General features: G+C 43.4%; 1 protein-coding gene and 1 pseudogene across 1 annotated transcript; both read left to right on the top strand.

Moving 5' to 3' along the window:
• The first annotated feature begins 13,658 nt into the window (after window positions 1-13,658).
• Window positions 13,659-60,517, top strand: Slc9a4 (solute carrier family 9 member A4). The gene is made up of 12 exons (XM_051152742.1): window positions 13,659-14,004; window positions 18,271-18,734; window positions 32,433-32,692; window positions 34,073-34,290; window positions 38,042-38,244; window positions 38,811-38,897; window positions 41,489-41,559; window positions 43,251-43,412; window positions 50,579-50,675; window positions 55,390-55,521; window positions 56,312-56,399; window positions 59,778-60,517. The coding sequence occupies exons 1-12, from the start codon at window positions 13,704-13,706 to the stop codon at window positions 60,131-60,133; spliced, it is 2,439 nt and encodes an 812-aa protein (XP_051008699.1). The 5' UTR covers window positions 13,659-13,703; the 3' UTR covers window positions 60,134-60,517.
• On the top strand, window positions 40,824-40,916 carry LOC127196004 (uncharacterized; annotated as a pseudogene).
• Window positions 60,518-72,089: the final 11,572 nt, after the last annotated feature.

The following is a 72,089-nucleotide window of genomic DNA, read 5'->3' as shown; positions in this document are numbered from 1 at the left end:
TGTGTTCTCCAGTGGGAGAACTGTGGGTGCTGGTACTGTCTTCCCTCGTGCCATGTTATGTTTGGTCTCCCTTCTGCCTAAGCTGCTTCTCCTAACCTTTTATATCTGTTTGTGATCTGACAAAATGCTTGCCTTATAATATTTATTATTATTGCCACTATTGTAGTTATCATGTTTTTCATAGTAGCAATCTGGTCTGCCGGCTTCTGCCTCCCCAAGTGCTGGGATTACAGACTAGTGCCACTGTGCCTAGGTGGCTCTTGCCACTCTTGGCCCTTATATTTGTGACCTCTTTGACAGCACAATTTTCAACTGGAAGAGCCCCAATAAGCACCTGACTAACAACTCCTCTCTAGGTAAGTATCTTAGAAACCAGCCACAGACAGCCACGTCTCTAGCCAGTTAAACTGCACAGTTAAATAACACCCACTGGCTAGTGTTACCTCTCTAGTGAAGGTCACTTCATACCTAAGAATTTCCCATGAGACTGTAGGTTGTAATCTATGGCAGATCTGACTAAGATGTTTTAGGGGAACTGGATTTTCTCCCACTGTTCCCTCTCCATGCTCTCTCTAAGCCTCCTCCACTTCCCCTGACCAGATTCCACAAGCACTAACCATGCGCAGGAGATGGTTTATTATCTTCAGTCTTGCTAGAGAGAGACATGGTAGACACAGTGACATGTACTCACCAAAGCTCTTTTGTATTTCTGAGCAGAAACATTGGTTTCTAGCCTCCTTTGTAGTCAGTGGCTTCCATGTGGGAGCCATCTTTCTGGCACTGTAATAAGTATCTGAGATAAATTAACTTATGAAGGGAGAAGGTTTATTCTGGCTCAGCATTTCAGAGGCTTCTGGGCACAATTACTTCATCCTATGGCTTTGGACCCGTGGTAGAATGTCATTTCATAAGAGTGAAAAAGCTGCTCATAATATGGCTGGGAAACAAAAGAGGAGCAGGAAGGTTTGGGTTCCACTACTCTCTTCAAGCACCTTCTGTAAACATGCAGAAGTCAAGATGGCTTGTAAGAGTCTGTCTCCTCCCACTAGTGCCACTCATGAGTCTTTGGGAGACCAAAACCCCAGGACACCACGTGTCTCTCTTTGTTTTTCCTAGACAGTAGGTAGGAGTGTCATGAGACTTGGGACATTATCATTTTTACACACCTCTATCCTGGCACTGTGACCTGGGGGGTAACATGGTGAAGAAGGGCATCCCAACCCACACTGCACTGTAATGAATGAGAAACAAACACTGGGTGCCGCTGGCTGTGCTGCGGTCTAAATGTCCAGACCGTCAAAACAGAGAAGCCTTTCTCCTTCCTTTATATAGTTCATGCTCTCTCTCTGGGAAATTGCCATCGGGGGTTCTCAGGCATTTTGATTAAGAAATTTCACATTGAAGAAGTTCTGTTTGGGTGGAGAGGGTCCTCAGCTCCGTCCATTGCAGCTTCTTTCTCCTATACCCCTCCCCTTTCTTTTTGTTCTGGATGATGTGTTTGTCAGAGTGGTTCTTCAGTAAGTGTTGCTCAGAACTGAGCTGCGCCCTGTGAATGGTACAAAACTGAAGATCTTCATAAAGACCCTGCTAGCCGCTTTATACCAGGGATGCTGACTACTTAGTACAGTGAGCGATCTTTCCAATAACCTTCCAAATCCTTTATTTCCCCTCCTTTTAAAATTAAAATTAACGTGTTTCCTTTCACAGATAAGGTATAGACAGATATACCTTGAAGGTATAGTTCTTGAAGGTAATAGAATGCATTAAAATCATTTTGATAACTTAGCATCTTTCTTAGCGAAATGAGATTCGGGGTGAGTTTGTGTGTGTGTGTGTGTGTGTGTGTGTGTGTGTGTGTGTGTGTGTGTGTGTGTGTGTACTGTCATTAGAAACCTAGTGCACTGATGCCTTGCTTTTTTCTCTCCCAATAGTGATAAAATATGGAGAAAATAAATTTCTGGGGAAAATAAATTTGTGATGTTTATGTCACACAAACTAAAATAAAACATAAAACATATCATCTCTGAATAATGATACTTTGACTTCTTTCTGTATTTGTATCCCCTTGATCTCCTTTAGTTGTCTTATTGCTTTGGCTAGGACTGTAAGTACTATATTGAAGAGATATGGTGAGAGTGGGCAGCCTTGTCTCTGATCTCAGTGGGATTGCTTTAAATTTCTCTCCATTTAATTTGATATTGGCTTTAGGCTTGTTGTATACCACCTTTGTTATGTGCCTTCTATCCCTAAAAGGGTGCTGGATTTTGTTGAACGTTTTTTTTTGTTTTTTTGTTTTTTTTTGTTTTTTTTTTTTTTTTTTGGCATTTAATGAGATGATCATGTGGGGTTTTTTCTTTCAGTTTGTTTACATGGTGGATTATGTTGATGGATTTCCATATACTGAAGCATCCCTGCATGCCTAGGATGAATCTTATACCTGTAACCATGACTACAGCACATGCTGGCAAGGGTGTAGAGAAGGGAACACTCCTCCATTGCTGGTGGGAATGCAAACTTGTACAACTACTTTAGAAATCAATCTGGCAGGTTCTTAGAATGGAATAGTTGTACCTCAAAACACAGCTATACCACTCCTGGGCATATAGCCAAAAGATGCTCTAGCATACAAGGACACTTGCTCAACTGTGTTCATAGCAGCTTTATCTGTAACAGCCAGATTCTGGAAACAACCTAGATGTCCCTCAAGCAAAAAATAGATAAAGAAACTCTGGTACATTTATACAGTGGAATACGACTCAGCTGTTGAAAACAAGCAAATCATGAAATGCACAGGTAAATGCATGGAACTAGAAAAGATCATCATGAGTGACGTAACCCAGACCCAGAAAGACACACATGGTATGTCCTCACTCATAAGCAGATGTTAGGCGTATAGCACAGGATAAACATACTACAATTCACAGACCCAAAGAAGATAAGTAACATGGAGGACCCAAGGGAGGGTGCTTAAACCTCACTTGGAGGAAATAGATTAGCCATAGGTAGTGGTTGAACAGAGGGAACAAGGTAGAAGAGGGAGTGTGGAGAGATATGAGGGTTTATACCACCTGGGGAGAGTAGGGACAGAGGTCCTGCAGAGAGAAGAGAAACTGTGAGCAGAGGCATCTCTGCGAAGCTGGAGACCAAGCCAGGGTAGGCTTCTGGGAGGATATGAGGGTGAAGCTAAGTGAGACTCCTCACAGAAGGGTCCATGGAGACCAAAGAGGACACCCTCTAACTAGACAAGACTCCTAGTGGAAGAAAGGAGCAACAACCTACCCACAAGAAATTCACATTTTACACTGCCTACAAGATATGCAGGGATAAAGATGGAACAGAGATTGAGGGAATGTCCAACCAATGCCTGGCACAACCTGAGACCTGCCCCATGGGAGAGATGCAATACCTGACACTATTAAGGATACTCTGCTATGTTTGCAAACAGGAGCCTAGCATAGCTGTGCCCTGAGAGGCTCCACCCAGCTGTGAATCAAAACAGATGCTGAGACTCACAGTCAAACACTGGGCGAAGCATAGGGAGTCTTGTGGAGAAGTGAGAGGAGAAAATAAGCTTCAGGTGACAGGAGCACCATAGGAAGACCAACAGAGACGACCGTCCATGGTCCAGAGGGGCTTGTGGAGGCTGAAGCACTAACCAAGGGCCATGCATGGACTGGCCCTAGCCCCCCTACACAGATGTAGCCAATAGGCAGCCCAGACTTCATGTGGGTTCCCTAGTAAAGGGAGTAGGGGTTGTCTCTGTTGCCTGCTTTTTGATTACTACCCTCTGGTGGGGCTGCCTCACTAGGCCACAGGGGAAGAGGACATGCTCAGTCCAGTGCAATTTGATGAGCTAAAGTGGGTTGGTAGGGTGGGAGCTTCCTTTCTCTGAGGAACAGGGGACAGGGTTGGGGAAGAGGCAAGGAGGGGGCTGCAGTCGGTAAGTAAAATGAATTCTGACGGATAGAGCTAATACTTCAGTATGAGGGAAGCCTTACTAGGTAAGCAGACTCACCTAGATTTTATCTCCTCTGGCTTTCTTTTTCTTTGTCCTTCCAGGTCCACCGTAAACTATCTTCCACATGTAGAATGCAGCAAGATCTTGATCTTAGATTCACAGCACATAGATATGGGAGCCAAAGAATTGGGGCTCATTTTAATTTACTCTGTCAGTGATATTCTGATACAGCAAGGCAAAGTGGCGTAAAATAACCACAGGATTTCCCTGCGTCTTGTTAGCTTGTCAGGGGAGCTTCTCCAAACAGCAATTCTTCTGGGCAAACAAAAGCCTCTTTTAATGGCAGCGTATGTTGTCTACCACCTAAGTGAGACTCAGCATTCCTTGGACTCTAATGTCATTATCACTCTCAGGGGATGGGAACAATTAAACAAAAGGACAAATCCTCCCAGAACCAGTAGAAGAAGACCTGCCTGACACTCCAGCACAGGGGTCATGGTGAAGGGTGGACTAAAAGGACAGCAACCCTGGGAAGAGTGACAAGAGTACAATTGTGAACTCAGCTCTATTGCTCCAGGCTTGGCCATCCTGAGTGAGGGTGACTGTTAACAATGTGAGTGGGTAAAGTGATCAGCTGCATTTTAATGCTTTTTTAAATTGCTGTTTAACTTCAACCCTCCAATAAATTTCAGTTGTATTGAGGGCTAACAACTTATTAGTGTGGTGATAGTAAGGGAAGTAAAACCTCTGCATATGGGATTGTTTGGCCATAAATATGAGTCTTTTGCTCTAGTATGGACCAAGGATTTCCTATATCCTGCTTTGACACTTATCCTCAGCCTGTCTTTAAGACAGGCAATATCATCATCTCACCACCATCATCTTCATTACTGCCATCATAAAAAATGCAACCAAGACTAGAGAGAGGCTCAAGAAATGCTAAGATCACATAGCTTCCATCTCTCCTTCTTGAAAAATAGCAAGTCCCAAGCTGAGCATGGAGGCACACATCTTTAATCCCAGCATAAAGGAGGCAGGCAGATCTCTGAGTTCAAGGCCTGCCCAGTCTACAGATCGAGTTCTGGGAGAGTCAGAACTACACAGAGAAACCCTGTCTCATTAAAAACAAAAAACAAGTCCCCTAGGGAGTTGTCACTTGTCACTTGTAAGAAAAGAACATGGTGTTAGCTCTGGTGTTGGGTTGTGCCTCCTTTTAAGGCTCATAATCGTGTCCATCCTAACCACCTTGGGGAATCCCCTTGTCTTCATGTTGGGGTGTTTCTGGAATTGATACTATCCTTCACCAGGTCTGTGTCTCTCTGACATTGGAAGGGCAGAGTTCAGCTTTGCTGTCCTGAAGGCAAGGTCACACTCTTGTCTCCACTCCAGCTTGGGATACAGGCTTTCAATTTAGGGTGATGATATAGCAGGGTTTGACCCAAGACCACACAGTGTAATTGCTAGCTGAAGGCTTGGAAAGAGACGCATTCTCAGGACAGTGCCAACCACTTCTCTATAGTGGATCTTTCCCTTCTCCCTGAAAAAGAATAGAAAGTTCAGCTTTGATGAGGAAACAAGGGCCCAGGGACAAACAACGGGTGCTTTAGGGCCAGACACACTGCACAAATATTTTCTGATAAAGCCACTTAGGACTGTGCACTGTGGTGAGAAGGAAAGGAGTATTGGTGATTTCTCTGAGAGCTATTTTAGGAGAGATGTGCCTTCCAAATTATGTGAGGTCTGCTCATTTTCCTTTAGGAGTATCTCTGAGACAAAAGTCACCATTGGGGTTAAAGTTTAAGAAAATAAAAAAGGAAGACCTTTCCCTCCAAATCACTGCTTGCCACTGTGTATTTGAAGCCCTAAAGGATGTAAGATTTCCCCACAGGGTACCCCACCGTCAATTAGTCCCATGAGGGGAGAAAGGATATGGTAACCTAAATTATAAGGTATCTGGCAGACAGGGAAGTGCAGCCATCCCTCCTTCACCACTGGACCCATGTGTGGACCAGTTTCTAAGAGCCTATGGCAAGGACCACAGTGGTTCTTAAGACTGGCTGCAAATGGGGTCAGAAAAGGGCAAGTTTTCCTACCAGCAGAATCATCTTGGTGATTAAATAGGAAGTCCCAGGCAATTGCAATGCTTAGTGCAAAATCAAGGTTCATATATGTTTAAGTTACCTGCTATGTACATGGTTTTTAAAAATCTCTTTCAAGCAACAGTCAATCCTCATAGTCAGTTTTGCTGGATTTAGAATCACCTGGGAGACACTTCTGGATGTGTCTGTGAGAGTGTTCCCAGAGAGGCTTAAAGGAAGGATGAAGAAAAGATCCATCCAGAATGTGATGGGCGTGGCTCCAGACTGGATGAAGAAGCGGAAAGAAAGGGATGGCTGAGCATCCATATTTACCTTTTCTATCTTCCTGACTACAGGCACAGTGAGGCAGCTTTCCTGTGCCCACTGTGATAGGCTGAACTGTCATACTGTTATGGGACATAACATCCAGAAGAACGAGACCGAGAAGAAAGGGGGAAAGTTACCCTTTTTAGTGCCAAGATAAAAGGCACATTTTAAAAACAGAATTAGTTATTTATTATGTGTACAGTGCTCAGCCTCCATGACAGAAGAAGGCATCAGATCACATTACAGATGTGAGCCACCATATGGTTGCTCTGGAATTGAACTCAGGACCTCTGGAAGATCAGCCAGTGCTCTTAACCAAAGACACATTTTTGTTGTCAGACTCTCAGAAGTTGACTGACAATGAAGAGGAAAGGTCAAATAGTTCTCTGCATCCAGTAGAATCTCTTTATTTTGGAATCTTTATATTCCTATGCCAGCTGATATCAACCAACTTTATTTAATGAAGCTGAGAATACATGGACTTTGTTTTTGACTCTCGAGCCAGACCTTTGGTAAGTTACTTCACGGTTGGAGCACCGCAGGCTTTGCATTTCTTTTAGTTTGGAGGCCTGATTGGTTTCTTTGTAAACCATTTTGGCAGCTGTCATTCGATGACTGGCTTTTTGTCTTTCAGAACTCGGAACCATTTTGATTGTTATTATTATAAGAAATTCTAATTTATTGGGGAGCGCTGTTTCTGGTATCCGGAGGGCAAGTATGCTGCAATCTCGACATCTGCTGGGGGTGGGAGATATGGGAGAGGAAGAAGGAAAACCATGTTTTGTTTTGTGTTGTTTTGTTTTGTTTGTTCATTTGTTTGTTTTTGAGTCAGACATGACAGTTTAGCAATCAGCCACATGCAAGAAAGGAGGTAGTTTCAAGGAAGGAGTAAGCAAGTCTCAAATACAGAAAAAAGTAGATTTAGGTTAATATCTGAAGAAATAGAAAGAAATGAAAAAAAAAAGGAAAGGTTTTGTCTTTCTGAATTAAGACTTGCAGAGGCACTCCTTTAATTCCAGCACTTGGGAGACAAAGGCAGGCGGGTCTCTGAGTTTGAGGTCAGGCCAGCCTGTTCTACAGAGCAAGTCCCAGGACAACCAGGGCTACACAGAGAAACCTTGTCCAAAAATAACAAAAACTAACCTAACTAAAAAGCAAAACAAACAAACAAACAAAAAGCCCAACAACAAGACTTGGGAAGGCAGAAAGAGCATCAAGGTAGGTCTATAATGACTGCATCCAGGGCTGAGATTCTGGGAAGGAAAAGTACCGCATCTCGCTAGGAATTATCCTCTCTGAGGTGTGGTCCCTTGGCTCCATGATTGACAGACCCAGATAGAATAATTTTTGTGTGTCTAGGAGCTTGAAATATGATGTCTTCACCAAGACAGGAGATGGATCCCATTCTTTTAGCCAGGAGGAAATAACTTTGCCTTAATGGGCCTCAACGGAGCCTGGTCAAGCCTACTGTAACATTCCTCCTTCAGAGGAGGTAACCATAAAATCACTTATGAATAGATATAACCACGACCACAGTGAAATCCTAAAGACTGACTTCTAAAGCTCATTGCCAGAAGGGATTAGTGTTGGAGTGGGCTTTAGTTACACAGCTCCACAAAGAGCCTGCTGGAAGCTGTCAGAAGTCTGATCTCCCTCTGGTACCCAGAGCCTCGAGCAAGGACGCTCCTGAAGCTGTTCCTCTTGGCTTCCTGGCCTTTAGCTGTCTAGCCAGTGTCCACCATCCTCAACACTATGCCATCTGGGTGACAGACCCAGTCAAGTTGACGCCTCTTTTTAAGCACATTTGGCATTTATCAGGTTCAAAGGAAACTCCATTTCCCCAAATCCCAAAAGGCAGAAGGGACTAACTATGGTCCCTATTAGCATACTGAAGCACATGTCTTCCTTGAGGGTCCCTCAGTATCACAAGCACCTGTTACACAATCCAAAGTCTATGCTGGCACCCCAGCTCTTCTTGCCTCCTCCCTCCCTAACCTCCCTCCAGCTCATTTGCTCCCCCCCCGCCCCCCGCCGACCCCCTTCCCCCCCCACTCCACCCCCCACCCTGCCTCAGCTATTCATTCTTCTTATAGCCCTGCTGTCTCTCCATCCCCCTCTCTCCATGGCCTCCCTCCATCCTTCTCTCTTGCCTGCCCTCCAAGCCCTCTCTTTCCCAGCTCTGCTCTTGCTTCTCCCCTGGCCAGGTCCAGTCTTCTGGCCACGTTTAGTCTTCTTCTCTCCCTGCCCTGGACTATTCCGGGTATCTGTGCTGTTCTCTCTCTTTCATATCTACAATAAAAGCCTTCCCCTCAGCCACATCATGCAGCAGGCATGTCGTCAGTTTAGTCACTGTTCTGTTGAGCTATTTGGGTGGCTATCATAATAGGAAAGGTTGAAGTGGTTGCCCTTTTATGGCTCTCTTGAGCCACTTGGGGTAGAGAAATAAGAGTATTAAGGAGAACTTTATTGTCATTCTGCTAAGCAAGGAAAATATTACCGTTTTATCTTGGTACCTCCTATGGAGAGTTCTGTCTAACTAGCCTCTTCTAAACTTATGAGGCTTTCTAAAACAGCATGAGGTAAAACTTAATCTGCTTCCATGGGTCGTGAAAAAAAAAATCTCAGGAGCAAATATCTGGCCACTTCATGTTTACATTTCTGTCATGTAATAAAAAGGACCATTCTTGACATGCCTAATCTGAAATGTGTGTGATGGTGATGGGGGAGCAGACACTGCACATTGCTCTTCTATGCCGTCCCCTAGTTTCTTTGAGGGTCTTCACTCACTTTCATGTACCCCTACACACACACACACACACACACACACACACACAAACACACACACACTGAAAAGGAAATAAAATGGGTGTGGGTGGGGCTGGAGATATTTCTCAATGGATAAGAGGACTGCAGTGAAAACAAACTCCTGAGTTCTGGTCCCTAGCATCTGTCCCAACCCATGGGACAGTCAACGGGAGACCCTAGAAATGGAGGGGAAGGGGGACAAGGAGGGATGTGAGAAATGGAGACAAGACAAGTTTCTGATCAAGCCTCGTTTATTAAAAATCCTCACAGAGCGTTTATGGGGTTACTGGGGCAAGGGTATTTGCATAAGCGAGGTCGCTATGGATACTTAACTGTAAAATGCTCCAGCAGTTATCTCCCTTTCCAGCTGCTCTGACCACAGGAAGGAGGGAAAGTTCCAGAAAGAGAGAAGTTGTAAAGGGTCTGGTTAGTCAAGCAAACAGCTCCCAGGACTGCTGTTCCCGGAACAGGGTGGCCTCGCCGGCAGCTGGCCTTTTTCTGATCTTACCAGTAGTCTTACTGGAAAAGGCAGTTTATAGCCAGGATGGGGCAGCTCCTACTATGAGCTTGGGGGTCTTAGAAATGACTGTCCCCCACAAACATCCACATAAAAGCCAGCCATGACCGTAGGGACTTCTGGTCCTAGCACAGGTGCAGCAACAGAGGCAGGAGCATTGCTGGGACTTATGGCTAGTTCACCTCGCTGAAAGGCAACAAGCTTCAAGTTCAGTGAGAGACATTGTGTGCAGGAGATAAGGCTGGAGTGACAAAGCTGGATGTGGCCCTCTGGCTGCTAAGAAGGTCTGTGGCTGCACACACCCCTGCACATGCCTCACACGTGTGTGAATGTATGAATGTACATACATTCATACCTTCTATGTTTAGTGATGATGTGGATACTATGCCACTGCTTCTCTTATTTTTCTATTTCTTTAATAAAGCTCTTTGCTGGAATGCAGACATTTAATGACTGACTATGAAATCTGAGATTGGAGAAAACCTGATGACACAGGACTTTGTCTTGGTTGAGTCTGCCGGAAGTATTACCTTGCTGGGCAGCTATCTTTGAGCTTCCTTCCTGGTGGAATGGTTCAATTCTGGAAACATGAAAACCTAGGGTAAGAAAATAATTGTTAAAAGATTTCCAAGAGATAAATGGGCTTCTAAAACTACTATTTTAGAGAGACAACAAACATCTAAAATGTTACTGAAAATATAATATTCTTATTTAAAATATTCACTGGAGTCATAAATAAGTTTATTAAGTTATAAAATACATACCAACTGCATAGAGTTTTTTTGCATAGAGTTTTAAGAATGCTCTTCTAATACAGTTTCTAGAAAGAAATTAAATTTTATTTATTTATTGATAGTTAGAATAATAGAAAATAAGGACATAAAATACTTTTGTTAAATTCTCAGAAAATTTCCAAAGTGAATTTTTGTTAGGCAAACTTAAAATGTGAAGAGTCAGCTTTAGGATTGACTTATGGCCTGAGAGACTACGTGATTTCAAATCTTTAACCCATATAAAATATGAGTAAGTTTCATCAGGGTTGAAATGAGCTGATTTTGTTAGGATAATTGCTGATAGGCAATACATGCTGTTATAAATAATGCTGAGATCAGATGTTTTAATATCTAATTTTGTGTGTTTGTGCATTTTAAAATTATCTAGAGTACATTTTTATGATGTTTTCTACTGATTTTTGTCAGGTTTTTTTGACTACTTAGGAAACTATGTCATAACAAAATAGAGGTTCATTTAAGTTTTTGTTTTTTTTTTTTTTTTTTTTTTTTTTTTTTTTGGGTTAGGGCCTTTCAAATGGCCACTTTTCAAACAACTATCTTTAAATATTTTATTATATTTAATACCTTATGCACCTATGACTAGAAATGTAGAAAACTCTATGTCTAAGCTTTATGTATTATGTGGAAGTTTTACCAGTTTAAGGCATGTAAGTGATTTGTTTTTGAGACAAGATTTCACTGTGTAGCTTTACCGTGCAGCTGCTTACTTGCCACGAGGTTGTGTGCTGAGAAGGCCAGCCTAACTCAGAAGTGTAGCTCCTTCCTTCCTCTTTGCCAACTCTTTTTTTTCCTAGGCAGCTGCCAAGATTTCTAGCTTGACTTCCCTGTTGCTTTTCTTTTAAATTCTAATAATTTTTTCTTAAGCTTCCTTCTGAGTATCTCCTTAAATTCTCTTGTTAATATGAACCCAAAGAGAGATCCACAATTTCCTTGGTGACATATGGTGATCCATATAGGATTTCCTAAACTTTCGAGTAACTCTAATCATGGCTAGCTCATATATATATATATATATATGCCTCTTGTGTTAAATAGATCTTCTGTCACATTTCTGAGGTGATTTATAAAGACAGAAGGCAGATAGAGACCAGAGTCTAAACTTAACAGACAAAACTGTTTATTTCAAACAAAGAAGGACCTCTACCTCAGGGGTAGATATAAAGCAAGCTGACATCCTTTCTTGAGGTATGGGGACATCTTGGGAATTACAAAGCCGATACAGTTGCAGGGGCCTACCTGTGGGTCTGTGGTCTCTCTTTCCTGGAACTGTTTGCTTCAGGCAAGACAGATTATCGTGGAAGAAAGTCTATCCCTACAAACAGACCCCTCTGGGTTGACCAAGGTCAGCTCTAGTCTCACAGGAGCCCTGGCTTTACAAGGCACACTCTATCACCTGCTACAATCCAAAGCGTAGGAGGACACACAACTAAAGCGTAGGAGGACACACAACTAAAGCGTAGGAGGACACACAACAACTATGACGATGTTCTTCAGGCTGAAACTGCTGATAGAACGAAGCTTGTCCAGGCCTGTGTTCACAGTTCCCAATTGTATTATGCTTAGTCATGCTACGTACATAGAGTTGGACATGCCCTAACATTGCGAACTCTAAACAGCACCCTGAAATAGATAGTTAAAAGCTATTGGACACTGATCATCTAAAAAGTATATCTGTCAGCAGGTGTGAGAATTAAGAGAAAACTGTTTATGTTGCCTTGGCTTTCAGTAATTGGAACTTCACCAGGGAGCCCTAACTTGGAGAAGAAAAAGGCTAAACACTGCTGCCAGGAAGAGGAAGAACTTATTTCCAGGAAAGAGAGCTCATATGTCAGGCCACCTTCCTGGAGAGGCCAGAGAGGGACAACTGGCAGGTGAGGTGTTGGTAAAGAATACCTTGATGAGACTGCCTAGTGACACACACCTCTTGCCCACCCTCTGCTGAAACCAAACATCATGTCAGGACCCCAGAGATGAGTGTGGTGGGTGGGTGGGGTCACTGCTCCTCTTCGTTCTTTTCCTCAACATGGCCACATTGAATAAATCCCTCTCTGCTTTTCAGTATTGTTTATCTAATTGGCACAGTGGGACAAGCATCTGAGCTTCACTTGTCCTCCTCCTCTTCTTCTTCCTCCTGTTCTTCCTCCTCCTCCTTTTCTATCTTATTTACTGTTCTATCTTCTCTACGGAATGAATACAACCACCCACTTCCAGATAAGTGATCTTTGAAAAAATTCCCTTCTGAACCTCACAGGCAGTCCATGAAGACCCTGTTTTTTGTGGGGGGGGAGTACAGGGGACAGATAGACCACAATAACAACGAAGATAACTATGGCGTTTGAGTATTCTGAGGACGTTTTCACAACTGGGTTTTCAGATGCACTCATGAATCTTCTTCTTTGGCCTCTTCCCTTTACAGAAACTGTCTGTGAAATTTATAGAGAGCCGGAGCCTTGCTTCTTCCATATATTATTGGCTGGGACATCTGGTGTTCATTATCTTCCTGGTCCTTGCCTTGCCCCCTCCTCCCTTGTCTGTGAAGACCATCTGAAAGGTCACCCAGGACACTCCTACTTCACCCTCATGGCACAGCCCAAGTATTAACAGCTTTTCATCCCCCAATGTGCTTTGGTGCCTGTGCTAACTGCATGGTCAACAACTTGTCAATACCAACTCTCAAAGGGTGATATATTGCAGGTGCCCACTAGGTGTCAGTAGTGTATCCGGCCAAGACCCTTCAGAGCAAGCATTTCATTACAAAAGTCAAATCAAAGCAAATAATTTAATGTGATACAAGAGCTACCTGCAGCTTTGACTAAACGGGTGAGGAGCAGGCGGTGAGGAGGACCCGGTACAAGTCAGGTGGCTCCTTTCTGGGATTCCCTCCCATGTTAAAGGCCTTCAGTGTTTCAAGGAGTGAACACCCTTCCCAATTTATTCTCACAAGACAAAGCCAGTGTTCGGTAAATGGGGAAACAGCTTTGAATGAAGAGAGACTTCTCTTCACCTCAGCTGGATGAAGGTCCTACAGGTAGATCCCACTGGAAGCCCACATTTGAGCCAGAACCTGAGCTGCCTGGACAGGGCAGATTTTAAGAAGATTTGAAAGGATGTGCCTGCGTCGTCGTCGTCGTCACACAGAATTTGTTTGGGAATGACTTCTGGATTGCACATATATTACCTCCCAGTCGGGTGATGCAGCTGGAAGCCCGCCCTGCATCAGAGGCATGGCACATATCAGCACCCAGGTGTGTAGTAAGGGACCCACAGGCACGGGTCTTGCAATGCTTATGGCTTTTCGCTCTTGGCACTGGTTGCTATTGGTGATGGTCCTTGCCTGTTCGGAAGCATCATCTTATGTGAATGAATCCTCAAATTCCACTGCCCAGCAGGCACCTGATGCTCGGTTTGCTGCTTCCAGCTCAGATCCCGAGGAAAGGATATCTGTCTTTGAACTGGATTATGACTATGTTCAGATTCCTTATGAAGTCACCCTCTGGATACTGCTTGCATCTCTTGCAAAGATCGGTAAGTCCTCAAGCACATGCCTGGGGGGGGGGGTGGGTTGGTTCTTATCTTGGGTGTTCTATGTGAAAATCTCCTACAGACAGATGATGAGTTAAGTAGATATTAACTGTTACTTGTAGTGGACTAGAATTGCACTCCCTGAATTCAAGAGAAAGCCAGAGCTGTTTAATGCTTCAGGACTGTGTTTGATATTTAAATGCACACTTCTAGGTCCTGCCTTGTTTTGACTTCATATTTCAAGATGACGACCATGTGACTTCTCTGTCATGATAAATTTCTCATGTTCTATGTTTAAAACAATATAAAATGTAAAGTGCATAGAGTTCTGGAAAGGCTGTAGACTGGATGACATTTCTTTTATAAAATATTTTTCCTTCAGTCCTAGTCATGTACCTGTAATTTGTCGATGGCTCTAGTTATAAATGTTAAGAGGCTCATGCTTCTTGCCAGTGACAGAAAACAAGGACTAAAATAACCACAGGCAACTCTCAGACCTCAGCAATGACGTGTGGGGTATGTGAGACAATATGTGTTTGTAAATGTGGTTTTCCTCTGAACTCCAGTGAAGCTGCCGGCCACCTCGGCTTTCCTTTGTGAACGGAAACAAGCTCAGGTGAATGGGCTGAGGGCTAGTCCAGTGCTTTTCATCTAGAACCACGGGAGTGGTGCACATCCTGCGAATAGTCTGCAGCCCCTTCTTCAGACAGTTTGTTTCAAAGTAGAAAATTCATACGATTTTGTTAGCTACACATATAGTATTGCCTTTGTTTCCTCTATGGTGAACTGTAGACAATTTGAGTGCACAGATTGTCATATGGGTGTAGAATCTTCCAAACATTTCCATTTTCATTTACACACATACACACACACACAAACACACACACACACACACACACCAAGAGAGAGAGAGAGAGAGAGAGAGAGAGAGAGAGAGAGAGAGAGAGAGAGAGAGAGAGAGACGCACATATATGACAGATATAAAATGTGGATTGAGCCATATGTAGTCTGTACTTAATGTCTATAGCCTCTGGTCTATGCACACAGCTTCATGGGCTACGGGCCACAGGTGTACTCAGGAGCTACTAAAGTGTTAAGATGGAGAGGGAATGGTGAGATGGGAGACATGTCTTGTGATTTGCTGAATGGCTGGCTTACACAAGCATGCGTCATAGTGAAGGTGGGTCTGAGCAGAACCAGCTCTTTAAATGAGTCCTGTGCTCACCTCAGAGCAGGGTCTAGCACCTTGCATTCGCCAGGTGATACTTTTGTTCCTATTTGTACACATTGGGGAGCAGTATTTGTCTCCACTGACCCCTCTCCCACAACTCTCCTCCCCTCTTCTTGGTAAGAGATGAAACTGGTCTGTGTACTTGGATCACAGGTCTGTTGCTGACTAGCAGCCCCTTATCATCAGATAGAAATCTAGAAGCTGAGGAGGGTCCAATTCATCTTGCTTTTTATTTGCATAAGGCATCGCTTGTTCTCTAGATGTATTGAATACACTCAGACTTCACTGTCAGGAAATATGAGGAGACTGAAGGGAACACTGTTGCCTATGGGGCTCTTGGTTAAATGTTACTGATTTTATGATGATGGAATTCAATGATTTCAGAAAAAAAAGTCATTGAAGTTGATTATCAGTTGCAACATATGCATTCAAGAATGATTTTGTAACTGCTAGTCTTCAGGAATCTAGATACTTCCGTATTGCAGATGCGTATGGGAACCGAAGAGAAAAGAGGCATGTGCCAAATACTGCCAACATTCTATATGAGAGAGAGATAGGAACAGTAGTGAGGACGATGGTGACTGTGGTGATTTCTAAACTTCACCATTTAAGGAATGCCTGTGAGCATTTAGGTCCTAGAATCTGAATAATAACACACTTGTAAGCCTTATTATCATTATCACCCATTGTCTCTCACCCAGTCAGGCACATTTGCTGAGGACCTGTGCCATAACTAGAAACAAACAAGTTGTGCCTTAAGGGCTGTAGCTGAACCAGCATAAGAGCTTAACCTAGACCTCACTGTTCAGCACTTTGACAGGAAGATACCAAAATGTTCCCGGTTTCTTTTAAATACCTAACTATAAAATTATAAAAACACAGATATTATAGAACAAAAAATAGTCAAAATCCCTTCTGAGTTTGTGAGTTGTCTTTTAGTTCCATCACATGCCTTGGAATATTATGGGAAATGTTCCTGGAGTCATTTGGAAGAACAGACTGAGGGTAGTCTTCCATTTGTGGGGCTTTTGTTCTTTCTGTTGCCCTGTCAAGTATTATAAAAACAAGAGTTGAAAGTAACTGACTCAGCAAGTCGGCCGTCCCTCATGAAAAGAGACGAATGATATAAAGTGCACAATGCAGTAAGCACTTCCATTGCAATGTGTTCCTGGCACAGATCCTCAGGTGCACTCTGCCATAAGGCAGGTAGATGCTGGATCTATTTTGGGAACCTCAGCTTATGGAATGGTGAAACATGGGCCTGGAAAAACAGACTGCAGGCTCTTCAACTTCCGTGGCATAACTTAGACATTAAGTTTGATTAAAAATAAACACTAATTAAATGACAAAGGTGAAGAAGAAAAGGAGGCCAAGCAAGTTGTGATCAGAAAATGCGAACCCAGGGCCCCAGAGGGCCTTGAACTGGTCTGGACACTAGCGAAGTATAACTGAGTGACAACAGTGAAGTCACTAATGAGTGACATCCTTTGCTGATAATTATGCATCAAGCCGCCTATATACAGAGGAGCAGTTCAAAATAGTGCTGAGAGAAACCCATATCCTCCTTTCTATACAGCTAAATTTAAAATTCGTCAAGGAGACATTCACTGGCTCCCCATAGTTGAAATCTATCTTAGTTTGGAAGCCAAGCTCTCCATTTACAGCCCAAAACCATTTTCCAACTTTGACTTAATAACTTCACAATTGACAGTTTGCTCAGGCCAGGTGATCATCTCTCAGTGAGGAGGAAAGTGTCTGCAGGGACCATTCCTACCTTTGTTTTGTTGTTGTTGTGGAGAGGGAAATATCAAGGACGACAACAACAGCAAAACATGCCTTGTGCCGGCTCTGGTATGTCCCTCACCCACCCACTCTACCATGACGGCTGGCGAGATCTTGTGGAGGCAAATACCACTGCTCTGACTTTGCAGGCACTGTGGTCTTGTCAGTAAATGTTTTATCTACCTACCAATAGCACATGCTGAGACACTAATAGATTTTGGGAAGATGTTTAAGATCCAAATTATAGCAGGAGTTAAAAGATAGCTATGTGATCAATAGCCTGAGAAATGTGAGAACTTTAAAAAAAAAAAAAAAAAAACGGTCCTGGGTATAGAAATGAAGAGGAAGTGTGGACTGTAGTGTTAGGTGATGAAAATAGTGACAGGGGAATCTGGGTTGACTACATAACTGGCAAAAGTGACCAGGGTGTTTATGAGAGTATGACCCTATTTCCTTCTTCAATGGGACCAGCTAGCAACATTATTAGTTAAGCAGGGGAGAGAAAATAAAGAAGTTTTATTTCTGGGATAGGCAATAAGTATAGGACAAGAAGAGAGCTAGGGGCCTGATTGACTGTGCTTGGACTACGCACTGGGTTTTTCCTTTTCCCTATGTGCTCTCGGGGACCCCTGTAAGAAGCAGGAAGCGGGCAAGGAGTGGACCCACAGCTGGGACTGGTGCTGGTGATGTTGGTCCAGGAGCTTATCTGAAAACCCGAGTTCCTGCAACAGAGAGATGCCTGGCTTGGAGATGCCAGTCATGTGTTCACCATTCAACCTTCTCCTCTTCCTCCTCCTCCTCCTCCTCCTCCTCCTCCTCCTCCTCCTCCTCCTCCTCCTCCTCCTCCTCCTCTTCTTTTTGAGACAGGGTTTCTCAGTGTAGCCTTGGGTGTCCTGGACTCGCATTGTAGACCAGGCTGACCTCGAATTCACAGGGATCCACCTGCCTCTGCCTCCCGAATGCTGGGATTAAAAGCGAGCGCCACCACCGCCTGGCCCATCCAACCTTTATTCTAAAAGAACAATGATTCTCAATCTGTGGGTCACAACCTCTATCTGCAAAAAAATGTTTACATTAAAATTCATAAGAGCAGCAGAATTAGTTTTGAAGTATCAACAAAAATAACTTTATGGGTGGGGCCACCACCACATGAGGAGCTGTATTAAAGGGCCACAGCACCAGGGAGGTTGAGAACCAGTGGAGTAGACCCAGCTCAGTTCATTGGCTGATTCAGGTCCTGACTTCTGTGCTCCCAGGTTTCCACCTTTACCACAAGCTGCCCCACCTCATGCCTGAGAGCTGCCTCCTCATCATCGTGGGCGCCCTGGTGGGCGGCATCATATTTGGCACCCACCACAAATCGCCCCCAGTCATGGATTCTAGCATTTACTTTCTCTATCTGCTTCCACCAATCGTGCTGGAGAGCGGCTACTTCATGCCCACGCGGCCTTTCTTTGAGAACATTGGCTCCATCCTGTGGTGGGCAGGCCTGGGGGCCCTGATCAACGCCTTCGGCATCGGACTCTCCCTCTACTTCATCTGCCAGATCAAGGCCTTCGGCCTTGGTGACATCAACCTGCTGCAGAACCTACTGTTCGGCAGCCTGATCTCGGCAGTGGACCCCGTGGCGGTGCTGGCCGTGTTCGAGGAGGCGCGCGTGAACGAGCAGCTGTACATGATGATCTTCGGCGAGGCCCTGCTCAATGACGGGATCAGTGTGGTGAGTCGTCCCCATCATGATCCTGGAGAGGCGAGGCTGAGTGGGGTAACGGGTTCCTCAGGGGCCGTAGAGGCCAGGGCTGCCTTGGCTCTCCGCATCATGGTTGTGGTCCAAATTCTGGTAACATTCTGAAGGATTCACTTTGTGCAGCTAACTGCTCATTGGCTGCTTGAAAGAGAGAAAAGGAATAGAAAACACATAATTCAACTTACATTTCAATTCAAGGATGTTTTTGTATTTAGCACGGGGAAATTATTATTCATAACCATTCTGTGTATTTCTGTTGGCCAAGGCAGTACCTTTGCTACTAATATATGTATATATTCACACACACACACACACACACACACACACACACACACACAAACACATACACTATGAGACACTAGATGACGTTAAATAAAATTCTTCTGGTCATTGAGACATAACAGAGGAATTATCAAGATAAGTCAGCTTGTGTGGTGCTCAGTCAAGTGTCATATATGGAAAATATGAATAAGGGCTCTCTGCTTAGGAATTCTGCAGAGAACCCCGGGAGAATAAACAGTCTAGAAAGAGCAAGAGTTAAGCACCAAGTCCCAGGAAATGTTCACAGCCTGGGTTGCTGGAATATTCAGGAAAAGCTAACCTCATTGGTCAATTTCATTGAAAACTACAGCATTCACAACCTGTTGGCCTACATGGCATTTACACATACTTCATGGCACTTCATTTATAAAACGTAGCTTCCTGCTCATAAGCACTACTAGACTACATTTCATTATAAAAAATTAAATAGTATAAAATTTTGTATATTAAGTTAATGTAATTTATATCACAATTTCCTTTTTGAATGGTTATATAAGTGGTTTTTTTTTTTTTTCTTGCTGCTATTTTTACAAATAATGTTGCAATAAATATGCCTTTTTTTTTCCTGGCCTTGTTTTTGAGTTGGGATTATTTTAAACATTATTTTATTAGTAATGAATTAAGTAAGGTTAATTTAAAACTTGATACATGTGGCTATTTTAATCACTTCTCATTCATCCTGTTGGTAAACAAGAAATCATCATTCTAGAGATGTGAAGTTAGGCAAAGGTGTGATTCTTTTCTATTGCTGTGACAAAACACTAGGACCAATGTCATGTGATAAAGTGTTTAGTTGGGTTTATGTTTGCAGAGGGTTAGAGTGCACGATGACAGAGCCAAGGACCACTCAAGTAGGAGACAGAGAGCATACCGGGAATGGTACAAATCTTTTGAGACCCCAAAGTCCACTCTGGCTGCCGTATTTCCTCCAACAGGGCCGTATCTCTTAATCCTTCCCAGACCAGACTGTTCCACCAACTGGAGAGCAAGTATTCAAAGATATGAGCCACCAGGGGCCGTGTTCATCTAAAACACTGGGATCTGAAATGGTCGAGGTGGCTCAAACATCAGGTCATCAGAATGTGTAAACACAGTCCGTGGGAGTGGGACATCAGCAACACCCCAAACCACATGCACTGCCTTAGTCAAAGAACAACCAGCAGAGGTTGGAGGGGCAGACATAAGGCCCAGAGATTGAAAGGGACAGGCTGGGGAACTAAGAAGGGCAGGCAGGAGGCCAGAGCCATCCTGGTCCTCAAAGAAGATGTGCTTGGGCTATGTGGAGAATTGGAAGACCAGCAAGGATAAGCACTTCTCCTCGGAAGAGTTATCTGGCTTGCGCTGTCAAACGTGGAGCCGGGGGATAAGAGGAATTTAAAGCTAGGCTGGGCACCTTTGAATTTTTTTTTCCAAATGCCAAGGTAACACATGACATTGAACTTGGTGACCTCAGCCACCAGGCTTTTCCAGAAAGACTTTATCAGTTTCTGGTTCTACAGACAGGGTTGATTTCTTTAATTTGCCCAGAACACATGGTCTCGTTATCAGGAGCACAATCATGTGGCATGCAGAAATTCTTGCTTAGAAATGATCTGTATTCATTACCAAAGCGAGTGCTTGCCTCCTGCTGCCAAGAGAGGGTCAGATCTCGCCCTGAGGTTTCCCCAGCCGTCTGTCCAGAGCCAACCGCATGGTGGTTTCCTGTGGTGATTCTATCACTGGTGACATTTGCTTGACTTTCTGGAGGCTAAATTGCTTCCATATAGATGTTTCTAAAGAGCGATAATTTCAAAATAAGATTATAATTTTGGAGTGGCTGTAGCATCTGCCATTGTGAGCTCTGCTGGGTAACTCTGTCTTGTCTTGGCTCTGGGAGGTTGCCCGCATATTCATCTTTGGTCCCCCACAGCACAGTGAGTATTCACGGTGTGCCTGGGCACCGCTGCGACCCTAAGTGAAACCAGAGAGGCTCAGTCCAGATTTAGAAAGTAACTGGTACTTTCTGTCGTCCGATGGTATTTTGAGCTAAGGGCTTTGAATTCACCCTTTCATTGAGCAAAAGCCTGCCCAAAGACATCAGTCACAACCCTGCAGAAGGTCTGAGTCACCAAGGGGTGGCCTGTGGTTGAGGGCTACATTAGATGGCAGTGCAGACCTTCCTTCTAGAGTAGTTAAAATATTCATAAATTTGATTCAGCACGAATAAGCCACATCGGGGTTTGAGTTGGTGATTTTCCATTTATTCCTTGCTTTTGCTGAATTTTAAGGTTCTGGTATGATAATTAGGACATACCTTCAGTGGCTCATAAACAGAGCAGAGACACATGGTGGATAGGTATGCAATGTGCACTGGAGATCTGTGGAAATGAGGGTGGATTTCATGAAGAGGGTAATCAGTTGATTTACAACAATCATTTTATCATGATATGCACATTAAAATACAGTGTTGTGTGACTTAAATATCTACAACCCTCTTTTTAAAATAATAAAATATGTTTCTAATATTACTAAAAACAATACCCTAAGATCTGCAGTAGAGTCTCATGGTTAAGATCTAGAAGAAGGCAAGATAGAGCTACTCTGTCCAGGACCCATGGTGACCAGCTTTCCTTCACTACTTCATTAAATCCATGGATCTTGTTATGAAAGAGAAAAAGATACCCTCTGTTCAAAATGAAGAAAACCAGGCACAAGGGGTTAAAAATACCCCAGTTACAGAGCAGACCTGGGTGCCCAGATCTGGCACTTCCTGTTCCCTTCCCATTTTTTTTTTTTTTTTTTTTTTTTTTTTTACCTTTTGAAATTTGAACTCTGAGATGCAATGTGGAGAAGAAAAACCTACCTACTAATGATTGAACTGGGCTCGAATTCAGTGACACAGCTGCTCTTCTGATGTACAGAAACGGCCAACTTGGGCAAGCCTTTTGACTCATGTCTCTCTTTCTGTACACTTGGGATAAAGATATTCTCAGACTCACAGGGTCCAAGGAAAATTTATAATCAAGATGTTAGTACAGTGAGTTCCTGGACTGGAAAGGGCACTGAATGGCTGTTGTCTGTGACTTTCACATCAGCTCACGAGCACTTCAGGCTCACCATAGCCGGGCAACTTGTTTTAAATGTGGACTCATCCCATTGGCTGTAGGGTACTGTTTTCCTATGACTGTCAATCTCTAGCTCAACTTGCTCAATAAGCATGTCCCTATGCACTCAACCCGTCATCTCTTAATTATTCTACCTCATCTGGAAAGCTCAAGTGCCAGAGGACCAGAACCCAGGCTGTCTGTCCTCTGCTGCCTTCTCTGGACCACTGCATCGTTCTGCATCTCCCACCCTGACCCTCTCTCCTTCCAATGTCCTTTCCCCTTGTTCCCACCCCTGTCTCTAGGCACATCTCTGTGTCATGTTGCTGCAAGTTTACCATCCTCTAGGAAGGCTATGATGGAAGGAGATGAGCTGTGCTATCTAAGCACTGGTCTTGAGCCAATCTCACTGATGAGTGCTGTGTCAAACATCCTATTTAAGCCCCATGCAACATTACAAAGCGAGGAATTGTCTCTCACTCTATGAAATGACATTATGTAGTAGTAGCTGGTTGTAGGGTGCCCTAAGCCCAAATGTTGAGATCCATGGACCCATTCTGGCCATTTTTTTTACGGGTAAGAACTAAGGTAACTTCGTAGATCTCTCTGTGTACACATTTCTTCATTGTCATTTATGAAATGAAGACAGATTCCCAGTGAAATCAAGCATATATTAACTGAATAGAATCTAGTTTGCACAGAGTAATATCCAGAGGATAGAGCGGGAGATCTCTCCTTGCTTGCTTTGACCAGCCATCCATTCCCTTAAGCTGAGGTGATCAGTGGGAATTTGTAGTAGAAACTGTTGCCCCTGCCCAACACACACCTAGAGCTCTCTGCCTCTCTTTTTCATTTATCCCACAATCCTTTGTTTTCTGAAGGGATTCCTGGTGGCTCTCTTGATTTCTGTTCCAGCTGATTCCTTTGGCTTCTACACCATAAGGCCCATCATTTAGCTCTGAGCAAGCAAAGGGTCCCCCAGGGCTCATCCTTTTAACAGTTTCATGTGGAGAAGACCCTGGGTGTGGGCCTTCCGAGGCTGATGCAGTATACTATGGTCATATTTCAGTACCATGCTCTGCAGCGTGCTGGGATGCTGAGCTGGGGTGGGGGCTAGAACTTCGCGCACTGTAGTCATGGTCCTTCAAGCTTGTGAAGAGCTCATGAGATATGAGATTCCTTCCTATGCCAAGGTGTGCTTCTTGCAAGAAAACATATGAGCACTTGTGTGTGAGGGGATATGTACCTATAAATACATAGATTTTGAGCAGAGATGTCAAGGCAGCTTCCTTATATATGCAATGAGAAGGAATTAGCTAGCCTGAGAAGATAGCTGTGCAGTCACAGAATGGGACTTCTGGAAATCGGGCACATGGTAGATGGTGGATAAATACACCTTCCTCCTCACAATCTAGAAGAAGGCCCATACAAGAAACACACCCTTCTTGGTGTCTACCAGGGACAGAAATGAAGGAGCAATCTCAGGCAATCAAAGCATTGAACTCTGGGTTGGTCAGCTTCAGAGTCTGTGATGTGCCCAAGGTACAAACCCTTCCCAACATGCTTCTTGCCCACCGGAGGCAGGGAAGGAGTCAGCCCACCTATGGGACCAACCATTTACCTTTACAAATGTTCTGTCAGCCAAAGTATTGGAGGTTTATCTGGTGAGATTGTCCTGAGTGAGCTATGGGACTGGAGTGTGCGTGTGTGCATGCATGTGTATATGTGTGTGTGTGTGTGTGCATGCATGTATGTGTGTGTGTGCACTACAGCAAACAGCAGCCAGCTTGGAAAGGTGGCAGGAGCAAGTGAAGTCAGTTGAAGTACCCAGGAGTGTGTTTCAGAGTTTTACTAACATGGGGGAGGTATTTCTAATCCTGAACTCATCTACAACTGGGTGACAGCTTGCCTCCAAGACATCTGGTGTCTAAGTTACAGGCTCCCCAAGAAGCAACTTGAAAGACTTGCAGCTTAATGAGGAGAACAAGCCCCTCAGTGGCATGCTAGGAAAAACTTATTACTAGTTAGGGGCCTTCAACCATGATTTTATGACAGTTCCCCAAACTTGACTACTAACACGGATTTGGAGCATCTGCTTCTGCTTGAAGCAACAGAACAGTTGAGATTTGAATTGTATTGATTGGTCTTTAACCAGAAGACAGTTATGAGCCACTTGGAGTGATGGGCACTCACATTAGCCCCAAGGGTAGGAAAAAAGGAATAACATTCAGCTCGTTACCAAGCTAGCTGCCTTTTCTTGTTGGGAGGCAGCGGCATTGGGCAGCTGAAGAAATGGGTTTGGAGGAGGAGAACACTGAGAAGGAGAGAGATGGCCCTTTAGCTCTGAGGGAATAATGACAACGAGAGCAGGAAATGACCCAGAAGAAATTCTGCCAATACCACTAAGGACCCTGCACTCCCCACTGCCTGTGCTAAGTGCCTGAGATAGGAAAGCAAAGGAGCACTTCTGTATGTAAGCCTTTAGAGTTCCCCTCGCAAAGCTATAATTCTTAACCTACAACCATGTGCCTGCCTATTCTGCATTTTCTTAGAACCTGTACCAGCTATGATATTTCCCTAGGAGATTATGTAATATTTTCATGGAAATACCTGGTTGGGGAGGACTCCCTGGCATGCCAGCCTCAGCCCAGAGAACTTCCTCATCCCGTGGTTTTGGTTTTGTTGTTTTGGTTTGGTTTGGCTTTTTTTTGACTGACCATCCTCTGCCATCACCTGTGCCAATGTTCTCAGCTGGGCATGCTGCACTGCAGTGTGGAAATACTATGCTCAGTGTCACATGAAACGTCCTATGAGGTAGATTATGAGAGGAGGGCTTGCTGGAGGATAGGCACTTTCCCTGTAGCTTCCGTGGTAATTATATAAAAGGCCCCTGTCTAGTAGAACTTACCCAAGCCTGCACTGTAGCAGTAGACTATGGTTGATGGGGGAGAGAACCTTTGACTTTGCCTCTAGTACAGTATAATCTATATGTTCTTCCTCTTCAGTACCCAGGACCAGCTTTGGTTATTGGCGAATGTCTTAGTCATCCACAGTTATTATAACAAAATATCTGAGTTTGATTATCTTGTGAATAAAAGAGCTGGGTTTGGCTGGTAATTTCAGGGGCTGAAACACATGGTACTGCCTTGACAAAAACAAACTTTTTTTCATGTTGTAATGTGGCAGAGAATGGAAAGTGAGCGTCTCCGTCTAAGGGCAGAGACAAGTTCTCTAATAACCTCTGGGAAGAGGGCGTGTCCCCTCTGAGGACGGCCCCACAGGCTTCACCACCTTCTAACAGCACACTCTTCTCCAAGATCCCTTTACCTTCCCACGCTGCTGCACTGGCTCCAGGCCTCCAGCACATGAGAACTGTGCAACATAAGCCACACCCCAGCTAAAGCAGTGACTAACAGCTGAACACCACAAGGAAGAACTGAGACATCACAAAAGGCAGTTTCTTGAAACTCTTTATTTAGGGCTGGAGAAATGGCTCAGAGGTTAAGAGCACTTCCAAAGGTCATAAGTTCAATTCCCAGCAACCACATGATGGTCTACAACCTTTTATAATCTGATCTGGTGCCCTCTTCTGGCGGGCAGGTGTTACATGCGGATAGAGCGCTGTATACATAATGAATAAAAGTTTTAAACTTTTTATTTAAAGTTTTTAAAAAGTGCATACATGAGTACTATATTTATACCACCTCCATATTTTCCCATTACAACGCCTCCTTGTGCTCCCTCATGCCCTCTCAGCTCATAACCTTTTCCCCAATAGTTTTTGTTTTATATATAACAAGCATTATATATAAACATATAATTTACATATAACAACATAGACTATATTACTAATAATCATTGTATATAACAATGAATAAATAACAAATGTTATATATAAATATAGTAAGTATCACAAACATACATATGCAACCTACTGAATGTATTTAGTGTTGTTGATATGTGCATGAGTGCAGGACTGACCACTTGGAGTTATATAATCTTTCGAGAGTCTTGCTCCTGGAGAAGAGTGGGACTCTCTCTCTTTTCAGCACCCATTAATTACCTATAGCTTTTCAGCACCCATTAATTACCTATAGCTTTGAACCTAGTGGTGGAATCTTGTAAGATCTCTGCCATCCAAGTTACTATGTGAGCAATTGTCATTGTGCTGGGTCTTGTTTAAGCAAACATATTTCAGTTGCAATTGTGTAACTCATAGTCAGTTGTTCTCTTCATCTGACTAGTGTTGGGTTTCCATAATGCTCTCCATGTTTGCTGCAAAAGGAAGTTTCTTTGACGAAGGGTAGGAGCTATACTTATCTGTGTGCATAAGGATAGGGATTTAGAATTCAGTTAGAAATTATTTTCATTTGGGCAAGTATTTTGGCTTGGGTAGGTTTTCCTCTAGGGTCTGGGACCTCACCAGCCACAGGTAATTGGCCAAGTTCAGAGTATTATACAAGGCTTTCTCTGCATTGAGTTTGCCTTAGGTCCAATTTGGCAGGGGTCGTTCACCCCGAGATATAAGTGCGACCACTGCATCTCCATATGTATCTTGCTAGGCTAGCGATTGTTGAGATTTACAGACTTCACGCATGGGGAGGACTATTGGTTGCTTTTCGTCTTAGCAGCTTGAATAGCAGCTTCAGGTGCTGGGAGACAGTCAGTCCTTAGGAAGGAGACGTCCAAGTAAGTTCCAGCCTGAGGCTTCTAAAGTGTGTCTTGTCTTCAACAATAGTGATTAATATTTGAAATGCCAGGAATGGGAGCCAGAGGCTGCTATTTTGAAGCGTAAAGGTTTTTTATGGAGTAGTATGGCTTGTGTCTAAATGCCGTCTCTTGGTCGTGTGGCCCACTTAGCTTTTCCAAGTGCCAGGACATCTCCCTACACCAGCCACCACTGGAATACAGGTCAAAATAGGTCCAGATGGCTGGTAGCCCAGGGTAATCCAAAAAGCTAGGTAAAAGAGTTTGCATTTGTAGCTACAATATACAAATCTTTGCACTTCAATCATGCTCCTTGGATTTCCTCCTGGATTTGAGAATCAAATGACTGCCCCCTTTACCTCATTCTAACCTACTTTTTAAAAAAATAATTAACTTATTTATTCACCTTACATCCTGGTCATAGCCCCATCCTCTCTCACCTCCCAGTCCCACCCCCTCTCTCTCCCCCATCCCCTTCCCCTATTCCTCAGGAAAGGGGAGCCTTACTTCTTGTCCATCCCAGCTCATCAAATTGCATGAGGACTGAGCAAGTCCTCTTACCCTGTGGCCTGACAAGGCACCTCAGCCAGGGGGAAGTGATAAAAAAAAAAGCTGGCAACAGAGTCGATGTCAGAGACAGCCCCTGCTCCCCTTACTAGGAGACCCATATGAGGCTCATTGGCCACATCTTTGTACGGGACCTAAGTCCACTTATGCATGGTCTTTGGTTGGTCCTTGGATCTCTGCAGGTTCCTCTGAGCCCTGGACAGTCGGCTGTGTTGGTCTTCCTATAGAGCTCCTGTCATCTCAGGTTCTTTTTTTTTTTTTCCTCCCCCATTTCCACTTTTTCACAAGAAGTTCTATGCACTGCCCAATGTTTGCCTGTGAGTCTCAGCATCTGTTTTGAAATGCTGCTGGGGTGGAGCCTCTCAGAGGACAACTCTGCTAGGCTCCTCTCTGCAAGCACAGCCGAATATCTCAAACCTACTTCTTATGGGTTTGTGGAAACATCCTCTGGGCCCGCTTCATTCCTTTGTGAATTCAGCCTGAAGGAGCAAATTTTGAAGTTCTCATGACCCATTTGTGAATTGCTCCATGATCAGGTAAGAAGTGATCATAGGCTGAGCGAATTCACTGGGTTGGGATAAGCTATGAATTATACACAACCTTTCAAGTCCTCAGCAAGGCTCTTCCCGAGACATGCTATAATATATTTTGTTTAAACCATATAGAGTAACTTTGTAAAGTATGACTGGCTCACAAATTGACTGGCAGGCATTGCTTAGCTCACCCCTAGATCTAGCATGCAGAGGGTATAAGATGTGTAGAGGGTTTGCTTCAGGAACAGGGATTTCCCTTGGGGCCAGATACAGAGTGACCAGAGTGAACCAGAGAAGGAAGAATGGAGCCTTGTACAGAGTTTCTGTAGCCCTGGGGAAGCCCTTAGACTAAGGACAGCAACCAGAAGGGAGTATCTGCCTTCCTGGAAGGGGCACCTCCTCAGCGCTCATGCTGCCTCGGCCCGCACTGGAGAACAACTGATGGGAGTTAAGTGTAGGTGGCTGGTGGGTTTCCGTCTCGGAAGCCAGAGATTGAGGGACTCTGAGTGCCACAGACACAGAAACTGATGACCCCACATCACACAGACAGACTAAACAGAACCACGAAAGCCAGTTTATAATGTTGGCAGTGGTCTCTGTGGCGCGATTGTGAGCGCTCAGGGAGGCCATTTGCTGCACTCTGCTTTCTCAATATTTCTATATTTTAATGTACACATACATGTGTAAATATGGATTAAGAGTTCTTAAGCAAATCTTCCATTTTTAAAGTACTTATACTGGAGAAGCCGGGTATGGTGACTCACACCTTTAATCCCAGCGCTTGGAAGGCAGAAGCAGGCGGATCTCTGTGAGTTCCAGGCCAGCCTGGTCTACAAAGGAAGTTCAGGACAGGCAGGGCTGTTACACAGAGAAACTCTGTCTCAAAAAACAAAATAAAATAAAAAAACAAAAACAAAAGGTAATTATACTGTTTCAGAAATTTACTGGGTCCATTCTGTGTGCATGTGTATGTGCACTACCTCCAGCGATTGTGACCAGTATTTTACCCTTCTCCACTGTCCCCCAGCAAATTTGCATACATTTCCCAGCCTTTTCTTCTCCAAATGAGCTAAAATTTCTCTTCAGGTAAAGGGGGGAAACCTTGCTATGACCTCTATCCTACATCTGGCCGAACATACTGGCTACTAGCTGCCTATGACATTAGAAACAAAACAGCAATGCTCACACTTGAATGCTCACACTCAAGTGCTCACACTCAAATGCTCACACTTGAATGCATCCTGGTCTTTTCCTTGTGTCTATTCTCCCGTCAGCAATCTGTTGTCAACAAGGCATATCTAATGAAGTCTGGTGACAGATACTTGAGCTGTTTTGAGGAAATACCTGCTCTGCCAGCTCACATTCTGCATCTAGGTGCTATGCTGTAACACTTTTGGTATCTCACAAATGCAGGCAGCAGAATAATTAAATGGTTACACACGTATACATATGTACATATCTATACACACATACAAGCATACATACATATATACATACACGCATACATACATAGATGCATACATATATACATACATACCGTTTTACAATCAAGGAAACGAGGTACATGGTGACTCCAGGGTCCTCAGAAAAGGATATCTACCCCATTGACCACTTGCTGCTGTTTCTGCCTGTAGTGGAACCTCTCCTGAATGTGAGGCTCTTCTTAGAATGCAGATAGAAAGGAACGTGGCTTTCAGTGTAACTTATTCATGATTACACGTGGTAAGGGGTGACTTTGCCACGATTGATCAGAGATGACTCCGTGGTTTGGAGAGCACACTGCTCTTGCAGAAGACCTGTACTTGGTTTGCAGCACCTCATTAGGTCTCTCTCCTTTCTTTCCACATGCAGTTGCACTCTCACAGGCAAATGGCCGTTCATTGGCAAGCTCCTTACGTGGGAAATAAACAAATTCAATGCATTAAAAAAAAAAAAAAAGACCCAGACCAGAGAGGTCAAGATTGAGAAATGAGCTGTGAAAGAATGGCTGACACAGACATGGCTGAGCTTTCAGCATTGTGTAGAAGGAATATACAGTTCTAACGAGCCCTGTAGGTCATGTCAAGGCCAGAACTCAAAAGCTGCTGAGTACAATGAGGGATGGAGCTATCTTGGCCTGGCGGAGGAGCCCTGGCCTCCCAACTACAAGGGAAGTAGAGGCAGGATGATTACAAGCCTAAAGCCTATGATTTAGTTACTTTTTTTTGTTTGTTTGTTTGTTTGTTTGTTTGTTGAGACAAGGTTTCTCTGTGTAGACTTGGCTGTCCTGGACTAACTTTGTAGACCAGGCTGGCCTCGAACTTACAGCGATCCACCTGCCTGTGCCTCCTGAGTGCTGGGATTAAAGGCACGCACCCCCACCGCCCGGCTAGTTACTTTTCTTGTTGCTATGGCCAAATGCCAGCTGCAGGACATACGACCATCACGGGGGCAGGAACTTGATGAAGCTGGCTACACTGCATCTGCAGCCAGAAGCTGAGAGAGATGTGTACTGGTGCCAAGGGTCTTCTCTCCTTACAGGACCCTGACTCACAGCCACAGAATGGTGTTGCCCTGAATTGAGGATGGTCCTTCTCACCTCAGTCAACTCAATGTAAAATCTCTCTCACAGGCAGTCCCAGACACTAGTTCCCACGGTGATTCCAAATGCCACTGAGTTGATAATGAAGAGTGCCATCACAGCCCGATTGGCTATGGAGTGGGTGTCAGGGCCACATTGGGCAGCTGATTTAGATCTTGTCTAACCTAGATATACTAGATGAACGCTCAGTAGTGGAGTACACGCCGAGCATGCGTGAAACTCTAGGTTCCCTCATTGTCTACATAAGGAAGAACATGAAGGCAGCAGCAGTCAGGATGCTCAGGCCTGGAGAAGTCTAGTAGCATGCAAAACCCTGCGTGGATTCGGATGTCACTGGGAAAGGTGTCGGTTGACCAGTGGCTAGCAAAGAAGTTGGCTGAGTCTGCTAAGCTAGAACTGCTTAAGGGGAGCTGGACAAATTAAAGACCTCTTTCTGAAAGGCAAACATACCCAGTGAAACCTTGGTGATGCAAGATTCTGGGCTCCAGAGCGGCCAGAAAGTCTTCAGAGGAGAAGACTGGACACAAGGAGTGAGAGAATGTGGACCTTGGGTTAGACCCAAGCACTGGCCCAGGCTGGACCTTTTGCAAGAAACGTCTCAGCAGCTGAAGCTGCAGGGCTGCCGAGGAATTAGTTTTCAGGGCATGTGGCTCAGGGAGGCTCCACCCAAAGTCCTCATGTCCACATGGCTGACTCCTCCCAGAGGAACCCAAAGAAAATTCAAGAAGCCCTTCCCCCCTTCCCCTGCAGTGTGCCTTCTGTACTCTCTACTGAAAGTGCTTAACCTTGGGTTCACTTAAAAGGAAAGGTGAAGGGAATTGGAGTTTATGATCCAGAATACAGCAAAAGTATATTCAAGGCAGAGAGCCAACACAGTAATTGAAACAGGAAGTATGGGAGAGTGGCACACTCTAAGTGCTTTTTTAAAAAAAGCTTTATGTAGCTGATGCCAAGGATTTTTTTAATTATTAAAATTTATTCATATTACATGCCAGTTGTTATCCCCTTGCTTGCATCTTCCCATCCCCACCCACCCTCCCTCTTCTACCCTATACCCTCCCCAGACCTCTGACAGGAGGGGTCCTCCTCCCCTACCATATGACTACAGCCTATCAGGTCCCATCCAAATAGCCTGCTTCCCCTTCTGAGTGCCACCAGGCCTCCCCACCAAGGGCAAGTGGTCAAATACAGGCCACCAGAGTTCATGTCAGAGGCAGTCCCTGCTGCTCCCCCCACAACCGTGGAGAATGAGCTGTCCATTGGCTAGATCTGAGCAGAGGTCTAGGTGTTCTGCATGCATTGTCCTTGGTTGAGGCAACAGTTTATTCAGGGCCCCCTGTGGATCCAGATCCACTTGCCTTGATGGTCTCCTTGTGGGGCTCCTGAACCCTCTGGGTCCTTCCATCCCCCCATTCTTCCATACCACTCTCACCTGGAGTCCAGCAGCAAGTCCCAGCCTCTGTCCTGATCCCCTGCTGGGTGGAGTCTCTCAGAGGACATATATGTTGGATTAATACCCACTTGCAAGTGAGTATATGCCATAAGAGCACTTTCCTTTGATAGAAGAATTGTTCTTCTGCGTAGGTTGGGATGATTCAATATGTAGATACAATATGAAATAATCAAATTGAGATATTAACATCCCCACCTCCCCAAACATTTGTCGTGTGCTCAACAAATGAAATTCAGTACTGCCCCCTTCTTCAGTAAATCTGGATGTGTCTAAACAGGGTGGAGGGCATTTAGCAATCGGGCAGCTGTGTTAACATCTGTGCCGTTTACCCTTGTACTCTGCCTAATTGAATGCAAGGTTGAGAGGCCACTTGTAACTCATTCTAACTTCTATTCTTGGTTCTCTCCTTTGTATTTATTTCTCCAGGTCTTATACAACATACTAATCGCCTTCACTAAGATGCATAAATTTGAGGACATAGAGCCTGTGGACATTTTGGCTGGATGCGCCAGATTCATTATCGTGGGGTGTGGGGGAGTATTTTTTGGCATCCTTTTTGGATTTATTTCTGCGTTTATCACACGTTTCACTCAGAACATCTCTGCGATTGAGCCACTCATTGTCTTCATGTTCAGCTATCTGTCTTACCTAGTCGCTGAGACGCTTTATCTCTCTGGCATCCTGGCGTGAGTACCATCTAGGGATGGAGCCACACGGGATGTGGGGGTGAGATGGGAGCTAGCTGGCCTGGGGGATCTGGGAGCAGCTGAATTCTAGTCCTCCACGTCACCACAGGGTTTAGGATTTCTTAATTTTCTGAACGCTGATTCTGGTCCTTTGCCACACAAATGTTCTCTCCAACATTTGCAATCAGAATGTCAATATAAAGTGTTCAGGAAGAGCTGGGAACACTTCAAGCTTCAAGTTCATCTCATCAGTTTCTTCTCTTCCTGGAAAAATTATGTTGAGAGCCAGGCGTGGGTTGTATACTTTTAATTCCAGCCCTCAGTAGGCAGAGGCAGGAAGAGATCTGTGAGTCAAGGCCAGCCTGGTTTACATAGTGAATTCCAGGACAGCCAGGGAGAGCCCATGTCTTTTATTATTATTATTATTATTATTATTATTATTATTATTATTATTATTATTATTATTGTAGAAGGGAGGCGTGCCGTGAGGAACTTTCCTTCTGGCTTCTGTCTATTGTTATTCATCTCCAGCCCCGTTACATTCCACGCCCCACCAGGACAGCAAAGCTTGGCAGGTGGGGTGAACATGCGTGTCCAGTTCTTTGTCCCAGTGAAGACATTTGTTTAGGTTCCTAGAATGAATGAGGCTTCTCCGTTTGGCTTCTTAGATCCGGGTATGTTTTCTTCCAGACATTGTCCTTATATCCAACTACCTGGGCAGAAAACTTTAATTGTACAGAAATTGCATATAAATTTAATTGTATAAAAGTCCTTATGTCAATTAAATATGATCATATGGACTTTAGAGACCTCTATTCCCATCTTAAAATGGCCAGAACTGCTAGGACAAGAAAGGGCCTTTCCTTACTTTATCTGGGCAAATGGCTCAAATAGAAAATCTTGAATTAGTTGAATAACATTGTTGTAAGACATACTGTTTGGGAGTTGGATGGAGTATGTATGTAATGACAACACTCAGGAGACAGAGGCAGGATTTTTTTATTTAAAAAAGAAAGCATGTTGGATGCTCTATCCATTGAACTGACCTGTATTTAATCGGGTTTAAGGCAGAGTCAAATAACCTCTAGGCAGAGTTGGGGCTGGAAAAGTTCTCAGTGAGGGAAAGGAGGTCCAGACACATCTTTGAATGACCTGCCTGTGTTTGTGTTATGAAAACCATGCTACATCCACATTTACTTTTTCTTATACCTTATTGAAGAGGAAGGCACTGAATCTGTCATCCACAGCCAGAAAGGGGAACAGACAAGAGGCTGATTCTAGGTAGAGATGGACTTCCTGCATACACAGCCTTGCTGTTGGCAGGTAGCCTTTGTGGTGCGCCAAATGTTGTTTCCCTCTGGGCCTCTGCTCCTTTTGTAGGATCACGGCGTGTGCAGTGACAATGAAAAAGTACGTGGAGGAGAACGTGTCTCAGACATCCTACACCACCATCAAGTACTTCATGAAGATGCTGAGCAGCGTCAGCGAGACCTTGATCTTCATCTTCATGGGCGTGTCCACCGTTGGGAAGAACCATGAGTGGAACTGGGCTTTCGTCTGCTTCACTCTGCTCTTCTGCCAGATCTGGAGAGCCATCAGTAAGAGACGCCAGGGCCCCAACACATGCCTGCCTCCCTACCTGAGTCTCTTTTTTCCTCAGTTGAACCAGAAGTGGGTAGCTGATGCTAACTGCTCCTTGCTGACCAAAAACTTTCTGTTGGCTTCTTCAGTAGGTCAAAGCCACTGGCTAAAGTTGTCCTCAGAAGCAAGGCTGAATCACAGGGTGTTTTGTGCTTTGTTGGAAGAAAACACTTTCACATGTACACATTTAAATGCAACCTGGTAAATATATCTGTTGCTCCGCTTCCTTGGCGGCTTGCAGCCTCTTGCATGTCAGCACAGATATAGACTATAAACTGTGGTTATTTACACTTCTGATACAGGATAAGTGAGATCTCACTCACCGTATTCTGTATAAGACACTGTCGGGAAACAGTCCCACAAGCAGTGAGGCTGGCCTAAGGAATGAATGGATGCTGAACATAAAGCCAGCAAAGGGACGAGGAGTGAACCCCTGTTTTTAAAGGGCTTATTCTTGGGGACTGGGGAGACTGTTTAGTCAGTAAAGGCCGGGCTACACTAGAATGAGGGCCTGGGTTAGGGTTCCCAAAACACTCAAACAACAACAACAGCAACAGACCAAAATCCACCACCACCACCACCACCATCACCACCACCACCATCGACAACAACAACAAAACTCACAGGAATTACTCACTCCGGGGTGGTGGGGTGTGGGGCAGAAGGATTCCTGGGGCTTATGGTCACCCATCCAGCCAATCAGTGAGTCTCAGTTTTAGCAAGAGCCTCTACCTCTAAAATAAGGTAGATAAGAGTGTAAGGAAGAAAGTGACCTCTTGACTCTGTATGCACACACACACACAAACACACACATAGTCACTTACACACACAGTCACTCACACACTCACTCATGCACACTCACACAGTCACACACACATGTAGTCACACACACTCATTCACACACATTCACACACATATACACATTCACACACACACAGTCACTCACACACACTCACACACACATACACCCACACAAAACCACACAACCACACACACAGAAAATGACATAAACACACACAAGAGACTTGTGTGTGTATTCACATACATGTATAAATATGAAGGATGAGCACCCTTAATTATGATATTAATTAGTAAAGGCAGTAATAATCTAAATAATCAGACTTCTGGAAGAGTATTCCCATTATAAGGAATGAATAATTTCTAATGGCTGCCATACACTTCTTTTTCAGGAGCTAAAAAAGCACATTAGCATGAGCTACAATATATAGGTTTCCTTTGTGTTAGACAAATATGTATTATTCTACAAGGAACAGAGGCTGAGAGACAAACAAATATTTACTACACGTAAGAAGTCCCCACCAATGGCAAGGACGTATATATAGGAACCTATCTCTAATATTATATAATAATAATATAATAATAATAATATATGCATTTGATATATGTATAACATATACTGTTAGAGACTGGATCTTATTGTGTAGCTCTGGCTAGCTTCAACCTCACAATATAGATCTGGTTGGCCCCAAACTCAATGAAATCCACCCATTGGTATGTGCTGAGTTCTCGGGTTAAAGAAAGGTATGCACTGCCATACCCAGTAGAAAGTTAAAATGTGTGTGTGTGTGTGTGTGTGTGTGTGTGTGTGTGTGTGTTTCTTTTAGAAACTATATTTTAAATGACTTTGGCCAATTGTTTTGAGCCAATTTTTAATATATCAATTAAAGTTAAATTTTGGTAGCTTTGGGAATGCATAAAAGAATGACATGAGGGACTGGGATGACTCAGATCTTTAGGGAATTGTTCACTCTTCCAGAGGACCTGGGTTGGAGTCCCAGAACCCATGTGCTGGCTCACAGCCATTAGTAACTCTAGTTCCAGGGAATTCAATGCTCCATAAGCACTGTGCACATGCATTACATATTCATATCACATACATGGAGGCAACACACATAAAATAAATACTAATTTTTAAAATGATGACAATATAGAAATATAAGATAGGAATAAGAGTAACTAAACATATGCCCATCCTTAGTGGAAAAATATAAAGCTGTTGTGATAGAAACCTAAAATCCCACAGCAAAATTTGTTGTGACCTCTGTTCACAATTTAGAGCTGGGCAGTCCCCTATCTACTTATTTAAAGTTTTGTTCCTCAACCTAAAAATAACAGTTTTGTATAAAAAAAAAATACTAATCTCTTTCTGCTTTGGTATTCTGCGAATCTATAGGGAATAGCACTGATGTCAAGAGAAGTGAGAATAGAGAGATTCAGCCCAGCAGACAGGACAGATACGTCTGCTTGCGGGGAGGGGGAGATTCTGTTACCATAGCGATCACCCAGCCCTGCACCACAGTTCTGTAACTGAGAGAATTGCTGACCTGAGGCTGAGAGAGTGGCCAGCTGGGGCAGGTCACCATGGCTCCCAGAGCAACACCAACTCATCTGTCATGCGAGCTAGGGACTAGGAAGGCTAATGTATATATAGGGCACTATTTTTTGTGACTTATGAGAACAGTGTTTAACTCTTTGTCTACCGACTTCAGTGAGTGCACTTGGTTTTCTGCATCTGTGATGTCAACCAACCACAGACCAATGACATTGAGGAAACACACATCTGCATTGCACATCTGCAGACTTTATTTCTTGTTGTCATTTCCCGAACAGTACAGCAGAGCAACTACGTTATAAGTCACCTAGATAGAACTTCCGGTATCCAAGAGAGTGTGCACAGGCCATACCCAAGGGCGTCATGCAACAGAGGGGAGCCGGGCACTTAGAGTCATGACATCTGTGAGAAACTGGGGGCTGATTATGCTCTTGTTGTCTCTGAGATCTGATGATATAGAGTGACTAACACGCGAAGAGAAGTTCAAATAGACCCACCAACAAAACCCAGAAATTGTCTTGTCTCTTATAGTCTAATATTCCCGGTACCGAGCTATGCTTTGGTGAGTTATGGCTGTGGGCAGCACGGGGTCATAAAGAGATAAAGTTCTGAGATGTCCATTCAGAGCTCGAGCAGAGGAGGAACCTTTCTCACCAAGAGCCAGTTTGTCAGCCGTAGCTTTCCCTGGGGGGGGACACACGGCCACGGGGAATCCACGTGGTGAAAAGCACTACACTGTTTTGCGCATGCTCCCCTGCCCTCCAGCCTCCATTTATTTCTCCGCCCAGTGACAGTAAGACATATCTGGTCCCCATCCTTGAACCCCAAGCCCTTGCAAACTTTCTGTTTATTTACATGACCCTCAGGCACTAAGCCAGCCACCAGGGACCGGCTCTTCATGTACAGTCTGCAGTCACTGAGGGATTCAAACTACAGACTTCTGGGAGGTATCCCCTGAGACCATGAGATAAGAGGATTTTATTCCATGGGAGTCTTTTCCTTAACTGGTTTTGAAAAGCACCACAAGTGTTGTGGATATGGATTAGAAATATACGCCTTATTTTTTTTTTTAAATGAAGATTTCTGTTACTTTAAACACACACATTCGTGTGCACACATGGACACGTACACGCACAGACACACACACACACACACACACACACACACACACACACACATTTAGTCTGAGAAAAGCTCTAACTAGAGGGCGCAAAATAACACAGAAATACAGAGCCTTGAGAGAGGCTCTGTTTGAGATGCGTGGCCTTCGGTGGGATGGGACCAGGCTGCCTCGCCTAGTGTCTGCGTCTCGACCACTCTGGCCCTGCTGCTAATATTTATCTCTCCCTTTCCAGGCGTATTTACTCTCTTCTACGTCAGTAACCAGTTTCGGACTTTTCCCTTCTCCATCAAGGACCAGTTCATAATATTCTACAGCGGTGTGAGAGGAGCTGGAAGCTTTTCACTTGCGTTTCTGCTTCCTCTGTCCCTTTTTCCTAGGAAGAAATTATTTGTTACTGCTACTTTAGTAGTTACATACTTTACTGTATTTTTTCAGGTTGGTAGATTTCTTTCATATTTAAAATAAGTACCTACTTTAACAACTATATATTAAATCTGTAGGGTGTAAATAAAGATATTATATCTGATTTTTAAGATTCTGGTTAATCATCTAAATAGATTCTAAAATACTCTGAGGCCACACTCGTGGTAAAGATTTGGTTTCTAAAATATGTTGCCTTTGAGTCAATACAGCATATTAGTGAAAATATTCCCAAGTGAGGAGTGAACTGTTGTTCTGCGTATCATGGAAGATGAGAGGGCAGCTAGTACTTTATAACATGAGGGGTTTTTTTTTTTTAGCTGAACTTAGATCTTAATGAGCTAATGGAGATGTATTTTAAGAAGCCAGGATACTGTACTGAAATTGATTACAATAGCTATTTTTCTTGATTATGTAGAAGAATTAGGAATTAAAGTAAGTTTGGTGCATTTAATCCCATAGAGACTAGAAACAAATGTATGCAAATTGGGCATTTTATAGTTTTGATGATAAAATGTTTTCCCTATAGTGACAATGTGCACCTCAGGGAAAAAACCTTTATTTTGTTATTTATGATCCAGGGAATCACAATTGGCCCACTGGTCAGGTACCTGGATGTCAGAAAGACCAATAAAAAAGAATCCATCAATGAAGAGCTTCACATCCGTGTAAGTTAACTTCGTCCTTTCTGATGAATAAATACGGCGTTTCCCAGGTAGCACTTTCAATGCCCATCTAGGAGCCCAGAGACAGTGTTCAGGTTGGGAGATTCACAGTTCCAATAAAAGGGATGGTACGTGTTTACTATTGCTGCTGGTGCAGCGACAGAGGATTAACACAACCATGGTGTCTTCCAACAATGCAAGCGTGATATCCCAGAGTTCTGGGAGCAGGAAATGGGTCCCTCCCGCTAGTGGTGCCTCAGTGCTGAGTTCCCTTCTGGAGCTTCTAAGGAAGACACTATTTCTGCCTCTTTCAGCCTCTATGGGTCTTCTATATGGTTGTGGTCTGAGGGTGAAAACTAGGGTCCTGCACTTGGCGGCCAAATACTGTGCCACTGAACTACGTCCCAAGCTGACTGACTGGGATTTTTTTCACTAGAGAGTCCTCAGCTATCTCTGCTCTCAGGGCCTTCAGCTGATCAAATCCGGGCACTCAGATTGTCCAGGATCGTCCTCCTTATCTGAAGCAACTGATGGTGAGCTCTACTCACATCCGCAGAACGCTGTCACAGCAAACTACCAATTAGCATTTGATTGGATAACTGAGGATTCTCCTACTCAGGCCAGTATCCCAGAAGGATGTCACACTGACTAATGTTCAACATGGTCACAGTGGCTGCTAACGTCATTGTTTATTTTACGTATATGAGCGCTCTATCTGCATGTACACCTGTGTGCCAGGAAAGGGCACCAGATCCCACTATAGATGGTTGTGAGCAACGATGTGTTTTCTGGGAATTGAACTCAGGACCTCTGGAAGAACAGACAGTGCTCTTAGCCACTGAGCCATCTCTCCAGCCCCAGAGCCATTGTTTCACACGAATATGGGTCCTACTTGTCTCTTCAAGTTCAACATGGTACCAAAACCATGACTTTCAGAATGTCTTCCATGGATAGAAACAAGAACTAGTGTGTGGAAGACATACTGACACACAGATGCACGTACACACCCATGCACAAAATTATACACATACACATGCACTCACACCCATGCCCACTATCCATGCACACATGTATACACCTATGCATACATGCATGAACACTCACATGTACACATATATACACATACAAAATGGCTATGTACAAACAATGGCTGGGAAGACCTGGCATCATAGCTGCTCCAGAGTCAAGCTCAGTAGGGTGATTGACTAGATCTTCTTGTTTGTTACTTCTATCCCAGAGGAACCATATTTCTGATATTTTTAATGCTCTGTAGAGATGGATGAAGTCTTCATATATTAGTCTTTAATTTCATACAAATAGATACTCAAGGAAACAAGTCATTTAAATTCCAGTTGTTAAATATATTTAACAGATTAGGACAACGAATGTTAGAAACTATGTTAATACTTTAAACTGCTTCTGCCTTTTTATCTGTGCCCTTATCTCCTTATTTAGAGAAAGAGCAACATGTCTTTAAGTGGAACTTCAACATTTTACCTCTTACTTATTTTTATTTCTTACAAAGTTGTGATTAAGGCCAACTCTGGTGGTACAGACCTTTAACCCAGAACTTGAGGATCACAGACAGGTGGATCTCTGTGAGTTTGAGGCCAGCCTGGTCTACACAGAGAGGCTTTGTCTCAAAAAAACAAACATTATGACTATTGTTAGAAGATAGTAGACCAAGTAAGGTCTTAAATAATAATTTTGCAATTTTTGGTCTTTTCAAAATAAAACAGAAGCCAGTATAAACCTGAATAATTTTATTTGAATTATTTACAGATCAATTTATAAGCATTTTAAGATTATGTCTTCTCTAAAATTCTTATAAATCATCATGAAAAAGAACCCAAATGTAGTATAATTGATTTGTGTGTTGAACTGTAAATTCCTGGACTAAAGTATTGAATTTTAAAACTAAAGACGAAGATCTAATATTGCTTTATTAGTGTAAAAATTGGGTACTTACTCATGTGCTTCCCTCAAATCTTGTTATAATGTTCACACATTACCTGTCTGGTGTGAAGAAATGTGTGTGTGGGCGTGTGTGTGTGTGTGTGTGTGTGTGTGTGTGTGTGTGTATGTGTGTGTGTACATATATATATGTGTGTGTGTGTATATATATATATATCTAAACGTATTTGAAGAATTATATTTTGGGAACTTTGTAAATCAGACATGTGTTTTTTTCACAACAAAAATCAAAGTAATAGCTAATCATTATACTTTGCCTCCATATAATTTCAGTAATGAAAGATCTTCCTAGAAAAATATTATTCAAACCAAGTGCCAGGTACCCTGTTGTTACTGTATTTGATGAAAATTACCAAGAGGCCTCTCTGCAGAATCTTTTAATAACAAAGGGAAGTTAAATCACTATGAAAAGCATGACATATTCTAGTGTGACTAGAGTACTAGGGAAGAGGTTATGATTCAGTACATTAAAGCCTTCCTTAGTCCTCAAAGCTTATAGTTGTTGCTGTGTGTGTGAGGGTGTGTTTGTGAGTATGTTTGTGTGTGTGTGTGCATGTAGGTGTGTGCCTTTCAGAACTCATTTTCGCTAGCATTTCATCTTCTCATGTTTGGTTTGGCAGCTTATGGATCACTTGAAGGCTGGGATTGAAGATGTGTGTGGCCATTGGAGCCACTACCAAGTGAGAGACAAGTAAGTAGGTTAGGGTTTCGTCATCCAACAATGGCTCCTCAAGGATGTCTCCTTGACGGATAGGGGCCAGGAGGAGGAAAGACCCAGGGGTTGTCTATGTAAGAAACAGCTGAAGTGAGAGCTATTGGAACAGAGCGATAGTGGTGGGACAGGCTGGTTTGATGAGGAACAGCACAAGCAGTGAGTGAAACGTAGAGAGTCATATTTAAGTGTGAAACCCTCCTTCCTGAAACAAAAATAGCTCACTCATGCTGTGACCATATTCATAAAGTTGTGAAGGGCGGTAGTGACTCAGTAAGAGGCTGGAGAGACCCTAGCTGGAGACCACTAAGAGTAATTCATATTCAGTGATTTGACTGCGATACCCACAGCCTTCTTGCTCACCACACCCACATATTTGAAGGGATTCTTTTCATCTCAAGGAGGAGAAATATGGCTGGACCCAGACAGTATGTCATCAGCAAGTAGTTAGCTGCATCGTGGGCATGTGTAAGGTGATGCCAAAGCTGTGAAGAGGAAACAAACTGGATGCAGGACTTGGAACTCCCTGTGTTATGGAGCTGAGGAGGAAATGGAAGAGCAGATAAAGACAGGGAGAAATGAGCAGAGAGGATGGCAGGAAAGTAAGGGAGAGGAGACACAAGTGGCCAAAACTGTCAGGGCAATGGCAGCCACAAGAATTGACAAGTACAATGTCAAGATGGACTTAGCAAGAGAAATGTCAAACGCATTGTGAAGACAGATTTGGGGGAGGGGCTGGTGTCAGAGGGATGAGGAGGAATTACAGCATCTCATGGCAAAGGGCAGGTCAGAGTGTGACCTACTTGAAAAAAAAAAAACAACAGGTGTATCTAAGTCAAAAAGCTGGCAGAAGGAGGGAGGTCAGCCTGCCATACACAGAGAGTCCTTAATTGGTGGTGTCTGTCTACCTCACAGTCCAGGGAAACAAACGCTAGCTAATAAGCCAACATTCCAGGAAGTTACGTTACCCCACAAAAAAAAAAAACAAAGCAGCCAAACAACTACTCTCTGAGTGTGAAATGATTGGATGCACTGACAACTGTGACTCCAGACAGGCTCTTAAGGCACTGCTGCATGTGTACAGCTTACGCTAATGGGTTGACCAGAAGTTCACTACAACAGTCATCTGCCATTAGAGTCGGGCCTATCTAGAGGCTCCATTGTTCAGACTATTGTGATGCTTGGTGGGGGATGGCAGGGGATTCAAACATCACTTGTAACACAATAGGGCAAAACTACTCTAGCTGGCAGCCAGATTAAAGGTGCTGGGTACTGGCTGAAGAGAGCAATGTTACTGTAAGTGTGGCTGCTGCTGTTAGGAGCTCCTAGAATACAATGCTTCTTCAAAGCCTCAGTACCTCAATTCTTTCCTTACAGTTGGGGCTGAGTGAGGCTAGGCCACGCTGGCCCCTCTTCAGCACACTTCCTACCATGACTGCACTTTGTCTTTCTTTAGGTTTAGCTGCTTTCATTGTATGCAGGCCACTAGGCCATTTTCTTAAAAAAAAAAAAAAAAAAAAAAAAGCCGTAAATGATTTGATTTTTTAAAAATGTGTTTAAATGTAATGGCACTTCTTTGGTATTTTTCAGAGTGGAGTTCAGTTGTAGTTTGTTTAAAGGATAAGCTATAGTTCCACAATAGACATAAAGATGTTGGCTTTAATGTTTAGGTTCAAGAAGTTTGACCATAGATATTTACGGAAGATTCTAATCCGGAAGAACCTGCCCAAATCAAGCATCGTTTCTTTGTATAAGAAGCTGGAGATGAAGCAGGCCATCGAGATGGTGGAAACTGGGGTACCCACCTGTGCAGCATTCCCCTCACAGGAGCCGTGAGTTCTATCTGCTTTTGCATCTAGAATTTTACTTGAGAATTTCAGGGCTCCTCGCGGCTCCATTTGAAAGAAGTAGCAGAAGGGAATGGGCAGAAAGATGGATGTGGCCCTTAGCATTCTGGACCGTAACAAATGGCTGAGCTAATCAGTTTAAAAGGGGGGAAAGGTTTGTTTTGGCTCATGGTACAGGGATGGGGTGGGTTCAGTAAATACTGGTTGATGCTTTGGGGCGTGTGTTGAGGTGGCATATTATGATCACCATTATGGCAAAACCTCATGGAGGAAGAGCTGGATGTTTCCTTATGTCTCACACAACAGCGGGCGCTCAAGGCCTGAAGCATACTACATCATAAAGTTCTCTCATCTCCCATTAGTGCCATGGCTGCAAACCAAACACTTATGACACGGGCTTTATCTCTGAGGAAGGAAATACAAAGTAATATTGTCTAAATCTTCACAGTTTGTGCTTTGCTTCAAGCTTGACATGTTTTTGCCAGTTTTGTAGAATTACTTTTTAACAGAGTTGTGTTTGTAAAGTTACATGGCATTCTTCGCAAGGACGTGGAATGGTGGGGTATTTTATAACATGGTCTTCTTTTAGTTTGTGATTAGAAACTTCCTTCTGTTCCTTCTACTTTTGTGTTGTGCGAAAACTTTATTTTTCTTCCTCCACTTCATGGAGAAAGATATTAGCTCTCTGGAGCACCAACTTGAATTTTAGGGATAAATCAATCCTCCTATGTCACTACATTGAAATATCTGAAGCAGATAAAAGGGCAGGAAAGTTAGTTTGGGCTTAGAGTTCTGGGGGTTCAAGTCTAAGGCCAAGTCTTTGAGTCTTTGATAACAACAGATGGGGGCATTACTGCAGTGAGGGTACAAATCCTTAATTAAGGAGAGAAAGGAAGGATTAAAGCAAGTATGAAGATCAAACTTCCAATGACCTAAAAGCCTCTCTCTAGTGCCCACCACGTAAAGGCCCACAGGCACCTCCCAATACTGCCACCCTGGAGACCAAGTTTTTCCACATGGACCCTTGAGAAAGACTCCACCTAAACAGGAAAGAGATGAGGTGGTGTAAAAGGTGTGGCAGCCATTAAACCACAGCAGGGAGATGCTGAGGTGGTGTAAGATGCAGTAACTTATGGCTCTTTAAAGCTGAAGAGGTGACAGCAGCAGAGAGAGTCATGTGACACTGTAAGATCTGTCTTGAATCCGTGAGACCAACTTAGACTGGGACCCAGTGCTGGCTGGCTGGCTTCCAGGTGAAAAGAAGACGATGAGGAATTGATGTGGAGGCAGGCACAGGCAGAGACTTTATTTGGTGTGTGTCTTCTGCCATCTGCTAACCAATGGTCCCCAGAGCTGGGTGGATATTTTTAAAATCTGTTTTAATTCTCTGACATTTCACAAACGCTCCCTCAGTATTTCCAGATTTAACTCCCAAAGATGTCCAGCTTTCTCTAAGCAGTGGCTTATGGGTTACAAACATTGATCACAGAATACATTTAGGGAAGTGGCACACCAGCCCCTCAGTCTGTCCTGTCATCTTCTTCAGCTAATGACACTCGATCATGAGCTTCAATTACATCCTCACATCCGGGAAGTGAATTGAGAACAGAGCTAAGAATAGGTACCAATAAGAGTGTCACAAACTACCTGAGTGTTATTTCACAGGTGACACCTTCCCATCTCACCTGCTAATGAATCAGAAACACCAGTGTCTTCTCACATGACCCAGGAAAGATGTAAACAACTGTCCCCACAGGCTCCACAGTTGAAACAGACACCTTTTGGGCTTATTTATCTGTAGGATTGTTTTTTGTGGCTTGTTTGCTTGTTTTGTGCTGCCCATTATGTAACTAAAAGGAGACGCCTGATACTAAAATGGGAATGTTCTAACAAATATTTACTGGCAATGCTGTCCAGAGCCACAGTGGAGCCAGGAGGGACTGGAAAACCCAGGAATGTTAATTCTGTTTCCATTCAATATGTTGCTATTTTATCCATAATCAAATCCCACCCCCCTCCCCCCACTTACTTTTGAGCCATGTTTCTGGCTGCCCGACCCCAGACATGGACAAGAGATGCCATTAACAGAAGAGATCACACAGTGCAGCATAGCAAAGAATAGAAATCGATGTGACCATGGGAGCAGTGTGTCTCACGTGACCTCCTGCTCTGTGCCCTGCTCATCAAAGGATGAACTGTACTCAATGCAGAGGCAGAGGAAGACTGGACAGTTCCAGACAGTCCAAGTCCCCAGAGACGTCCTCAGTCAGTTTGCTTCCTACTTAGGTGAGCACTCAGTCTAGGAATGTAAGGGTGCTTACATCTTATCTCAGACTAGAATCTAATCTCTGTTTCAGTCTATTGGGCTAAAACATATTCTGAACTTCTGTATAACATCACAATGTATTAGCCATAAGCAACTGTTTCAGTTCTGACCACAAGGCAGTTTTTAAACCAGTTTTGTTTGGCACTGTTCCCTCCTCACTTGGAGTCAATTAGCTCTTCAGCCTCTGACTTCAGATTCCTGAGAGTCTTACAGGGAAGAGCTTTTCCACCTCACAAAGCCCAATCAAGTAAGTGAACTGGAATGAGAACAGTTTTTGTTAAAGTTGATGGTTAACACAATTTTAGTATTTAACTTACGTTTATTTGATCTCACTAGAAATCTGTAGGACACCAAGAAAAAAGGAATTCCTCTCTTAAGATCAAAGCAGCCAATTTCTAAAACAAAACAAAACAAACAAAGTGCAAGCCAAACCTTCATACAATAATAGGAAAGAGAACTGTATACTCAGCCGCCTCTTAGTATTCCACATGAGATGACAACAGCCAATGCAGGTATAATTTTGCATTATGAGTTTAAGCAAATGACATACAACAGTTTAAGTCCTAAGTTCTGAGACCTTCAGGAGAAGCCTGTTGCAGCTTGGAGGCACTTGGTTCTGTGGAATTCCATTGCTTTCATCACGCCGTGATATTTCATAAAAGTGCTTATTTGAATCCCCAAACTGTCCTATGGGAGAGCTGGAATATTCACTTCTATTGTTATTTCACATAAAGAGCTATTTATCTCACACAGGGCTAGCAAACTGGTAGAGATTATAAAGTGACAGTGAGTCCAAGTGCCAACTGCTGAAGCTTCTGGGCTTGCACGACGACTCAGTGGGGAAGGCTGCTTGCTGCCAGGCCTGGCAACTTGAGTTTGAGTCTCCAGACCCACAAGGTAAAAGGAGACAGTCCACCATTACACATTGTCTCCTGACCTCTAATGTGTGCTTTGTGCACCAACACACTTATCCACACATACACAATAGATAGATAATAGTTTCCTTTTCACAATTTGATTAGGGGTGAAGATGTAGCTCAGTTGCTATACTTCCTGCCTAACATGCATGAGGCCCTGAGTTAGATTCCCAGCACCACATAAACTGGGTGTGGTGCTGTAGCCTGTAACCCCAGCACTTGGAAAGCGGAGGCAGGAAGTGCAGAAGTTCAAAGCCATCCTGAGCTACACGAAACATTATCTCAGATATATAGATTAATTTTATAGAGATGAATATATAGAGATGAATATGTGTTAACACAACCATAGCTTATTGGGTAGCTAGATATAACTTTATAATCTCAAGTTATTTTATTTCTAAACTCTCAAGAGCTTGAGCATGTTGTGTCCTTTTTCTTTTTGAATTATGTATGTGTGAGTGTCTGTGTGTGGGCAGTGCCCATGGAGACCAGTGGAGTGATCCCCTTGGAGCAGATGTGAGTGAGGGGAGCTTAATTCAGGTCTCCTGAAAAAGTAGTATTGTCTCTTGTCTGTTGACTTTTTAATAATTAGGTAAAATCATTGTAGATTTAGAACTCTTTTAATCAATGTCATATTGATGGCATTAAGTTCTCATATCAGCATTCTGACAGGCAACTATGTGATGTAAGTTGCTGAGGTAAATTCCATGATCAAATGTTGTGTACAATGTAAGACACACTTCAGTCATGCTAGAGCTGGATATTGAAGTGGCCTTTGAAAATGATGCAAGACAGCCACGCGGACAGAGTAACTGGTGAGGAAGCATGCATGCAGCCATGAGGACAGAGTAACTGGTGAGGAAGCATGCATGCAGCCATGCGGACAGAGTAACTGGTGAGGAAGCATGCATGCAGCCATGTGGACAGAGTAACTGGTGAGGAAGCATGCATGCAGCCATGCGGACAGAGTAACTGGTGAGGAAGCATGCATGCAGCCATGTGGACAGAGTAACTGGTGAGGAAGCATGCATGCAGCCATGCAGAATAACTGATGAAAAGCCCTGCATGCAGACATGCAGAGAAACTGATGAAAAGCCATGCATGCAGCCATGCAGACAGAGTAACTGGTGAGGAACCATGCATGCAGCATGCAGACAGAGTAATCGATGAGGGACCTGCATGCAGCATGCAGACAGAGTAATCGATGAGGGACCTGCATGCAGCCATGCAGACAGAGTAATCGATGAGGGACCTGCATGCAGCCATGCAGAGTGACTGGTGAGGAATACTACCTGCAATTGGGAAGGACTGCCAGTCATCCCTCCTGCTCTAATCATGCTTCATGGCTGGCCTATTGGGAGATGTGTTCTTTTCAGTGAATTGGGGCAGTGGTGGAGCTTTGGACATTCTTACTGTGGTGTGAATGTAATGTTGTTAGGTTTCATAGTTAAGTTAAAGTCTATTTACATTATTTAGTATCTCATGCTCATGAAAGGAATAAAGGAAGGAAGAAGGAAAAATGTCTTGAGAAATGTGAACCTTGTATTCAAATGCTCTTGGATTTAGATTTTCTTGCTTTATATCAGCAACAGAGATCCCCTTTACCTACAATAAATTAATGTTCCAGGGACGAAATCTCTGATCCTAAAGATCCCGGTAACACTGTTTTCTATGCGTTGTGTCTTTCTTGCACCTGTGATGTGAGTATTCCAGGGACAGCTGTGTTCATGAAATGGCATTAAGACAATGGCAGGCATCACCTGGTTCGATTTAACCAGCACTTTTGTATAATTGTAGCTGCCTCTTCTTGGTGTGAGTCAGGAAGGGGTGCAGCTTTGAGGGTCCCATTTTACTCACTTTGTCCAGCAACCCAAACGACTTTAATTAAGCCTGATACTTCCTGGAGTGGTCAATTAGAAACTGGGGAAAATGCCAAAGCAGATCTACTGCTGTATCAAGTTTCACTTGCAATTTCCTTTATCAGTGGTTTTTTTTTTCTATTTATTTTATATGAATGTAGAACATAGACATATTTGACTAGCTGGTGTTTCTGTTTAGTAACCCATTATACACACACACACACACACACACACACACACACACACACACACACACGCACACAGACACACACACCCATAATGACGGAATGTGTTCAGATTGTGTGAGCAGCTCTACCTAAGTCAGAATAAATTTTACTTGGGGGCATTTATACAGTTACACTTATATAGTTTAGATCACCAAGGATGGTACCCAAGTTCCAGTCATTCTTCAGATAGCAATTGCTAAATAAAGCTCTTGCGTACCATGATAACCCCATATAAAAGCACTTTATTTTATCAATTGCTCATTACACCCAAACCCCCTTATTGTTAAATGGCTCCAAGGTTTGGGGGAAAGAACTTAAATTAGCCTGGATTGAAATTAATGATTTATCCTTTGTCTAATTGTCCTGACCAAATGGGGAGGAGATATGAAAGTCATCGGTGCCTTTAGACTTCGCAGAGAGGAGCAGAGATGAGTAAAGAAAAGCCCACATGGGCTGCAGCAGGGTCTTAGGAAGGTGGCTATGTAAAACAAGGATTCAACTTCCATTCCTTTTTTAAAAAAGATGCCTATGCTCTAGAATGAATGTATACTTCCAGTGTAATAAAAAGGGTTTCTCAATTACTGATACTAGATTGTAATCAAATACAGCTGTCATTTGAGGTTTTTTTTTTCATAACTATGTCTTAGATTTGAAATTCCAGAGGACAATTGGGCATTGACTGCTAATCTGGCCCTGTTGCTACGTTTTAAAGTCTCAGAATGCCCAGTACCTCAGCTGGATTGACCTTCATGGCACGAATAGTTTAATTCTATTTGTAAAATGTGATTCCTCTTTCTTAACTGTTCCTTAACCAAAAAAGTGGCCCCTTCCTGGTTTTGTCACTGTTGATGTGATAAAAAAAAAAATACCCTGATACAAAGCAGTGTAGGCAGAAGGTGTTTGTTTAGCTCATCATTCTGGATGACAGACAATCAGTCAATCGAAGTCAAGGCAGAAACGTGGAACAACGAGGTGTGTGTCAGTCAAGTTAGCTGAGAGAGAAGGAATGCATCGTATACTCAGTGCTCAGCTATCTCAGTCTACTCTTACACACGGTCCGGGGCCCTGGACCAGGGAATGGTGCTGGCACATGAGTTCTAGGTCCTCATATATCAGTAAGGGAAGCCATGACAACCTTCCACAGACCTGTCTACAGTCAGCCTGACCTAGGCCACCCATCACTAACACTCTCTTCTCAGGTGATTCTAGGTCATTTCAAGCTAGCTGTCCCCGGACCCCCCACCTGCACAATCCCCCAGGAAACTTTACTGATGTAAACCTGTAGCCCAGCACACTGGTGAGGCTTAAAATTCAGTGCTGTGGACAGTGTTGGTCTCTGAGCTGTTTGTCGTCTGTGCACATGAAACTGAGCATAGAAACAGAAAAAAAACAAAAAACAAAAAACAAAAAACCACACACACACACACACACACACACACACACACACACACACACACACACACGAAACACCCAAACCTCTGATTAAGTGTTTTTACTACTATTAAATTTAACAGTATAAGATTAGGATCACATTTTATGGCATCATTTCATAATAATTGATTTTGGTTGTATTTCATAGGTTGTTTGGTGCTCATGGCCTTAAATCCTCTTAAAAACGGACTACAGCAATAAACATCTGGAGACCACAATGGGGCAATATTTTTAAATCTTTCAGCCAAAACATTTGTTTGGATTTAATTGATGTGCACAAATATGATCCTGGGATTTACGAATTCATCCAGGACAGGGCAAGGCACGGTTTCTTCATGGCACTTCTTGCCCAGACAGATAAATAATGGCTTTTCTCCAATGTCGTTTCCAGGCCTGAGAGGGCACAGGGCATCAAGCGGCTTTCCCCGGAAGATGTGGAGTCCATGCGAAACATTCTGACAAGGAACATGTACCAAGTTCGACAAAGAGTACGTGTGGCCCTCTGTGCTGCCCCCTGCCTTGCTCTGCCCTGCCTTGCTCTGCCCTTACTACGTCTTCAGGAGCCTGGTCTTGTTCACACTGTCTCCCTAAAGTAGCCTTTTTTGCTGGATTTGGAAAACAGAAAGCTAATTGTCAGCTGCTAAGTTGGCACCAGTGGCCTAAGTGTAGATGCAAACCCAATTGCTGGCTCTAGGGGTCAGGCTACCCCAGCCCTGCAGCCAAAGCTTTCAGAACCCATGGTTTCCCTGTTCTCAAGGGAAGACCTGCAGCCATCCTCCTGTAGTTTAGGAAGAACATGGCACCAAGATTCTGATGGTCATCCAGCTGTCCAGTGAGGTTGACTGTGCTGAAAGTTGGCAAACAGCACGTATTGGGTCAGAATCTTGATGCTATGATATCAAAAGCTGGACTGTATACAAGCACTGGCATCTTGGTGCTGTGGTCTGGAATTGGTCTGGACTCATTAGCCTTTAGCAGAGGATCTTTCAGAGACTCTGCGTTATTGACAGTTAATTCATTGTCATCCCTGCAGAAACCTTGTCAAGTTGATGACTCATTTGTCCATCCTATTTCTTGGCTATGATTAAGTATGACTCTTGTGAGGGTTTTAAGTTTTTGGAAATGCCATAGGATAATGGTTTTGATGGGACTAAGAAACCAGATAAGCTGTTCATTTCCAACCAAATGATGTTGGGGCTGGCAGCTTGGTGATCAGATTTATTCATGGTTATAAGAGTTGTCTGCTTAGCACCTATCCAGTGTTCTTTCTAAGACTCCATACTTTCACAGCCCGTGAAGGTCAGTGGACTGTGCAGTTGTGTGTCAGGAAGGCTTATGCCTAAGGAGCTTGTATCATAAGAGACTGAAGGGTACAGGCTAGCTCTGTGACAGCGCTCTTAGCGTAAATTCCATGGCTTTCAGACCATTCCAAGTGAAACTGTACAAGCAAGACTATCACATTCCACCTTCACTGGGTAGATAAGAACTTCCTGGTATGAAGAATAACTAGCTCAGGGAGAGTCAGGCCCACAGAGTACCAGGTACCCAGTGTTTTCTCATCTTAATGATACAGGGAAGGAGGTCGAAGTTCTGAAATGGTCCATTGCCCACGTTATTTTTTTAGTCCTCAGATACAGAAGAAAGACAGGTGTGTGGTTATGTTTTTGTCAGCTCAGCACAGACTATAGGCATCTGGAGAGCAGAGACCTTGGTTGATTAATGATTGATGGGGAAGAGGCAGATAGCCACTTTTTTCTTTTGTCTGGTTTTCAGAATTCTCTCTTCTAAGCTATAAAGCATCTCCTTTCCTTTCCTTCCTTGTTTTTCCAAATTTGAGTATATTGGCCATTTTCAAATTAAGGGGTTAATTGCTAAGGATCAAGCAGAATCATACTGGAACAGGATTAGTGAACAGGGTGTAGGCTAGGCTGCAGGTACCTTTTTGCCTCCACCTTTCATCTTTGAACTAGAACTCACCAATCCCCTTCCCTATTATTCTCGATTGATAAACACTACTGATGAAAAGCAACGTGGGAGGAACGAGTTTATTTGACTTACACTTCCCAATCACAATCCTCATCATTGAGGAATGTCAGAATGGTCTGATGTCAGGCAGGAGGAGAGGCAGGCACTATGAAGGGGTGACCTTCCAAGCTTCTTATACCACCCAGGGCTACCCATTCAGGGATGGCACGGCCCACTGTGGGGTGGCCCTCTCACATCAACTATTAACCAAGGAAGTGTCCTGAAACACTTTATTGCAGACAACATCATGAAGGCAGACCCTCAGTTAGGTTTTCCTTTTTCCAGATGTCTCCAGTTTGTGTCAAGTTAGCAAAACAAAACAAATAAACAAACCAACCAAATAAACAAGCAAAACCTCTAACAACACTACCTGTAGCATTTCTAGGTTTATGAAAGTCATCTACTCTTTCAAAGGAAAATCTCCTAGAAGTGCTACCCTCAACAATTGAATATGCTTACACTGCTTACAGTGGACAGTGTATAGTGTGAAGGAGTGACACAGAGTGTGTAGAAGCCATCTATTGTCCACATGTCTGGGTAGTAGGTGCAGGATGTATGACTGAATGCATTTATCACTGTGCACGTTTTAGAATAGTCTGTTTGGGGGCTTAGCAGTCACTTGTGGGCAGGGCCAGGCAGAATGTAGGGTCTGATTCTGGAATTCTGGACCACCCTAAGGTACCTACTGTTGATATGAGACTGCGCTGGTCCCACTCAGACTCTGAGCATATCTTCCTCTTAGTACGTCCACGAGTCATGGGTCAGGGAGGTGAAGGAGTAATTGCCAGAGATTCTCAGTGGCATGATTGCAGATAAAACTCCCCGCAACACAGTGCGATGGAGACAGAGAGGCACATGCCAAACATATCAAAGATCTTACCTTGGTCCAGGCTCTAAGACAGTGGTCCTTAACCTTCCTAATGACACCACCCTTTAAAACAGTTCCTCATGCTCTGGTGACCCTCAACCATAAAATGATTCTCATTGCTACTTCATAACTGCAATTTTTCTATGGTGAGAGTCATAATGTAAATATCTGATATGCAGGATATCTGATATATGACCTCTGTGAAAGGGTCATTTGTCTCCTAGAAGGGTCACTGCGCACAGGTTGAGAATCACTGCTTAAACAGAAGAGGTCAGAGATGGCAGACAAGGCCCTGTTAGTCTCAAAATTTCTACATACCTTCAGAGGTGTGTGTAGAAGCTTCTGGGCTCTCTGTGGATGCCAAATCAACAAGGACAATAGTTCCACAGGCAAAATAGAAGACTGGATGTCTAATTGTGAAAGAACAGCATCCTAAGCTGGTGTGTAGGGATAGATTAATAAACATACTAAATGTATTTATGTTAGATTCAACTTTCAGGAAGATAGACAAAAAAAACTTACTTAAAGCTGTATTCACAATCCCCGCCCCCATATTATCAGAGCACTGGATTCATCAGTGGATAAGGAGCTGCTGGGGGGTGGGGGATGGGCAGAGTCAGTGTGGCTTCCTCACTCTTCTTGTGGCCTGAAGAGCCTCTTCTTGTTTTAGGAAGATTGATTTCATTAGTAGATAAGGAAAACCACCCATCTACGACCTGGATACATATTCCATAGAACACAGTCAACTGAAATCAAATGCAACACACAAGGTCACGGTTGTCGTAGCTCTCTGATGGAAACGCCCTCTTTGCTTAGGCTGGAAACTGACCATCTCACTTATGTACTAGAAAACCTAATTGGCTTTTTGTTGTTGTTGTTGTTGCTCTTGTTGTTTTCATTGTTTGATAAGAAGTAGGAGAACGGAAGTATGTATTTCTGTTTTCGCTTTTTAATCCCTGGGTATCAGCGCATAGTTCCTGAGAGGGTGTTTCCCCAGCTGACACCTGGCTGGAAGATCGGGTCCCCACTCCTGGCACGTGGTCCACGGTCTCTCCTTGCTTATGCTCGCTGTCTTTGAATGCTGTGTTCACTCATCTAATAGCAAGCTCACTGCCTTCTTTCCCTGTGGTCCCTCCTGCCTTTCCTTCAAGCTGGTAGCATTTGCTGCCTTAGTTCTCCTGCCCCGTCTGTCTGCATTTATCCCAGGTAGAACCTACTTAAGGCTGCAGGCTCACCTCAGTGCAGGAAACCTGCCCCATCCACGCCTGAGTAAGTACCCTACTCTACTTGTCAGATGGTTCTAATGCTTTATCTCCCCTGAATGGACAAGCCAAAGTGCTTATCTGCTTGAATCTACAGTTACTCATTTTTAATGCCATGCTTTCTATAGCACCGAATAGAATATCCAGGGTTTTTTGTTTGTTTGTTTGTACTGAATTGGTTATCCTTTTAAAGAAGCCGTGAACCAATAAGGATGGTGCAGGCAGCAGTGGCTGCTTATCCAACAGAGCTTTGCAGTTTATCAGCACACACAATGTATCAACTTCCAACTCTAGGAAAGCAGACATTCACCGATGGACTTCCAGCGAGCATCGATGGGGACAGAAAGGTCCACTTGATTAAACATATGTTTATGGATAGATACTGGCTCATGGTCTATGACTGCTGTCCACTGGTTTGAGGTCAAAGCAAGAAAGAAAAGTAATTTAAAGCTCAGTTGATCCAGTTGGTCAAGATGTTCTTTCTTGTTGCATTCCTTCATCTATGACTATATTCACTGGGAAGCTCTCCCTCCCCCTCTGTGCTCCCCTCCCTCCTCCTCCCTCTTTACCTCCTTCCCTCTCGCCCTCTTTCTCCCCCCACCTCTCTGTCTTTGTGTGTGTGTGTGTGTGTGTGTGTGTGTGTGTGTGTGTGTGTGTGTGTGTGTGTGTGTGTTGAGGGCAATGTCTTTAATTGAAAAGCAGAAACTTTGTGGAAATTCCAAAATTAGTTTTAATGTTTTTTCTTACCCATTAAATCTGAAGGCCTAGCATATAAAAATGACCTAAGAAAAGAGTGTGTGTGCAGGGCAGCCATAGTTTGTGGGTGCCTTGTGTGTGTTTGGGGGCAATGGTTTCTTCACCAGCCGCAGCCAGAGCCAGACCTGAGAGCTGCAGCCAGCTTCCCACACCTTGAGGCTTACTCAGTCATGAGAAAGCCAAGCTGAGCCTAAGCTCTATGTCTAGCTCCTCCAGCAATCTCTAGGCGCTGCTGGGGTTAGAGGTGACGCTGGAATTTTTTACCCATCTATTACTATGCTCTTCCCACAGACCCTGTCCTACAACAAATACAACCTCAAAGCCCAAACAAGCGAGAAGCAGGCCAAGGAGATTCTGATCCGGCGCCAGAACACTTTGAGGGAGAGCCTGAGGAAAGGCCGGAGTCTGCCCTGGGGAAAGCAGGTATCTGGGGCCTGTAATCAAATAACTGGGTCTGTCCTTGCAGGCGAGCCTCATCAGCTGAGGGCAAATCACTCTTAATACTTAATTCTTACTCAAACCCCACTTTCTACCAGAGAGATGTAAAAGCCATTTTTTAGTATGTAGAGGGTGACATACGAAAGCAGCCCCACGCCCACCCTCCATCAGGGACTCTGGGGCCTCGGGCGTCTGTGAAGGAAGCATGGTGGTGAGATGCTTTCCGCTGTAGATCAGTGACTTCTTGTGAGCTGAGTCTACGCCCAGAGCCCAAGGTGGCCAAGTGCTGAACATTCCAAGACTCCTCTCAGGACCTCTTCCAGGAGTATGTGATTTTGCCTACAATCCCAAGCCTCCTTCCCATCATCAGCGAGTACCAGACACTGTAGTGGTGGAGATGTACTGTGCTCATCACATTGGGACTCCTGGAGGGGCACTGCATCTAAAACAGTGTTGATCCTGAGTGGGGCTGTGAGAGTAACTCTGGAAGGCTGACAAGGGTCCTTTCAACATCAGAGAGAGACAGATAGACAGACAGACAAAGACAAAGGCCCAGACAGACAGATGAGAGAGGAGAGACAGAGACAGGCAGAATGGGTACATATTGAGATGAGGTCCTAAGTGTTTTGCTTCCTTTAGACAAGGAATTAAATGCCAGTGACCCAGTGACCTCAGGGAACCGCCCAGCACAGGGCTGCATCTTCCCTTTATTGTCTGTATGCCAATTGACACCACAGAAGCTTATTCGTCTCTTGTTTCTGCTTGTTACCCACAGGCAGGCACCAAGAACTTTCGCTACCTCTCATTCCCCTACGGCAATCCTCAGTCAGCAGGGAGAGAGGCAAGGGCGGCTGAGTTCACAGGTAACCCAAGCTTGGCTGCTGTGTTTCCTTCTAAGCAGGCACAGATGCTGAGTATCTACAGCCAAGAGGAATAATTAGAACGATTCTATAGATACTTGAATGAGAACAAATGATAATGGCATCCTTTATAAATAAACACCAGAATTTTATTTATGGGCATAGAAATTCAGATTTATTATAATTTTGTCATATGCTATTATCCTGTTTTAATTAATTGCAGGCATTTGAGTGCAGGTCTCATAATCTCCCTGTCATAATCGCGTCACTAATGCCTTAAAAATACGTATGTAAAAGGCTCAGCTCAGGACAGCTGTGATAGCCCCATGCAATGTAAATATGAGCTTAACTGTTATTGCTAAGATTTAGTTCTTCAATGGTTCGCATCTAACCCAAGTGAGATTCCCAGGCATTGAAAATGCTCATTATTCAAATAAAACCCAATTTACTGTGTTTTAAGTATGTATCAAACTGATTTCTATTAGAAAAGAGTAGCACAGCATAATCATGTGTCATGCTACTTATTTGATTTTATAATTATTTAAACCTTTAAAAAATCACTTTGAGTATTCAAATAAACTAAAGGCATAGGACCTTAAACAATTTGTTAAAGGCAATATAAGTAATTATTCCTTGAAATAAGGGGCTTGGGGTTTTGTTTGTTTTTTGTTGTTAAAACGGGGTTCATGTAAAACACCAGTTAATCACTGAAGAGAAAGTGCATGAAGGGAGTTGAGCAGACTCCGTGAGGACTGGGATGCAGTCACCATGGGACAGTTTGGCTAGCATCCTTCTGCAGGTCTCTCTATGCTGTCTGATCTCACAGGGCCAAAGTCCTCTATAAAGAACCATGTGACCACAGCACCACCTTATACACAAAATCAAACTTTAGTGATTGCTTCTTCTCCAACCCCAAATCTTCTAGTTCATTTGACAGTGTCCTACAGAAGGCAGATTTCTCATCTCAACAGAGAGGAATTTATCTTTTTAATGATAAAATACTAGTCTGTTGCATAGAGAAAATCAGTTTCTTTACATTTCAACCCATCTTGTGCCTTTCCCTTGTCTATAGATTAAGTCAGATATATCCTTAAGATTGCTTGCTATGGCTGTGTGCCCTCCCACAGCATCTTCTGTAAAATGAAAATGCCAGCTTTGTACTAAATTCCTTCCTTCTGAAGAGGGCTTTCAACTAGTATCGTTTGATAGTATGAAGGAGTTTCACAAACAAAATTAAAGGGAATTAGGAAGAGAGACAAAAGCATGGGACATGGAAAATATTAGGTTTGAAATGTCTTTCTTGTTCTAACAACTCAAGACTAATATTCCAGTTATGTGAATAGGGAACAAGAAAGCACCACAGCTGTCTTCTGGAATAATCCCCAGTATTGCAGGATTCTGACATGAGGTGACAGAAAAGCACGTTCTTGGGGAAGGGATGTACAGATGTAAAAAGGCCTTATTGCAAACAGCCAAAGGGTCTCTCTAAATAGGAAACCTTGCAAAGTTAGCTTTATTCCAGAATTGTATTCATGCATTCATCAGATTAAATTCTAATGCTTATCTTGCTTTAATGTATTTTATCATCTCTACAAATTCCACATACTATATTTTGATAATATTTCCCCCACTCCTTTCCTTAACTCCTTACAGACCCCTGGCTTCTTATCACCATCTACTCATGACATGTCATAGCATTACTGATGACATCACACAGTAGCAGTCTATGACAATACTGAGCAGGCACATGGGTAAGGAGACAAGGCAAGGGAGCTGTCCTTTGTAATAACAACCTGCTTCAGAGAGCAGTAACCAGCTGAGAACAGTCCTCCTAAATACCTTCCAAATTCATTACACTGAATAATTAAGGCTCAACAGATGTTTATTGTGGGGGACAACTATATGAAGAGCATACAGGAAGGAAGAAATACTCATCGATCTCTTCACTGTTGTTGTCTCTGTGAAGGGATAGTATTGATGCCTTTCATCTGTGTTACAATTGCCTAGACATGAGTACACACTTGAGCAGGAACCATAAGGCTTTTAGAACGGCCTGGTAGCCAACTAGGCATGCAAAAAATGCTAGCCTTGGGTGTTATTGGTGAGGGACATTAAGAAAGATTTGACACTGTGGTCCTGGAAAGGACAAGGACTCTCCAAAATGTCAGCTTCTCATGAATTAATCTAGAGTTGGAATAAGATCTTAATCTCTGTGACTCTTCCTTTCTTCCTTCCTTTCTTCTTCTTCTTCTTCTTCTTCTTCTTCTTCTTTTTCCTCTTCTTCTTCTCCTCCTCCCTTCCTTCTTCTTTCCTTCCTTCCCTCTTTCTTTCTTTCTTTCTTTCTTTCTTTCTTTCTTTCTTTCTTTCTTTTGTGTCTACTTAGATGCAGAAGACAGCTGTACATATCACATGTATGTTACTAACCACCTATATGATGTCCTGTTCTGAGCTAATTTCCAGGTTTCTATCCATTCTAACTTCCCAATCATCTCACTCATTTCCAAGTACAGCTCAATAGCAGCATGAGTTTGTCACCACCAATCTACCAAGAGCTTTTTTCATATTTACTAGTTCCATGGGTTTAAAGCTGCCTTGCACATACAAGGGATTTTAAGATGGTGATTCCCATAATTGTAATACAAAATGAACCCCAAAGACAAAGGAGCCTTTGGAGAGTATGCAGGTCTCTAAAACCACCATGGAATTCACAGACATTTTATCCATCACAGAGGCAGGCATTGTAGTCACTTCCCCATGAGGTCATGTTCTCGGCCTTATCATGTCATAGTTACCACTGCCATCTGTTCATCGTCTACACCATTGACAAGAAGCAGCTGTCACAGCCTTGGATCTCTTTTGGCTCCATGCCCCTCCCATCTCTGTTTCTTCAATATTACATTCCTGAGTCAGAGCAGTGAAAGTTGGATGTAAAGCTTTAGGCAGCTACTGAGTAAGCATCAAACCGGGAGCACAAGAGAGTCACTGTAAGCCCAAGGCCATCCTGTGCAACAGGATGAGACTTTGTCTCAACAAAATAGGAGCAGAGTGAAGACCAACCACTTTGACAGAAACTTTAGTATAACATTTGCCTTGTAGAAGCCAAACATTTTTGTAGTGAATGTTTTATGCTATTACTAGTTCATAACTGTGAAAAGATACTGGGCTCCTCATCTAGAGAAGACTGGATAAATGCACAAGTGTCCATGCAACCCTACTTATTTGTAACACCAAACTTACAGCTCTGCCCTCCCAGTTGGCTGGGGTTGTGATGTTGAAAGGGGAAGTCAGGAGCTGCGGTATACAGTGTTCTTGCCATCTGGGCATGAAGTCTTAACTCTGATTTCAAGTGTTCTTTCTACTCTTGTCATGATGTCTTCTTAGATGATGATGGTATTGATCCAGGATTCCGGCCCCTGATGTACAGTGCTCATTCTCGAGCAGGGTCCCTTCAGGAAAAGCGACTGACCCAGGCAATGATCCCGATGAAGAGGCTACACAGAGGAGAGAAGGCACTTAGCTTCAGCTACCGAAGCAACAGCAGCTGGGAGGAACATGTTGGGTGGCGTGGGATGGATGCCATCCGGCCCAAGCCGCTCTTCTATGCTGTAGATGAGGAATATGAATCTGGAGAGCAGACAGAGGAAGAGACCTCAGCAAGTGGATCCAGATGGGCACCTGAGCACAGACACAGCAGAGAGCACTACAAATCCCACAGTCCCTTGCTCCACAGAAAATAGTTCTCCATTCTCAGATGGCTGCTGTGTCATTCCAGAGTTCCTCTTCCTATTTCACAAAATGAAAATTCTCATAGTTGAGAACAAAGTTATTGAGTTTGCATTTTTTTAAACTTCTGGACACCTGTCCATAAAAGCAGGATGACTTTTCACAGTGAACTTGAAGGCTGAGCCACACTCTTGTCTTGTGCCTTTGTAGGCGAATTTCCTATGTGCCACAGAACCTCACTCCTCCTCAGAATAAACAGTCATCTCTAAGGCTTACAGGAGTCCATCTGGCTCCTCTGTTTTTTTCCCAGATGTCAAGAAAAGTGCTGGGATTTGTATATATGCAATAATGGAAGCCATAAGAAAATCTCACTGCTGAAAAAAGAACCAAAGAACAAAGAATTAACCATTCAGAACTCACAGGAACTTTATAGTATAACCATCTGATTTATGTCACATGCCCAGAACTGCACGTGATTGGTCAGTAATTCCTATAAGCTCTATGTGTATGCAATTTATAACCAATTAGAAATGATAGGGGTCTTTGAAGTCATTTGGCTCAGCCCCTTGTGTTTTCAGACCAAGACACCTTGACAAAGAACTCATGGCTTGATGGCCACCTTGAAAATTGAAATCATTTTGCATTAATTTTTTTAAATGAATTCCTCTATTTTCAAAGACATAATAATATACCTCAATAGAGAGGTAAAACTTGTTGCAACATTGTTATATTTAATTAGTGACATTGATAGATGTGATCTACAGTATAGGGGTTAATCTGAACAATTAATTTATATGCTATTTTTGTAACTGGAGTGTTAATTTAAAATAAATGTTAGAAACATAAGAATCTGAGTTTAATAGCAATGATACAAATAATAGTATTTATCTGTTGTGTATTTGTAGTTTGCAAAGTTTTGCTCTGGAGTTTAATAACTGTTCTTCACTTGGGTTTTCAATTGTGATTATTCCAAGCCTGACTTTGAACTTCACATGCTTGCCAGTTTTACCAACCACTCTTTATCTCTCTTCCTCCTTTCTTATGCTTTCTCTCCCTTCTGTCTGGGCACTTGTAAGTGAATAAGCACTTCTGAAATGTTACCTACCGTGCCAGATAGCTAGATCTAGGATAATCAATTCAATAAATGCCTTTTTGCCATTACCGCTCTATCTGTCTTCACCATGGCCATTTGATTTAATCAAGCACATGTTTAGAGGCACCCAAAATGTTCCCTGTTACTAAGAACCCCCTTGACTCTCTTAAGCTCTAGGGGGGCCGCTTGCTCCTTCAGGTCAGCCAGGGGGATGTCTCTTGTCCTATGGACACATGTGATTAGTTCTGTGGCCCAAAGGACAAGGAAGGATAGCTTGATCACTCACTTTTTGTCCGTTTATCAGTTCTAACTGTCCCCTCATTTTCTTCCTTTTTATTATGATTGTGTGTTTTACCAATTTTCCTTTCATTTGTTGCCGTGTGTCTTCTACATGGAAGAATGTGCATAAATGTGGAACAAAAGACAACATTTTTGAGCTGGAAGGGGTATTAGAGATGACCTTGTTATCAGACATTACTACTTTCTAGGTGTCAAAACAATGTCATGAAAATGACCTGAAAAAACATAGGATCTGCTTTCCCTTCAGAGAAAAAGACTTGTCCTCTGGTAAGGCCTATTGACATCAGCAATGATCATATGACTTTGCTACAGACTCACTCGCACTGCATGAGTGATTTTCACCCAGGTTCCTGTGGTAGGAGTAGAAATAAATATCAAAGAATCCCAGTGTTCTTTGTTCTACAGAATCTGAAATAGCCTGTATTTTCTAAACCATATAATATATTTATTTTAGTAAAAACCAAGTGAATATACTAAGCTCCGGGGGAGAAAGCACACTAAAACTAGGGGAAGCAGTGATCAAAGAAAGAAAGGCCTTTATGCTTCTCAGAGAGGTGGTCACTCAGAGTCTTGGCTTGGCAGCTGGAGGTACAGAGGCTGAGAGTGATCACCAGACTGCACTGGTGCAAAGCTGTGTGTGCAACCTCTTCTTCAGAGGCCGAAGGTGCCACCTTCCTTTTCAGCCTTCATCTACATAGAAATTAATATCAATGTAGCAAGGGCTCCTTCCCAGAGCAGGTGGCCATGTCCAGGAATTGCAGGAACCCATCAGACTCTTCCAGATTTCTCCCAGACACTGATGCCGTTCAAAAGAGGGATGCTAAGATTTAGAGAGATGTAATGATGGAAGCTGTTAAGAAAACTGACTGCTACACAAAGGACCACATCCTATAGGCTGAATGCAAGCTTAGAACAGTGAAGAGGCAGGGCATCCAGGCTTGCCGACCGGAAACCATTTTCTCTGGCTTGGCTTACCACTGAGGATAAGAAGACAGTGCTCACGGCTATAGTGCATGCCTGTCCAACTTTACTTGGTGGAGTTGTCTCTCTTTCCTACAGGGGTTGCGTCTGGGATCCTCAGTGTATTCCTCAAACCTAAACACTAAGAATTCTTTCTGCATAAACATGGATGTAATAATGTTTAATCCATAAAATAGGCACAATAAGAGATTAGCTATAATAGTAGATAGACCAAGTGTGATACTATATTATTAACAGTACTTAAAAACACGAGAACTGCTTTTTTCTGGAAATTTCCATAAGAGTTTAAGGTGGCAGTTGACCATAGGTGATGGAAATTGTGGAAAGTGGAACTTGGGAACAGGAAGGCCCACTCTACCTTGAAGAGGAAAGATAGGCGAGAAACAGGAAAACAGACCTCCCGGCATGCTAACCTGCCTGGCTGGTTTGCTTGGTCCTTTACTACCCATGTACGTAGACTGGCTGGATCTCTGAGTTCTAATGAACATCTCAAAGCAAATATGTCTGAGGTGGCTGCAAGTTCCCCTCATCCTCCAGCCACAGAGCCCTTGTGGATCGACAACCTCACCAGCTGACTATATTTTAGTAGGTGTGGTCTTCCTGAGCCCATCTACGTATCCACACTTTGGTTGACCTTGGCTATTGGATGCTAGAAGTGGTCCCCAAAGCTCCTGACTAAATAGCGACATGTAGAGGGCCCTGCAATGCTAGCCAGGCTGGTGGCTCTGTCAGTCTGGGAGACTCATTTTGAAGTGAGCTCTTTGGACAGCCTGTAGGGTCTCCATGTGTGCTGTGACATAGTTTTCCATGTTCTCCTTACTGGCAGCTCATGCTAGAAATGGTTTGAGGGTTAGCAAGTGTCTGAGAGAGCTCTGGGTTGTGGCTTTGACTTGGTGAGTTCCTCCAGCAGGTGCTGAGCTGTACAGCAGAGGGAGTTTCCTCCTGGGCTGGGCAGGGAGGACCTCTTGGCCTTTGCTCCCCATTCACTGGGAGGGATGAAATGACATTAAATTCCTATCTGGGGCCTGGTTTCTCAACCAGAAGCTGTCACCGTTTCCCACCAGTGGCCCCAAGGAACTTAACATTTTATTTTCAACCTCTAAAAAAAAGTTAAAAGAAAGAAAGAAGGAAAGAAAAAACAGATGCACAACCTACAAATCCCAATTTTCTCCTATGTGATCCGTGTTCCATGCTTTGTTTGTTTTTAATTCTGAAAACTAACTTGTTAACACAAAGAGTGCTTGGTGCCAATGGATTCTAAGATTCAGTGAAGTGTAGTTTCCTTAATGTATCCTTTAGTTAACAGTTTTCACTTGAAAGATTTTTCTTTTCCCTTGGTAAATGTTCTTACATTTCCTCTTTGAATTTGGCATGAGGCCACCCACAGCGTCGGCTGCTGGAAGGACTCTGTTAACAGGGACGTGGAGAGGAGATTCATACACTTTCCTATCTTCTCATCCTCATTTCCTGTCTCTCATCAAGGCTGTATGCCTCTGCACTTTCCTCCTTGAACATTCTTTACAACTAGAAGCTTATTACACTGGCCATTTCTATATCAAGTTAATACAGTTAATTCAGTCTCTGAAGTCATAATCAGATAAGTTCATTGCATTTCTAGGCTGAAATTTGCCAGTTGGTTAAAGGGTGGTCTTAGGGAGTGATCCCAAGGATTAAACGACTTATTGTCTGTCTTTGTAATAATAAATCTATTAATTTGTCTATTATTATTTAGGCTAAAGTATGTGGACTTGTAACACAAGACACTCACTGATATAATGAAGGCAGGTGGTATAAATGACCCTTGAGGTTTTCTAAGAGGTCCTCTGGCTGATGGAATGGTGGGTATTTAGGTGGGACTGGGGAGATTGATAGAGCAGCAATAGAGACCATTTAAAACCAGAATCACCACACTGCTTGGTGTGTCTCATACTGAGCCCACCAGTTAGGAGCTGAGCCAGACACAGCCTGAGAAAGGAGTCACGGTGTTCAGGCAATCACACACTCCACTTTCTTATTTTTAGCCAAATGTGGAAAGTCGTCCTGGAACGCAACTTTAATTTTCATCTATCTTCAAATGAGTTCATTGGTGCCATGTTCACCCTAGCGTGATGGACAGGCAGTGGGCAAAGATGCTTCTCTTTCATGAGATAACCTCAGTGGGGTTTATAGCTCTTAATCTTAGAGTCTCTTTTCTACAGAAGGTTTCCTGTCTGTCTTACAAACATTGAGAGAAAAGATAAGTGTGCATTCCCAGAATAAAAGAGCCCCATCTATGCTCCCAGGCGCTCTAAAATCAGGCCAATTAAAACTTTTAAATGTAAAAGCTAGTGAAAGTGTTGATGTTGCTACAAGATTTTGTATAGTTAGCCATTATTAAAATAGGTAGTTTTTAAAAACATGTTTTGGTTTTTATTTTCTGTTAAAACTCTATCAACTCTCTTATTTCTAAAGCCCTGAACCCCAAGAAAAACAAGCAGCACCAACAGAAAGGTTCCTTTTTGGCAATCACTCACAGCTGATTTTTCAGAGGGCCACTGGATAAAAGAAATTAACAAGAAGCCCACAGAATGCTAGTCACTCCTGTGAGTGGGAGTGATAGGCCCTTTCATCTGTGAATAATCAGTTTAAGAAATTCATTTCTTCCAAATACTCTGATGCATTTCCAACTCAGGGGTGCTTAAGTTACTGGTGAGGGATAAAATGTCCCATTGCCCAGGCTTCTTCAAGCTAGGGTTCCTTCAAGAAAGGACAACACCGTGGCAGTCCCACTGCCAGCTTTAAGACAGAGACATAGATACTGTCCCACAGGTACTTCTCCAGCAGTCTGCAAGCAGCTGACCAGCTGAATGAAGCTAACAGGAAGATGATCTTCAGCTAAGCAAAGAGGAGGAAGAGCATATACTCTTCTCACATCAGGTTTTCAGTTTCTGTGTTTTGATTCTCACCGGGTTTCATCTTGAGTTTGTTGCAACCCTAGAAGCAGAACCAATGCGAAATATTTAAAACAGGGAGTCCTGTTCAGTGTGTCTTAAGGGAGGGACGCGCCTGCAGAGCTACATTTATTTTGCTTCCTCGTGGGTGTTTCTCTGAGTAAACTGCAAGAGCAAGCCAGAAGAATGCCGGTTTCGCCAGGGTTCTGTTTCAAGCTGAAGCTCCCTCTTGTTTTGAACTTTGTGTCCCCCTGGACCATGTTTCAGGAGGCAATTCCATTATCTAAGCGTGTCATCTCCAAAGGAGTCACATGTCCAGGGAGGGAAGGGAACAAGTCACCAGGGACCACAACCACCGTTCGGAGAGAGGGACACAGGATAAATATGCCATCATCTCAAAAGAGAATATCCTTAGAAGGGGCCAAAGGTGTTGACCCCAGGCTACACCATAGAGGAGCCACAGAGAGAGAGGCAAAGCAGCGGGGCTCGCCTGAAAGCACAAGATCTGATAAACAAATGCGTACATACCCCACCCACACCCCTGGAGCTAAGGTTCAAGCCCTAGCATAGACAATGCAGCTAATATTGCAGTAGTTTCTCCTTGGCATGTGGCGTTTCAGGCAGGGCTCAGGCAAACACTGTTTCCAAAAGGAAATTGAAAACTGGAGAAGAAACTGTATCTATGGCGACTACAGGTAATTAAATTCTCCCAGGGAGAAGGGACACACAATGAAGATATTGAGTGCTGCCTAGAGAGGGGTTAGTTTCGTGAGGATTTAGGGAGAAGGGGGGAGGAGTTGAGGGAGAAAGGGCACTATTGTGATGTGGTTACAATGTTAGGGGAGTAGGCACCGGGGACTCAGAATGGGAGGGTAGCTCTCTGAGAACTCGTTGGTGCACCTCACAGTGCAGCCTGGTGTTCTGGTTTGGCACCACAGGGTGAGTTCTACAATCTTCTGAATGAGAAGGCAGTTTGCCTTGCAGCAGGTAACTTCCTGTTCTGAGCCACCTGTCCTGAGCCATCTAAAGTTGATGCTGAAGATGGTGTACCTCCTTTTCCCCCCAACCCGCTCCCCAACATAGCTACATAGAGTAAAACAGAAGCAGAAGGTGTGAGTCCAAGCACTGGGCTGATCGCTGTGTGATACCGACAGATCCCACTAGCTTCTCAAGTCAGTCCCATATCTCTAAGTTGGGGTATTGCTGCCTGTTTCACTGACTTTTTGAAGGGGATCAGAGATTCCAGTGAGATCCGGAATTTAGTAAACTCTGGAATTTAGATTCCTTTGTGTGACCATGAGAGGAAACGCAAGAGTCCATGAAGGAAGAACGGAAGTAAGATATGTCTGAACTATGTCTGAGTCCTGTTCTGTGGCATCACAAAACCTCACATAGGCAAGGACAGTGCCTGTTAAGTGGATGTGTGTGAGGTAAACGTCCTTTAGGATTTCTACTGCTGTGATAAAACACCATGACCCAAAAACAACATGAGGAGGAAAGGATTTATTTCATTTTCATTTCCACTTCCACATCACAGACCATCACCACAGGAAGGAAGGCTAAGAACTCAAACAAGTCAAGATCCTGGAGCCAGCGCTGATGCAGAGGCCATGGAGGGTGCTGCTTACTGGCTTGCTTCCATGGCTTGCACAGGCTGCTTTTGGATAGAACCCTGGACCACAAGCCCAGCGACAGCATCACCCATAGTTCTCTAGGCCTTTCCACATCAATCATCAATCAAGAAAATGTCCCACAGGCCAATCTGGGAGAGACATTTCCTCAACCAAGGTTCCCTCTTCCAAAATAATGTTAGCTTGTGATTGATCTAGATTAAACGGGCCAGTGTGTTAAAAGGGATTTTTAAAAAAGTATTCAGTGACCCTGGCTGAAGCCTGACAAATAAGACATTTAATAACAATTAAGGTGGGGATAGATGCTGCTGAGGAAGCTGTGAGGGGAGGCAGTGCTATGCTCTGAATGTGGCATGGACTAGTGAGCATTCATAGGGCTGGACAAATGGGTAGAAGCTCAAGTGGATGGTCAATGGCAGTCGGATGGAATCTGGCTGAACTGACCTAATAGGCTTCATGCTAAAAAAAAAAGGGTCAGGCGACCAAGTGTTTTGTGGAGGAAGAGGGACATGGAGCCCAATGAGATGGGAAAGTTGATCAGATATCAGAGCTGTGGGTTTTTGCTAAACTCACTAAGCAGGGCTCTTTTCCAAAGCAGATACCATATCAAAGTACACAGATAGGTCTAGGAGAAGGTTCATGTTTGACCAAGGAAAGAATCTTTGTCACGTGTGGGCTGCGGAGTCAATGTATCTAGATCCTGTCAGAAGATAGGAGAACACGGAAGTCAAAAGCATCAATCTCAACTAGAGATGGACATTTGTCAAAGGATAAGCAGCTAACTCATCAACTAATGAGTGAATTAACACTATGTCTCAACTATGTTGAAGGAGAATTTAAAGTTTCACATTTAGGCATTTGGGATTATAGATATAAATTTAGAAGTAGATGGAAACGGTGCTTAGATTGGGGGCCAAAGAAAAAAAACTTCTCTTTGCCTGAAATAAAGCATTGCTTATCATTAGACAAAAGTTATTGGTAATTCTGTCAGTTTTGTACAATTTACGGAGCTGTTATTAGCTGAAAGATGACAATGTTTTTTTTTTTTTTTTTTAAGTAAAATACTAAAGCAACAATGATTGAAGATGTTTAGAGCTGATGTAGAAAACTGGTACGTGAAGAGCTTTTCAGTGTGATGTGCATGGAAGCTTGACATCTGTGGAAACTCATGGAAACGGCTTCTGTCCCAGAAACCTGCCTTCTCTGGCCACCTACAGATCAATGCCTGCTGCTCCAATTTGCCTCTCATTCAAACTTTTCTTTTATCTTACGTTTTCAATAGGCTTGACTTTAAAGAAACTTCCTACTGTACTGACACAGCCAGTTTTTAGAAGTGACATTATTCAGTCACTGGTAACTTGGCCAGTGTTTGGAATACAACTCAGTTTCCTTCCCAGTGATTTTTCATTATATTTATTTGTAAGCTACCATCAATGTTTAAAAGACACCCTAAAAGTCAACTTACAAAGCCTTTCTTTTTCATTATGCCAGATGTTCATTTTGATGCATGATAAATAATGGTTCGAGGAAGAAATTGTCATGGTATCAGATTGCAGCTTTGGAACATAAAGTCAGTGAGATAGTTGACAAATTGCTGTAGCCTTTTGTTGTGTATCAATTTTGTCTGAATTGAGGTGAATTTTAAACACTCTCTCCTGGGGGTAGGGGAGCTCACTAAAAGTCAGGAAGTTCTAAAGAGTTTCTCTTAAGACTCAGTAGCAAGCCGGGGCGTGGTGGCGCTTGCCTTTAATCCCAGCACTTGGGAGGCAGAGGCAGAGGCAGAGGGATCTTGTGAGTTTGAGGCCAGCTTGGTCTACAATGCAAGTCCAGGACAACCAAGACTTCACAGAGAAACCCTGTCTCGAAGAAGAAGAAGAAGAAGAAGGAGGAGGAGGAGGAGGAGGAGGAGGAGGAGGAGGAGGAGGAGGAGGAGAAAAGATTCATTAGCAAACCACTCACAAGTGTCAAGCAGTCCCTGAATCTTCCTAGATTCACAAGGTCCCTCATTCTCCAAAGCTGCCGCAAGGGCAGATGAGAAAAGGAAGCTATTGAGTTGCTTGTAAGACATGCACAGTGCTCTGGGTTCTGGTCTCACCCATCCTGAGTTAGATTCTCCAGTGATGCTTCTGCCTTTGAGTCATTTCTGCTCCTTTTAAAAACCCAAGAAGTTCATTAGTCCACCAACCCGGACTTAGATGGCTCTTTTGCTTTGATCTGTTATTGGTTTTCTATGTGCAGTGAATAGATATTTGTTCACCCAACACAAATGGTGCCTAAACAAAGACAAACAGGACCAAAGATGAGTTATGGAGGAGTGGCTGAACAGCCTTTGAAGTGGGTGCTGTGAAAGCACCAGTGGCTGATCTGTGTGGCGATGGGAGTGTTCACAGGGAGAACACAATGTGGCTACCTTTCCCTGTGTGGTGTGAGATGGTGTGCCTTCTCGCTGTGGTAGTGATTGTTCCTTGGGATGGGTGATCGGATATGCAACCACCCTTGAGCTGTCTTAGCATGAACCTTCCAGTAAGGAGAACCCTAAGATGACCATCTTTATCTACTTGGCATGCTTCTTTGGGTCACATGTTCCCTTGGTGAGTGGGATCCACTTCATAAGTGTAACGATGCTCCCTACAATAGCTGATGGACTAAAGGATGTACTATAATCCATGAAAGTAACATGTATGAAGCATGATCATAATCAGGTTGTAGTGTCAGTTGCGTAGCTGCTTCTGTATATGGTAACTTGTTCATCCAAGGCTCTACTGGCTGCTCAGAAAGAACTTGCATTCTTTCTCTTTCCCTCCCCCTCCTTCTCTCTCCCTCTGCCCCGCACCCATTTCTCTCTGGAGAATTTCATATAGGAGTACATTGCATTTAATTTCCATTTCTTCTTCTCCTCCTTCCAATGTCTTCTATGTCTCACATCCTTTCTTTCTTACAATTAACCTATCTCCCTCCCACCCTCCACTTTTTGGGGTCATTTAGTGTTGTATGTGTGTGTGTTTAGAGCTGACCACTTAGCCTCTTTGCCTTAGTTCCTTTACTATGTCTGTGATAAAACACCATAACCAAAAGCAACTTATGGAAGAATGAATGTATTAAGTCTTACAGTTTACAGTCCACTGTGAAGGAAGGTTAAAGCAGGAGCTTAAGGCAGACACCTGGAGGCAGGAGCCAAAGCAGAGGCCACAAGAAATAATGTTTACTGGTTTGCTTCTCATGGCTTGCTTGGTTTGCTTTTCTGTATACCCTAGGACAACCTGCATGGGTAACACAGTGCACTGTGAGCTAGGCCCTGACACGTTATCATCAACCAAGAAAATGCACTACAGACTTACCTGCAGGCAATATGATGGAGACATTTTCTCAAGTGAGGTTCTCTCTTTCCAGACATGTCTAAATTTTTGTCACATTGACAAAATAAACAAAAACAAACAACAAACAAACAAACCAGGAGACATTATTTGGAAAGTGAAGTGGAAGAAAGATGGGATTGAGCCCCTTTTAATGGCTGGAATGGGGCTCAAGGTAAAGAAAACACAATACAACTCCAGTCTAGTTAAGGAGCCTTCCCATTTCAAGGTCCAAAAAGTTGGCACCACAGGAAGAGCAGATAACAGAGGAAGTTAAAGCTGATAAAAGAGAACCTCAGGTCTGACCTTTAACAAAGAGGAACAATCCATGGTTCAATTTGCACACGAAGACCTTAAAATGCCTTCATGTTAGAGACCATGGTAATCAGGGAGTGTTCTCTCAAATGCTTAAGATAGAAAAAAAGCTTTTAAGGAAGCAATAAAAGTTCCCATGACAGCCTTGCTCATAGGGCTGTGGGGCTCGGGGCAGATGATGTCAGTCTGAGGAAGTGGGGAAACTGAGGAAGAGAACCCCTCATCCTTCCTTGGGACGAAATCTGCATCATCTGAGGTTATCAACATGAGGGAGATAAGTGCATTGCACACTGGCTCACAGGAGCGATCAGGGACACTTAGCTACTACCAGCATGGTCACCTGACTATCAGGGACTGGAAGACTAGTGAGAAAGGACAGGTGTCACTGAAAGAACTACATGTCACTTGACGTGTCACATGAGAAAAGCAAGGTGCGACCTCTAGTTCACTGGCCCTGATGGAGTCACAACTCAACAGGGCCCTGGAACGGTAGGGTTTTAGTGGCTTTGCTGAGCCCCTTCTTAGGGCACGATCTGTGTGACATAAGAGGAGCTTGGTGAGTCTAAGTAACATAGACCAATGTGTACATTGAGTTTGTAAAATACAGACGAATTCAGGAAATGGTATTTTTTTTTTCTTCGACTATGACAACAATAAAAGAAACATAATAAATGGAGCTAAATTCTGTTTGGAGAACTAAAACAATTCTGGTATCAACTAGTTCGTCTTAGTCCCATCTCCTGGCTCCCCGCTCTTCCCTGTGGGGAATCAGCATCTTAAACCCCACCTCATCCTTCTGCCTGTACAGTTTTTCTCTAAAGATGCTCATAACCATACGGTATGGTACCCATTTGTTTTCTGTCAAATACTGTGAGAATTACACTCTGCCATATAACCAAATATAAAATGCAGAAAATAGATCTTAGTACATTGTGGGTCTTTCTAGACACTCTGTCAACCAGTTGGTTTCTGAAGCAGATTACTTGTTCATTTAACAAAAGCCAACCCCTATACACTCTTTGCTATGCTCACCCTGTGGAATGTCCTGCCTAAGATGTCCTAGCTGAGCTGTTCACAGTCAGATACAACCATTTGTTGGAGACTAGGTCATAGCCAGAACCACTTTGGTATGGTTTGGAGATATAACAGGCACAAGAATTCTCCTTTGCTGTCCCAGACCCTTCAAGAGCACATTTGTCGAGAGACTCATATATACATGAAGTCTACTGGGAGAGCATCTCTGAAGATAGATGCTGTGTCTGTGGGATAGCAGGGAGAGAAATCAGACCACACTGCAGGATTTATACCTATGAAATGACATAGGGAAGAGAGAAGTGGGTAGAAAGACCCCACACTATACCTCAATC

This window comes from Acomys russatus, chromosome 11 (genome assembly GCF_903995435.1).
Source record: "Acomys russatus chromosome 11, mAcoRus1.1, whole genome shotgun sequence".
Taxonomy (NCBI): domain Eukaryota; kingdom Metazoa; phylum Chordata; class Mammalia; order Rodentia; family Muridae; genus Acomys; species Acomys russatus.
The sequence above is the reverse complement of the archived record's forward strand: the minus strand, read 5'-3'. Positions and strand labels throughout refer to the sequence as shown.

Bases quoted from the DNA above. Each gene is read 5' to 3' on its own strand.
- Slc9a4 (XM_051152742.1), top strand. From the start codon at position 13,704: ATGGCACATATCAGCACCCAGGTGTGTAGTAAGGGACCCACAGGCACG. The intron at 43,413-50,578 runs GTGAGTTCTATC...TGTCGTTTCCAG, and splicing joins GCATTCCCCTCACAGGAGCC to GCCTGAGAGGGCACAGGGCA. The intron at 55,522-56,311 runs GTATCTGGGGCC...TGTTACCCACAG, and splicing joins GTCTGCCCTGGGGAAAGCAG to GCAGGCACCAAGAACTTTCG.